Source organism: Mirounga leonina, unplaced genomic scaffold (genome assembly GCF_011800145.1).
Source record: "Mirounga leonina isolate KUSES-001 unplaced genomic scaffold, KU_Mleo_1.0 Mir_173, whole genome shotgun sequence".
Taxonomy (NCBI): Eukaryota; Metazoa; Chordata; class Mammalia; order Carnivora; family Phocidae; genus Mirounga; species Mirounga leonina.
This window is the reverse complement of record NW_023270447.1, coordinates 451,761-519,632: the sequence shown is the minus strand read 5'-3', so window position 1 is coordinate 519,632 and position 67,872 is coordinate 451,761. Positions and strand designations below refer to the sequence as shown.

Below are 67,872 nucleotides of genomic sequence, written 5' to 3'. Positions count from 1 at the left end.
TCTCTTTTTCTCTCTTGCTCCTCCTCACTCTCCTTCACTTCTTTCCTTCCCTTATCTCTCTCTGCTACATAACCACACCTGGGAGCATTCTGCTCCTACTAGTGCCACTTCTTCATTACCTATCTACTTCTTAACCCTGTGAATTTTGGCTTCAGTCTTTACAGAAATTTCTCTCTGAGGTTATTGATGGTTCCTGAATTGCCTGACTCAGTATCCTTTTCTTCATCCTTGACTTCCATATGCTATTTCACACTGAGACCAACCAGCTACTTCCAGAAATTCTCTTTTGCTTAGACTGCTCTGTCAGCACCCTTTACTCATTCTAAGTCTGTTTCTACTTCTTTTCTTCTCCCCTACCTTTGTAAATGTATGCATTCCCCATTGCTGTATTTCTCTCTCTTGAAAGCTCATAGTTATTCAATATAGGGAAAGTAAACATGAAAACATTTTGGGGACTGTAAAGCACTGTTTTTTTTGCTTTTCCTTCGTATTGCATTTCTGTTCACCTCTTCCACATTAAGGAACAGTTGGGGTTTCTAACTACTAGCTGAATTTCCCAATTTGTTAATGACACTACCATCTTTCTGGTCATCTCAACATGCAAGTACTATGGCTCTTTCCCCTTTTTTGCCCTTCTTGCAGTATATTGCAGTATATTGCTAGACTTGGTTATGCTTCTGCATCCTGATACCCACTGATACTACCCTGACATATTGCCTAGATTAATGCTCTGGCCTCCTAACCAACTTCAGCTTTTCCTCCATTGTATCCTGTATACCAATATTATTCTTCCAAAACAATAGTTCTGGTTATATTGTTTTGGTTCTGTCCGTTGCCTGTAGAATAATGTCCAGACTTTTTACCTTACCTCTACAGCTACGGGACTTAAATCTACTATCCTGGATTATCACCATTTCACTGAACAAGCCCCCAGTTTCCTGTCTGAACAGTTTACTCATCTTCCCTCTCAGTCTCTGTTTATGAGTATCTCACCTGTCTTGTAAGGCCCAGCCTAACCGGCATCTCCCTTGTACCCCTAGTCAGGAGTAGTATTTCCTTCTGCATTCATTGTACCATGGTCTCTTGTGGAACTAAACATGTTCTGCTCTGTGTTCACATCCCATGAAGTCTTGTGAGTTATAAGCTCATCCTGCCTGATTCTTTGTCTCCCCCAAGAATTTAGTATGCTGCTTTTGTACAGTGTTTGTCACTTAGATTAAATATGTTTTCAGAGTCTAACTTTTTTTTTTTTAACAATAGGTTTATGCTAAAACTATAGATGGGCAACAGACCATTATTGCATGTATTGAAAGCCACCAGTTTCAGCCTAAAAACTTCTGGTAAGAAAGCAGATGTTCTCTTCTATTTGTATCTAATTTATATTGGAAAGAAACCAAACCAGCAGTTGAAACTTGGTTTTTAATCTAACTAGTTTGGGATAACTTATTTGAGAGACTTCAGTTCCCCATCTGTAAAATGAGGGATTTAGATATGAACATTTAGATTCCTTTCAATTCTGAGATTTTATAATCTATCTTTTTAAAAAGTGCTCTTAATATCGAGTGAGAATAAGTGATTGATTAATAAAGTGCCTAGTTGAAAATCTGAGTTTTACTTGGGTTTGGTTAATAATATGTGAGTTAATTGCAAAACTCAGCAGCCCATCCATCTGTGTGTGGAAGAGCCTCCCATGAACAGTATAGGCATGGTTTTCTATTCCAAGATTGAAAAATGAAAGTCAAAATAACTTAGAAAAGGCTTATGTTTAGGCACTTGGATATAGACTTATATTTGAGTAGACAGAGCCTTAGATATGTCAAACTGGAAATGACTTTTACCCCCGCTTCCCAAATTCTCTGCCTTAGTGGCAAATCACCTCTTTCTTGGGCTAATAGCTAACTATGCAGTCTTGTATGTGTTTTAATAGGAATGGTCGTTGGAGATCAGAGTGGAAGTTCACCATCACACCACCTACAGCCCAGGTGGTTGGAGTACTTAAGATTCAGGTGAGACCCCACATGTTAATAGGCCATGTTAAAATGTCACATCTTGAAAACAAACATGGAAGTTGGTATTTGAAGTAAGGAACAACTATATGTAGATAGATGCAAAGGAAGATGGACGGTAGTAAATAGAAATAGGAGCCTCCTTTGTGGGGAAGAGGTTAAAAAGAGCTATTCTGGATTGATAAAGGATAGTCATGTGGTATGTACTGCTTGCTTATTATTTTTCTCTTCCAAAGATAACCTAAGGTTTTTCCAGGAATTATCAAATAGCAGTTCTGGGGGCACCTGGGTGGTTCAGTCTGTTAAGCATCTGCTCCTGATCTCAGCTCAGGTCTTGATCTCAGGGTTGTGAGTTCGTTCAAGCCCTGCGTTGGGCTCCACACTGGGCATGGAGCCTACTTAAATAATAATAATAATAACAATAATTTTTTAAAATAGCAGTTCTAAGAAAGAAGAAAACATTTATTAAGTGACTAAGTAGCAGCTGCTGTTAACTTACTTAGGGTCTCTTGTATATTACCTCATTTAAGTGTGTACATAGACGTAAAACTTAACTCTTTGCTCTGAAAACAGCTACATGAATGGGATTATTGTTTTGTTTTTTACAGTAATAACAGAAGGTTTTAAAATCAAGTAAATAACACAGAGGAACTAGAGAGAATTGCCAAGTGTCATCATGTATGGAATATAAGTAACCAAGCTGAGCAGAGTTCTAATGCTTGTTTCAGAACAGATAGGCAGGTGAATAAGGAGCTTGTTAATTCATTGGATGCCTGTCTGGGTCAAAGTCTTCTGATATCCTAGCAGAGATTTGACTTTCAAATTGAGGGTGATTTAATTCTTAAGCCCACCTAACTCTCAGGTCATATTAAAAGTTAATGATAACTGAGAAAATCAGTATTTAATCGTACCTCTATTATATTGCGTTAAGTCTTGCTTTTATAACAATTAGCAAGAGCTGCCTTTTTAAACGGTGTAATTTAATCAGAGCATATGTGGTAGATATCATCTGTACCCACTCTTTTCAGGATAGCTCCCTGCTACAAGTAACAGCAGCTTTCTTCCTGGGAACTTTTCCTAGCCACAGGAGCATGCCCAACTCAGATGAGGCAAGCTAGAAATGTTAAGTTCACAGCTCTGGAGCAATCTGTAGTGACATACAAGAGTTGGTAGATAAATATGCCAGCTTCCTCACCCGTTAGGTCGGACAACTCTGAAGCATGTTCTGCTAAGTCTTCCAGAGTCCAGGGCCCAGCTATAACCTGTTCATTAATGCACCTATAACACTTCCTTCCCTTCTGTGTCTCAGTAACACAGTCCTTACTAGTCCTTCCTGAGATTACCTCCCAAATTACTTCCTCTCAAATCTTTGTCTAGGGGTATGCTTCTAGGGGAGTCCAACCTAAGACAACATATGTATTATTCTATTTCTGTTTAACCGTATATATGAGTAGCCTAATGCTTTAGATCTCCCGTAACTGTGACATTAGCATTAACTGAGCAGCTTACTGTAAATTTATGTAACTTTATTTTCTTCTAGAAGGAAATAGTTGGCTTGTGTTTCAACTTTGCGAATGCAAACCTATAAATTAAGTGTACATATCATAAAGGGTGATAGTTTCTGGTAAGACTTCAAATAGGGGTTAGTACCCAGACCTTATTTACACCTTCTAACCAGATTGGCTCACCACACCTTGGGGAAAAGCTTGCTTCATATACATATCTTAAAAATCAGAGTGAGAATTACTTGGAAAAGTCACTAAGATATTTAGCCCTTTGGTTATTCTATAGGCAAAAGGGTAGTTCTGGGAAGTCAACAGTTTCTGAGGATTTATGTTGATGATAGTCATGTTGAAATTTTTATTAGCAGATGAGACCTAGAAAGGTTTTATTGCTTTTGGCAACTTTGAAGCTGGGGAGATCCTGGCCAAGGATCTCATTGAGGATATCTGATGTCATTGTCCTCCCAGCCCTTGGACTCCTCCCCCTAAGCACCTCAGTAAAATGGTTTGTTCCCTTCCCTGCCCAAAAAAGAAAAAGTTTCGTTTTACAACAGGGTTTGCAGCACCCGGCTGGTTCTTGATCTCGGAGTTGTAAGTTCAAGCACTGTGCTGGGTATAGAGATTACTTAAAAATAAAATCTTTAAAAAATTTTTAAAAATTTAAAAAAAAGAAACCCTCAGAGTTTAAGCTTAATTTGTCATTGGTGTATTAGATATTGAAGTCAATATTTTTAGAATTTTCAACTGAGTTTATAAACAGCAAGCCTTAGCGGCCTTATTCTATATTCCTATTCATGTTCTAGTTCTTAAGACACATGACAGAAGTTCAAACCAGTTGCATAGTCCTTATTCTTGGACAAAAAAAGATGTGCCCTGCTTTCAGATGGGTTCTGAGACACCTGTCTCAAATATGTAAGTCCTTGTTTCTTCTCTGGACAGAGCTCCATTTTTTAAAATATCCCTTGTCCTGTTTGTACTCATTCCTCTTCCTAGTGTTCTTTTCAGCCTCTGGACTTTCAGTTTCTTAGTTAAAAAATGATCAAACAAAACTAGTGTCTGGGTGTGACCCACCCGTATTTTGAACATCCTTGTCCTTGTAACATAGGCAGGCCAGATCTGAAGACTCAGAGGGGGCCCCATAGGACCAGCCAGGAAGGTCCTTGGTTTTGCATAGCATAGAAATGAAACTCAAGCCAAGAGGAAGTGAGAGCAGAGTTTATTGAATAGTTAAGTGATAGAGGATAGCAGATGGAGTGTCTAGGAGACTCAGAAAAGGAAAAGTGAGTCTCCCCATCACTTGGCGTTAGGGATTTATACTGGAAAGGGATCCAGGGTACATGTTCCTTCAGGAATTCAGGATAGGTTCCAATTAAAGGTGAGTGCCAGGTGAACAATAGGTGTATTCCATAAATCACCGAAGGTAGGGTGTATTAATGCCAGTGTCAACCAAGGTTTGTTCGAAGCTAATGTCCTAGAATGTGCTTGGGATCCATTTCTTCTTAGATGTTATCAGGTGTTTGGGAGCCTAGGATGAAACTTAGAAAATGATTAACTTTCTTGTGTCCCCTTGGAGTGGGAACATAACTTCTTTGGTTTACTCAGATGCAAAGTATGAGAACATGAGTAAATAAGACTTAGCAGAGAAACAGCAGAAAAAGGGCCTTTCTAGAATGGAGTCCATTCGGCTTCCCTATCTCACTTGTCTGTTGGAATTTTAACCTTTATATGTCATCATTACTTAGCCAGGCTTTTTTGCCCAGATCTTTTCTGTTCTGATATCTTGCATGTATTAGGCATTTATCAACTCCCTGCTTTTCCAGTGTATTCTTAAATTGTCTTTTTCTCTTTAAACTCCTTTAGAAAGCCAAAAGATGAAATTTAAGTGTTTGGAGAAGGTATGGAAAGTCTAGTTTGTGTTGCGCATCTGGACAGAGCCAGCTATTTTTGTCCGCTTAAACAAGGCTCTGTAGTGGATTCATATTGCCCAGGGAAGTGCTTTTCTTGCTAATAGGATAGTGGTTTCTGCCTAGATGAAGGCTTGGCTGTTTTAATCTCCTTCTAATGATATCTTAGAAGACTGTCCCTAATGAGACACGTTACTTCTACCTGGACCAGGGAATTTCTAATTTTGTGACGGAACTTAACAGTGGGAGGTATTATGCATGTTGGACATGGTTTTAGTTCTGGAATTTGACCTAATTCATGTTCTAGCTCCTCTTCCTACTCGGTATGTGAACATGGATAAGTTATTAAACTGCCTCAAGCCTCAGTTTCCTTATCTGTAAAATAGGAATAACAGGGGTGCCTGGGTGGCTCAGTCAGTTAAGCGTCTGCCTTCAGCCCAGGTCATGATCTCACGGTCCTGGGATCAATCCTGGTGTCAGGCTCCTTGCTCAGCAGGGAGCCTGCTTCTCCCTTTCCCTCTGCCTGCCAACCCCCCCAACTCCCGCTTGTGCTCTGTCAAATAAATAAAATCTTTAAAAAAAATAAAAATAGGAATAACAATGGTCCCTGTTAATCAGAGTTTTTGTAAAGATTGAATGAGATAATATAAGTAACAACTAAAATGTTTGGCATGGTGTTTAACATATAGTAAGGACTCAATAGCTGTAGTAGTGCAGGTATAGTTCTTTTTTTCTGCTTTATCTCTACAAACATTCCTTTTTGTCCAAATGTCTCCTGGTAGCCTGGACTAGATGAAGGAAACGGGCAGTACCTAGACTACTATTCTAGCATTATGCCCCAGTTTCACTCCTTCCACGTGATTTTCTTCATAACACAAGTCTAATCTTTCTAAAACATTCCCTTTCCCTGTGTCCCATCACCTTTAATAGGATAAAGTCTGAATTCTTAACATGGTTTATAAGGCAGTTTGCTTTTCACAGTCTGTCTCCAGCTTACATCAGAGCACTGTCTCCTGCCACACTACCCTCCACACATACTCATCTGCAGTGAGTTCTTTATTCTTCCCTAAACTAAACCATTCTCTTGTACTTTTTTTATCCCCTTGCTAGATGTCCTTCTCTACTTGTCCATTTAGGTGACAACTCCTATTTGCAAGACCCTGTTCAAATGCACATAACAAAAGGATACTCATCCTATTTTATATGGCCAGTTTGTAGCCATGTTAAGGTGACTGAACCTATCTTGTAAGTTGCCAAAACTTTCTGATATGTCGTTGGTTAGTCTGTCTCTTGTGTATGCCTCCTTCTTGCTAATTGGTCTCATAATTGTAGCACCCCACTTTACCATACATCCTCAGAACTGCTTTTGTCTTGCTTTTTTGTAGTCTGATTTACCAGTAGCATATTTTTTTCAATTTGTCTTTAACTGTCAATTAAGTTTTTCCTGCACTCGGTCAGATCTACTTACCAATATTGATGATTGTATATGTGGAGAGATGTGTAAGGGATTAGGATCCATTAAAATTCCTTGGTTTTCACAGAGAAAAACTAATGTTAGATTTTATTTTAATTATTTTAATACTCTTAAGAGTGGAATCTTATTTAAGGTCTTTGTATTCACAATACTAGCACAGTGCCTGGAATGCAATAACACATAATAAATATTTGTTGAACTTAATTAATAATCAGTTTCCCCTGCTAAGAAAAGTGAGAATTCTTAAAAATTTAAAGTATTCTGTGAATTTTAACCACCATTGTAAGTTACAGTTGGTCATATTAATATTTTGTTCAGAGTTGGTAAAGATTGGAGATGGCTTTAAAAAAAAAAAAAAAAGATTGGGCATGGCTTTAGGCATGGATTTGTACCTTAGCAATAGGTTTCTGTATGAACTACACATAAACTTGCTCAACCATTGTCTCACACAGGTTCACTATTATGAAGATGGCAATGTTCAGTTGGTTAGTCATAAAGATGTACAGGATTCAGTAACTGTTTCGGTGAGTGTGGAATACTTAATATCTGTCTCACTTGTGCCTCAGTTTTCTTTAAAAAGTTGATTTTGATCCTGAGTACTGATTCTGCCACTAGAAATTCAGTTTGTTTTCAGTGCTTTGTTTTTGGCAGCTTATAAAAGTATGCAATCAACCCACTATATTAGTTCACAGTCTTTGACTAAATATAAGAAGTAATTTTTTTTTTTTAAGATTTTATTTATTTATTTGAGAGAGAGAGAATGAGAGAGAGAGAGAGCATGAGAGGGGGGAGGGTCAGAGGGAGAAGCAGACCCCTGCCGAGCAGGGAGCCTGATGCGGGACTCGATCCTGAGACTCCAGGATCATGACCTGAGCCGAAGGCAGTCGCCCAACCAACTGAGCCACCCAGGCGCCCAAATATAAGAAGTAATTATGAAATATAACATAATGTAACATAACAATATAATGACAAATACTGATAATGGCTTTAGAGAATCCACACTTCTCTCTTTCTCAATTGTGAGATTTGCTCAAGGATAGCAATATCTTTAGTCAATAAATACCAGGAAGAAGGAAAGTTTGCCAGCAAATCCTATAGGGCTACATTCATATCACTAGAGAAGCTGAACATTTTTAGAAATATTCAATTAAAAAGTATTGTGTTCTATACCTGGAAAGAAGGGACATAACTTTTTTTTGCATTCTCAGTACTTCTTTGTATCCTAGAAGTTACCGAGCACCTTCAAATAGCTTTTGTTTGGGGCACCTGGCTGGCTTGGTCGGTGGAGCATGTGACTCTTGATCTCAGGGTTGTGAGTTCGAGCCCCATGTTGAGTGTAGATCTTATATTAAAAAAAAAAATCTTAAAAATCTTAAAATAAAAAATTGGTCCTGGGATCAAGCCCTGCACTGGGCTCCCTGCATTGGGCTCCCTGCATTGGGCTCCTTGCAGAGCCTGCTTCTCCCTCTCCCTCTGCTGCTCCCTCTGCTTGTGCTTTCTCTCTCTCTCTCTCTCCCCCAAATAAATAAATAAAATCTTTAAAAAATAAATAAATAAAACTTTTTTAAAAATTAAAGGGATACTTGGGTGGCTCAGTTGGTTAAGCATCCAACTCCTTATTTCGGCTCAGGTCGTGATCTCGGGGTTGTGGGATCAAGCCTCACATTAGGTTCTGCACTCCGCAAAGAGTCTGCTTGAGGCGCACGCACTCTCCCTCTAAATAAATAAATAAATCTTTAAAAAATAAAATAAAAAATAATTTTAAAAATAAAAACAAAAAAAATAGCTTTTATCTGTTAATATATACCTTGTTAGAAATTAAAACTGAGAAATGTTAAATATTTATTAATTTAAAAATATAATAACAGGGACACCTGGGTGGCTCAGTCAGTTAAGCATCTGACCTTCAGCTCAGGTCATGATCCCAGGGTCCTGGGATCAAGTCCCACATCGGGCTCCTTTCTCAGCAGGGAGCCTGCTTCTCCCTCTCCCACTGCTGCTCCCCCTGCTTGTGCTCTCTCTCTCTGACAAATAAATAAAATCTTAAAAAAAAATTACAATAAGAAATCCATTACTTGTTAACCTAAATAACATTTTCATGAAAAACAACTATATTTTCCAAACCAACAAAAAAAAGAAAAATAGTGCAAAGAATGGCATTGATTTACATTTTTACGAATGGCATAGTGTCTGACTTAATAAAAGACAACTGGATTCTCATATGTGCCCACACATTCCATTAGCCATCAGAGTGATGAAGCCATCACACATCATGTAGCTTCTGGGACCTGCATTATGCACACTTGAGAGGGGAAGTGGAAAAGCAAGTGATTTGTCTTAGTGTTGCTGTGAAAACAAAAGATGGTTTTGACTGAAAGAATTTGGGGACTGCTGCTCTAGGCAGAAAAATCTTACCTTTTACCTTTAATTCTGTTCTACTTAATGATGAAAGGAAGAGAGAATGAAAAATGAACCAAAGTGAAAAGGATACGTTAGTATTGTACCTGCATCATGTAAAGCAAAATGTGGTTGGTTGAACATCATAAGTAGCAAATAGAGGAGTATATGAGTTTAACATATATGGCTAATATTGGTAAGGGTGTTGTTTATATCATCTTAAACCAGAGATATTTTCAAGGCATAAAAATTTCAAGACATTTGGGGCGCCTGGGTGGCTCAGTGGGTTAAGCATCCGCCTTTGGCTCAGGTCATGATCCCAGGGTCCAGGGATCGAGCCCCACATCGGGCTCCCTACCCTGCGGGAAGCCTGCTTCTCCCTCTGCCTCTGCCGCTCCCCCTGCTTGTGTGTGCTCTCTCTCGCTCTCTGATAAATAAATAAAATCTTAAAAAAAATTAAAAAAATTTCAAGACATTTGGGCATACTGTGGTAGATTGGAAAGAGCATGGGGTCTTTTTTCAGACCCTGTCTTTATCTTTCAAGAGCTGTATAATTTTGGTCTAGTCACTTACAAGGATTCTGTTTTCTCATCTGCAAAATGAAGGTGATGCTAATAACAGATCTACTTCACAGGGTAGTGGTGAGAATCAAAGAAGGTAATGTGCATGGGAGCACTTGACAAACTATAAATTGTTCTTCAAATCTTAAGATTTCTTTAAGATGGTCTTTTCAATATCTTTTTATTGACTGCTTATACTTAAAAAAAATTCCTATTTCCCCTCTTCCTCCATTAGAATGAAGTCCAAACTGCCAAGGAGTTTATTAAAATCATAGAGCATGCAGAAAATGAATATCAGGTAAGAAGACTTGGAACTAATTTTTCTAGATCTTTAGTACTTTATTATTTTGCTGCTAACACATTTTGTTAGACTTCTTTTAACATAAATATCGGTGTTGTTCAGTGTAAGTATGGAGACTACAGACCTTGCAACCTGGCATTGTGCTTACAGTCAAGGTTTCAGCATTGGAAGGGATTATAGCCCTAGTTTTAGAAATAATTTAAGTGGGCTTCTTAACTCGCTTCAGAGATGGGAGAGGAGCTTACTAGGAATATTACATACCGTCTGTTCTTCTTAGAAGACTTCAAGCATGTCCTTTGACTACAGAGTTACTTTCCTAATCACAACCATCCATTTCTGTTCAAGCAACTTATCTTCAATTATCTATTGCAGACAGCAATTAGTGAAAACTATCAAACAATGTCAGACACCACATTCAAGGCCTTGCGCCGGCAGCTTCCGGTTACCCGCACCAAAATCGACTGGAACAAGATACTCAGCTACAAGATTGGCAAAGAAATGCAGAATGCTTAAAGGCTGAATGTAGGATTCTTCAGTATGTGGAAAGAAAGGATTCAACATGCGGTCATATGATAAATAAGTGATTTATAAACGAGAGTGATATTTTGCTAGGGCTTTCAGAGCTAACAGGTTTTCTAGCCTCATGGAATACTGTTGAACCTATAGCATTGTCTTGATTCTTTTATGTTCTCTGCCTTGTAATTTTCTGTTTTCACTATATCTACTTGTAAATTTTTTTTTTTTTTTTTTTTTTAATTCTGCCACATTTAATGATGGAGAGAGAGAGAGATCTATCCTGGAGTCATTTTACTGTTTAGAAAATTTTCCTAGCCATGAAGCCCTGTTACTGATATAGACAGGTAATATGCTCAGTACTTTTCTACCCCTGTCCTTCAAAGCACTTCTGGTACTTCAGTGGTTTTTACTGATCCACCAACAGCTAAAGAGGCTGTGCTACAAACTAGCTGAGTGGAAGACACATTCATCCTTCTCCCTCCAACTGCTTTGATCATCATTTATAGCATCTCATAACTGTAGTTTTCAAAAGTTTGGATTGGGCTTTTCAGGTCCTTTTGTGGGGGCAAAGGAAGTTTTCTGGAAATTCCATTATAGTCAGCTTCTCTGGGGAAGTTGTTTTTAAATCCAAAGACTTGAACCACATTCCCTGCACATGAACGTGTTTGCTTTTTTTCTTTTCCCTCATTGTCTCCTTCCCATCTAGTACCATTATAGTTACAAACATCTGCATTTTTAGAAGGGTTTTACCCATTTATTATTATTTTTTATTATTCAAGAACTGCTGACATACTAGGGATGTAGTAGAGTATAAAACTTGAAAAATGCAGATGTTGAAGGAATAATAGGTATCTTGTGCTTTAATACTCTGTGGCAGGATTGTACTATAAGCAGATGAATCAAACAACTATGTAAATCACAAACAAAAACTAAAAATGAACCAAAGTGAAAAGGATACATTCCAGGCAGTATCTTTCTATTGTAACCTGTTATTTAAGGGAATACTAGTGATTTGTTCTAAATAGGATGTAAAACTTGTTCCAAATTACTCTTCCTCAGTCCTGCCTGCCAAGAAAATGTAACTGTGATATAGCAACCCTTCCCAGGTATATTGGCAGGTATATGTGTGATCTCAGAATACACAGGTGACATAGATATGATATGACAACTGGTAATGGTGGATTCATTTACATTGTTTACACTTCTATGACCAGGCCTTAAGGGAAGGTCAGTTTTTAAAAACCAAGTAGTGTCTTCCTACCTATCTCCAAATAAATGTCAAAAAAGAAGGGTGTTTGTGCTTCAGCTTTGTTTTTGCTCAGTAATACAGTCAAGCAAGTTTGTTTCCAAGTGACCTGTTGAGCTGTGTAAGCATTTTTGTTTATTTCAAATAAAATATATTTGTATTATGTGTCATTCATACTATCCATTCATCACACTATCCTCTGTATCAGGTAGTCCAATAGAAATATACCTGTTTTGTTCTTAAATTGTCTGAGTCTCTCCTTTTCAATCCATCTCTTCAGTTTTTGTTCTCAAGGTAAGATAGAACTGTGTTTGGTCTTACTTGATGAGAATGTTCAGGGTTTCCGAAATTGGTTCCTACCTATTACATATTCAGCGATTATCCAAAGACTTGGAAAGAACAGTTTTTTGTTTTTGTTTTTTTTTTTTTGAGCATTGTCTCTATGGATAATACTGCTCTTCGCCCAGAGGCTACGGATGGTTCACGGGTTTTTTGGTTTTTTTTCTTTTAAGATTTTATTTTTAAGTAATCTCTACTCCCAACATGGGCTCAAACTCAAAACCCCAAGATCAGGAGTTGCATGCTCTACCAACTGAGCCAGCCAGGTGCCCCAAAGTTTTTTTGTTTTCCATTTCTAGTTATCTTCTCTGTCATTGAGAAAGCAAGGCCCAAGTATGGTTGTGGTCACTAGGCAGGAAGTAGAAATGAAAGAATCCCTGACCTTGGGTGATATTTCACATTGACTTAACTCTAAATGCAGCTTCCCTCCCGTGCAAATTGGACTTCGCTACAGACATGAGAGAAAGGTTTTTATCCTGGTTCCTAAGAGAGAACCCGAGGAGTTGCAGTGATTCACATTCCATCTAAGGCCAGTTCAAATTCCCACCTTTTGCGGGGAACGTTTGTTGTACTACACTCTGTACTTGTAGTGCAAACACATTCGAATGTTCTTGCCTTTAACTTAATAACTCCATCGGCCTGTCCCCAGCCTATCCCATCCATTTCCCTAGCCCATACAGACTTTTGTAAAAACTCTTAATCTCTTGGCCATATGAAGCCCTTGGTTACTTGTATAATTGGGAGGAAGTCAGCCCTTCTTGCCAAGTCCTGCAGAGTCCTGACTCCCTTAACCTCCTTCAGCAGAATATTTGCTTGAATTGTGTTCATTTTATCGTGCACTGCTGCAATCAGCCTGTGGGATCCTAGGGCAAAGGTTTCTCAGCCAGATGGAAAGCAGTTGTCTGTGAGGCCTCACTCCTATATTTGGATTTGAAATTACACTGCTGAAAACTATTTGTTTCATTTGAGCCTGGGTGGTTGTGCTGTTAGTCGCCTAGTTTCCAGTGCCTATTCTCTTTTATAATCTAGAACTTTGATGCTGGACTCATCTGGGTTCGGGAGATGCTTGGCAAACCTTGGCACATTTTCTCCAAACTCACAAAAAACTGATACATATCTGAATGTCCATTTATAATTTTACAATCTTATATAAAACTACCAAGGTGCCTGCTGCTTGGGAAATCAAAGAAAGGAGGATTGGTAAATACAGAACAAAACTGGATGGTCTCATAAGACAAGTTGAGCTAGCTAAAATTCTCCCTTGAACAGAGTATGTATAAAAAGACAGTAGATCTTAGCTCTCTGAGGGCAGAAATCTTAGCTCTCTGAGGGCAGAAACCAATCTCATACCTCTTCAAATCCAATGTATCAAAGAGCACTATGACACATATGAATATACTGTTGATTCTCCTTATTCATAGTAAGTGTAAAGTCAGCAAACACTGAGTTGGCAAATACTAAACACTGCTCGTAGGGGAATACAGGATTAGGTTCCTGGGAACTTCTGGCCACAACATTTTTGTCAACAGATCAATACATGATCTTGTTTTATATGTGTTTCTATTTAAATCACCTTATTTAATACACATTGTTTATTCATTAACATTGAACTCCCAGTCAACAGCAATATAACTCATGCCTGAACAAAGCTTATCTAAAAGGAATTTTCTCTGTAAGGCCTATCACAGCATTGTGCTTAGGAACCCCAGACAGCACTGCAGCACCACACAGGCGTGGGGGCCATTTTAAGCAAGGAGATCACCAACAAAAAGGACAAACATGCAAAAAACGTGACCACGAAAAGGACGTTTGTTTATAATAGGAGCTGGAACAAGAAGGCAGAACATTACCTTGTTCCATTTCAGCTAGGAACACGTACACCGGGCGACTTGAATTTGTTTTGCCGCTCTCTGCACATGTCCACGAATGACTACAAAGGTACCACAAGTACCGATTTGAGGGTGATGAATAAACTTAAGGGAGTGGGTGAACTTGCAAAGACACAATCTGCAAATAATGAGGATCAGCTGTACCTGCCACAGCCTCTCACCAATGTCAGCATTCAGTTGAAGGGCCACTTACAGCTGCCTTAAGGACTACAGTCTAGTTGGAATACCTGAACTGAGAGAACATTCAAAGCTGAATTGTAGAACCCAAGTAACTATGAGGTAATGAGAAGTAATGAAGAAAATACAGAGCTTTTAATATTCTCCAAAGTAGTTCTCTTGGGAGGCTATATGGGTTTATTCTAGTAGTGTCGCTGGCCATGGTTAACTTCCAGATTCCCCTCAGTGTTACTTGGACCCATACTAAAATCAACCACTTTAAAGTCAGACTCTTGCAAGTGCAGATGGATTTGGGGTAGGTTTCGAGAAGGGAGACCTAAGCTGGATGTCAAAGGTGGGAAGGAAGACCATTCTAGACATCTAGACAGCCGTGTGAAAATAATTACAACACGTGAAGTGTATTTTTCTAGATGAAACTGGTTTAGAGAGGTTTCCTTGTAACCACAGCCACTCACATCACATTTTTACTCAAGTTGGTACTGCACTATCCCTGTTTGCATGTTTTGACAACATCTAGGAGATGGGTCTAACCAGGGAGGAAGGGCGCGTTAGGTATCCAAAAGTAATGGGGACTTAGATCTGCTTATCAGAACGGAGCCAGGCATTCAGTGTGGGTGTGGCCAATGGTACGTTTTTTGAAATGGTAAGTAACAAGGCGATTTTAAGGGGTTCCACTCTTTCCTACTCTCAGACCTCACCAGGTAATTGCGGAGAAAAAGGGTAAAATCGGCTCTTCTAGTGTTTTCCTCTACTTGGCATAATCAACTTCTAAGACAAATTCTAAGAACTTCCCCTGCCCTGTTTTCCCCTTCCCATTAGCTTTGGTTCCCACTGACTTTGCATTTCCTGTTGCTAAAATCTGTTATTCCTGGCTTTAGTTGGTTGTTGGCCTGGGAAAAGGCACAAGAGTAGCCCAGCTGGAGCGTGACCTGGGTGCTGGACATTCCTCACACTAGGTTAGACTGAGTGTGTGGCCTCCTACAGGGAATTACTTTGGAGAACAACACTACCTTCGATATATTTGGAACTCTGGTATATTTGTTTAAAGACATTTTTTATATAACTTTTATTATCTTTGCCCCATTCTAGTGTGTGTGTGTGTGTGTGTGTTATTAGGGAGCATAAACAGATGCAGAGGCTTGTTTTATGTTTGTCGTGGGAGCCCCCCCCCCCTTAGTTTGTCTTAATAGTCTGTCTTCTGAAGCGCGCTGCTCTTTTTTACTTCTCTTCCTGGTACTGATGCTGTAGCTATTAACCAGTTATTGCCTCACAGAAGAGCCTCTTGCTCTCAGGCTGATATTTTGATAACTGGGGCAACCCTTGCTTATATACTCGTAACAATTAAAGAGCAATACAGACTGGAATGCAATTAAGTGCCATACGTAGCTCAAGGGCAGGGATCACCAGTCTTTCCACTGAAACGAAACCTGTGCGGCTGAGAAAAGTAATGACTGTTCTTGCTGGCGGAGCCCCTTGTCCCTCCCTCCCACACGTACACACACCTTTATCTCAGAGACACTTGGTTCTTTCCCCCGAACTTCTTTTGGCTCTTATGCTTTCCTCCCTGCGTCTGAAAAGCCCGGGGAGGGAGAATGGGGGAGGGGGGCGTGCCGCTCGCTTCCGTACTGGTTTCTGTCCCTAGCAGTCTGGGGGAGGTGCTGGATGAGCTGCCCCAGCCCAGCTGCAGCCAACCCAGGTCCCAGTCCCTGCCCTTTGCTCTCCCGCTTTTCACTAAGTCCCGAGGCCCTGGGGGGTGGGCGTGGGAGTAGCCCTAGCTGAGGCTCGGACGTCCGCCAGGGCGGCTCGGGGGGCCCCAGGCGGTAGCCACGTTCGGATTCTGGCTCGAAGCCAGGGGAGGGAGCTTGGGGTAAGGGGAGGGCCCTGAGGGAGGGGTCAGACTCCTTAGGAAAGAGTTAATGGGAGGAGGGGGAGGGGATAGGACGGAGAGACCGAAGGGAAGGCTCAGGTAGGAAAAGAACAGAGGAGGGAAGCCTGGTGGGGAGAAGGGAGCCTGTAGGACCAGGGGTCAGAGTTAGGGGGCTTCCCCCTGCTGCACCCGCATCCCAGGGCCGCCAACTTACATCCGCGGCGGCGACTTTCAGTTTCATTTCCACGGACCCTCCTGCCTGGGCCGCAGCCGCCGCCGCGATGCCCAGTAAGTTCAGCTGCCGGCAGCTCCGGGAGACGGGCCAGTGCTTCGAGAGTTTCCTGGTCGATCGGGGACTGGACATGGAGACAGATCGCGAGCGGCTGCGGACCGTTTATAACTGGGATTTCAAGATCAGGTACGGGCCGGCCCAGATTCGCGGGCCCAGCTCGCCGCCACGACCCCCGCCGCGGGGCCACCCTTCCCGCCCCGGGGCGCGGTGGGACGCAGCTCCCCCAGTGGCGCAAGCCGGTCCCGGGGCGGCGCAGACCTCCCCTCCCGCTCCGTGCCCACGCCCCGCCAGCGCCGCCCGGAGCCCGCCCGCTCTGCCCGGCCGGGCCCCTGCGCCCGGTCCCCGCGCAGAGCCTCCCGCGCAGCCCGCGCGCCCCCCCCACCGGCGGCCCGGGCCGGGGAGCGGGGTCCCGCGCTCACGCGCCGCTCGCGGGGGGAGGGCGGGGAGCGGGGGGGGCCGGTTGCGCTCGGCGTGGGGGGAGGGGAACTCGGGAGGGGGGCCCAGGCAACGCGGGACCGCGGGAGGGAGCTGCCTGCCGCTGGCGGCCGGCCCTGGCGCGGGCTCTGCGGGGACCCCCCGCCCCGCTGCCGGGGGGCTGCTGCAGGGAGGGGTCCGCTATCCCGGGGAGCTGAGGAGAGCCGGGGTCGGAGGGAGAATCTCGGGCAGCTCGGCAAAGAAGAAAAGGGCGCAAACTACGTGCGTACCAAACCTCCATTAGCACCTGTGGCTTCTCCATGGAGACCCAGGGCCAGCCTCCTGGAGGCCCTTCTCCCCCTGTGGCTGCGGGCTGTTTGGTCCCCTTTTCCGGCTAGCATCGAAGTGAAAATCAGACACTTCTCTCTGGCAAACCACAGAATTGTGCTTCAGAAGCACCTATCAGCAGGCTGCAGCCTTGGGCCGAAAACCACGACACGATTTAACAGGGATAAATGTGAAGACTTACACAAATAAATACGGGGTGGTGGGGATGTCGGCTTCCTGTCTTTGCTCCTGAAAAACGCTCTGGGTTTTAACAGACCAGAAGGCCGGTGTGGCCGCTGAAAGAGTCAAAGAAGTGGTAGACTGTGTTAATAGAAGTGTGGTTTCGGTTGGGGGAGGACGTAGTGACCAGATCATATCTGGATTTTTTTCCCCCCCCAGTAATGAGTGTCACATTCTAAGAGGAACATTAACAGGCTCGAGCAACATCTGAGAAAGGGGCAACGATTATGACCTGTTTATGCCCTCACCCTGTGCTGGGCACTGTGGGGAATCCAAAGATGAATAATACGCAAGCCCAGGGGAGCCAGAGGCTATAATAAGGCATGGCGTATGCATGCATAAAATATACTATCATAAATGGTCAAATAACGTGAGGAATATAACAGAGATAAGGAATATACTTCTCTCTGCCGAAGAGAATTAAGGAAAGAGCAGTTACAACTGAGACATTATCAGCCCTTCACATCCCTGAATTCACCTATGTTCACAAAATATAAGTACAGCGTGGTTCTGAACACAAGTCAACTACTTCTTTTGGCTCTGTTACAGAATGTATTCTTTGGATACTTGTTAGACTGGTGGAGAAGACTTTATTTAAGACTATTGTAGTAGGGGAAAGCAAGCTTTACTCCCAACACAGCAAAGACAGCTGGGAATTGATAGCCAACAGGAGAGAGATGGGTCAGTGGATGGGAAATTACTAAGAGGACAGACACATTAAGGGGTGGGGGGGCAAGGTTGAGGCCTAATCGAGAAGGGGGTTCAGAGGAGCCTGACTAAAGTTGGGTCAAGGAGAGAGTCTTTATCAGCTCTAAACCAAAGCTATGCAGTATGTTCCAGTCCCAGGGAAAAACAGGCTCTGTCAGACTGCATATACGGAAAACCAGATATAATGCACATCATGGGTGAATTTAAGGGGTTTCGAAAGTAATTTTTACTATATGCATTTGTTTTTATGCAAATACCCCCCTGTGATTATTAGGGAATTTTGTGTTTTCTTATGCAAATAGATGCCACTCCTCTGTAATTAGGGAATTCGATGGAGAAGGTGACATTGACCTTGGCCTTGGATTTGAAGGCTAAGGGTAGTGTTAATACTCGGGAGGAGGAAGAGAAAAAGCTTCTATGTTGATTGATATTCTGTCGTGAGACCCAGTCAGAAAAACCTAAGAGGGGGCACCTGGCTGGCTCAGTTGGTAGAGCATGCCACTCTTGATTTCAGGGTCATGAGTTCAAGCTTCATGTTGGATGTAGAGATTACTTAAAAAAAAAAAAAAAACAACCTTGAGAAATGTGTGCTTGAAAAGAGAGACATTGGAGAGAACAAGGTAGTAATCCTTGAATATTTTGAAGACTGTCATGGTGGAGAGGATTATACCTGTCACACTCCAGAAGGCAGAACTAGGTTCATTCAACATGCCCCCCCGCCCCCTCCCCGGGCCTGGTGGCTGGAGATTTCTGTTAGGATTAGAGAGAACTTTATTAACGCATCCTTTAAACCCAGGCTGGAATGCTGTGACATCAACCCTCGTCCTCCCAGTGGGAATTCACTGCTGCTTCCTCTGGGCCCTCGGCGCTCGTTCTCCATAGCCAGGTTATATAGCCCAATTGTGTTGTGCTGGAGCTCATATGTGGCCGGCTGCCCGACCGGACTGTCAGATCGTCTGAAGGTGGGGACAGGCGTTTGGTCACATTTGCACCTTTCGGCAGTCCCCGGGTAGGTCAGTCCCCGGGTAGGTCGTAGATGCTCTGTAAGTACTGGCAGGATGGAATTGAATTAGTAAGTCGAGTTGATGTAGAGTTGATCTCCGAAGAGAATGGGCTGCCCGAGAGCTATAGCAAGTCACCCCCTGGCAGGAATTCTAGGAAGATTTCCTATGCTGGGAGGGGCCAGCTAGGTTATTTCAGGATGTTGTGATGCTCGCTGCCAAGTTGGTCATTATTTAGCAAATAATGTTTAATGAGGCTCTGCGCCTGTCTGTGCCTGGGTTCCTGCCTCTCATCATAGTCTAGTGGGGGTGGGGGGCGGTGGCAGATGTGTGGACAAATGAAACAGTCCTGCATGGGCCGGGGATAGGGTTTAGATAGCTGGAGTTCAGATCTTGGCTGGGCCACTTACGAGTTTTGCATTGGATTTTGAACAACTATCTAAATGTTCCTGTTACTGTGCCTAAAAGAATGCCCTTCTCTGAGGGTTGGGTGAGGCCAAAATGAGCTATGGCCTAGGTCAAAGCCTTTATGTTGTGAAGCCTGTTGCGTGGGCTCTGGAAGTGGTAGCTGTCATTACTACAGTGATGGTTGGGGGGCTGTCGTATGGAGGAACGACGGGTGTCACGAGAAGTTTCATGACAGGAACTTGGGCAGGAGACTCATTCTTTTCTTCAACGAATCTTGGCCGAATGCTTCCTGTGAGCAAAGCAAAACCGCACGAGCTGCTGTAGATGCACAGAAGGGACCTGTCTAAGGAAGGAGGCGGCAGTGAAACATCATTATTTAATTACGGTTGTGATAAGTGCTAGGAACAAAAGGTCCAGGACGCGATTGGAGTGTGTAACTCGGAGCCCCGACCTGGTCTAGGAATCTGAGGTTTCTGGGAGAAAGTGATGTTGGAACAGAATCTGGAAAGATAAACGGGAGTTTACGGACATAAGGGGGAAGGGGACAGCATTCCAGACCCAGGGGGAGTAGCACCTTCACGAGCTTAGCATGAACTCCGTGACCGTCACGGGAAGGCCAGAGGGAGGCAGGGGCCCCATGGGGCAGAACCTTGCCCGCTGCCAAGAGGCCTTGTTTGTTTGCTTACTTTTAATCTTAACAGAAATAGGAAGGCACAGAAAGTTCATAGTAGGAGTTGAGGGATTCAGGGTTGTAGAAAGATGCTTCTGGCGTGGAGAATGGCTGGGTGGTTCGACCTCTGCTGGCAGTAAAGAATACATTTTTTTTTTAACACTTTTTTTTTTTTTTAAGATTTTATTTATTTGACAGAGAGAGACAGGCAGAGAGGGAACACAAGCAGGGGGAGTGGGAGAGGGAGAAGCAGGCTTCCCGCGGAGCAGAGAGCCCAATGTGGGGCTCGATCCCAGGACCCCGGGACCATGACCTGAGCCGAAGGCAGACGCTTAACGACTGAGCCACCCAGGTGCCCCAGTAAAGAATACATTTTACTTCGAGGCCTGGGATGCTCCGCTTTCACAGAACAATGTGTGTTCTTGAAACAGTAAGGAGTCTCACTCCCTGCCCTCTGATATTTTTTATTCTGTTCTACTTCAGTTTTATAAAAATCCTGGTCTTGACCCACTAATGAGAGTTGCAACTCACAGTTTGTAAAACACAGAACTAGATGTCCCTTTAAGATCCTTGCCAGATTTGATATTTTGTTACGAAATGCCATTCCTCTAGCTGCTTTTCCTGCACTGCATCTAAAAAGATTCATTATTGTTCACCATACAATAACAGGGGCGAAGGGCAGGGCATTACAGACTGAGGATGCCCACAGGGACGGGAAGTCTGGAGAGTGATCCAAGTAGTTGGGAATGGCCGAGGTACGGTTGAGGGTTGAGGAGGGATTGACGTGAGGACCTGTGCCTCAGTATCTTCTTCTCTAAAATGGGATAATAATAGTTGCTACCTGGTTGTGAGGATTAAATGAGATCATGCATGCAGGGACTTCAGGAGTGTCCAATAAATGTTGATGGTGTCTGTGTTAGCATTATCCTTGTTATGCAGAGGATCCAAGTATGCCATATTTAAAAGGTTGGACTCCATCTTATAGACCGTGGAGTCATGAATGGGGGCCATGACCCAATTTGTGTTTGGTAATAACTCCTGCTGGTTTAGGGGAAGAAACCCAAATGACTAACAAACAGAAGGAAAGATCCTCGTCAGTGATCAGGGAAATGCAGATTTAAGCAAGGTACCATTTTTGTTTGTTTGTTTATCAGATTGTCAAAAGTTGAAAAGATTGAAGATTTCTGGCATTAGGGTCTGGGAAAAGGGTATTCTCAAATTCTTGTCAGTGATAACGTTAAGTTTGTACAACCTGTTTAGAGGACAGTTTGGCAGAACTTTCCAAAGTTGTGAAGAGTCATTCTGTTTGACCCGGAAGTTCTGCTTTGAAGGCATTTGTCCCATGAATCTCCTACAAGAGTTTTTGTGCATGGATGGTTATTATAACATTTGAAATAGCCAAAAATTGTAGGTGCCTAACTGTCTATCGCTGGACAAGTAGTGAAACACAGCACCTGCATTCATACCGTGCTGTCCTTTAGAGCCATTGGAAAGAGCAAGGTGGCTTGGTAAAATGTCCGAGAAGGCTGTCCATGGTGGTGAAAGAAGTCTGTTGCAGGAGAGAGTGTGTTGCACACGGGAAAAATTTGTGTATTTAAAAAAGTCTTTGGGGCACTTGGGTGGCTTAGTCGGTGGAGTGTCTGACTCTTGATCTCAGGTCTTTTTTTTTTTTTTTTTTTTTTAAGATATTTATTTATTTGAGAGAGACAGCCAGAGAGTGCTGGGAGAGGGAGAAGCAGGCTCCTCCTCACTGAGCAAGGAGCCCGACACGGGGCTGAGCAGGGAGCCTGACGCAGGACTCAGGCACCCCTAGACTTTTTTTTTTTTTTAAGTAGGCTCCACAACGAATGCGGGGCTTGAACTCACAACCCTGAGATCAGCACCTGAGAAGAATCTAGATCTAGAAAAATTAGTTCCAAGTCTTCTTACCTGATATTCATTTTCTGCATGCTCTATGATTTTAATAAACTCCTTGGCAGTTTGGACTTCATTCTAATGGAGGAAGAGGGGAAATAGGAATTTTTTTTAAGTATAAGCAGTCAAGAAAAAGATATTGAAAAGACCATCTTAAAGAAATCTTAAGATTTGAAGAACAATTTATAGTTTGTCAAGTGCTCCCATGCACATTACCTTCTTTGATTCTCACCACTACCCTGTGAAGTAGATCTGTTATTAGCATCACCTTCACTTTGCAGATGAGAAAACAGAATCCTTGTAAGTGACTAGACCAAAATTATACAGCTCTTGAAAGATAAAGACAGGGTCTGAAAAAAGACCCCATGCTCTTTCCAATCTACCACAGTATGCCCAAATGTCTTGAAATTTTTTTAATTTTTTTTAAGATTTTATTTATTTATCAGAGAGCGAGAGAGAGCACACACAAGCAGGGGGAGCGGCAGAGGCAGAGGGAGAAGCAGGCTTCCCGCAGGGTAGGGAGCCCGATGTGGGGCTCGATCCCTGGACCCTGGGATCATGACCTGAGCCAAAGGCAGATGCTTAACCCACTGAGCCACCCAGGCGCCCCAAATGTCTTGAAATTTTTATGCCTTGAAAATATCTCTGGTTTAAGATGATATAAACAACGCCCTCACCAATATTAGCCATATATGTTAAACTCATATACTCCTCTATTTGCTACTTACGATGTTCAACCAACCACATTTTGCTTTACATGATGCAGGTACAATATTAACGTATCCTTTTCACTTTGGTTCATTTTTCATTCTCTCTTCCTTTCATCATTAAGTAGAACAGAATTAAAGGTAAAAGGTAAGATTTTTCTGCCTAGAGCAGCAGTCCCCAGATTCTTCTCAGGTGCTGATCTCAGGGTTGTGAGTTCAAGCCCTGCATTCGTTGTGGAGCCTACTTAAAAAAAAGTCTAGGGGTGCCTGAGTCCTGTGTCAGGCTCCCTGCTCAGCGGGGAGCCTGCTTCACCCTCTGCCTGCCGCTCTCCCAGCTGTGCGCTCTCTCTTTGCCAAATAAATAAATAAAATCTTTTTTAAAAAAAAGTCTTTATATAAAAAAGTACATATAGAAAAATACACCTCAAACAGTTAAACTGGTAGTTGGGAGTGAGGGCCCTTAATGTTCTGTGTTAGTAAGTTTTTTGATCCTTTGGGTGTCCACCCCATCATTTATCTCTTTATGCACCCATATGTACATCATATGATCCCTCTGGGATCATTATAATATATCCTTGTTATTGTGGGTCCCTCCTCATCAGTATCCCACCTCCATTTCCACTTTCTGCCCCATGCTCAGAAAACTCATGATAACAACCAGGGTGTTCTTTGGGTTGTTTTACTTAAAAAGGATCATGCTGGGGCACCTGGGTGGCTCAGTCGCTAAGTGTCTGCCGAGGCTCAGGTCATGATCCCAGAGTCCTGGGATGGATTGAGCCCCAAGTCAGGCTCCCTGCTCCGTGGGGAGCTTGCTTCTCCCTCTCCCTCTGCCTGCCGGTCCCCCTGCTTAATGCTCTGTCTCTCTCTCTCTCAAATAAATAAATAAAATCTTAAAAAATAAATAAATAAAAATAAAAAGGATCATGCTATCTGCATTTTCCATATCCTGCTTTTCTTACTCAGCAGTACATCACAGAAATCATTCCTGATCATCTGGTAGACCTCTAATACATCGTTGGGATTTTTTTCCCCAACATTTTATTATGACAAACTTCAAACATAAAGAAAAGTTGAAATGATTGTACAGCAAACCCCCATATACCCTCACCTAGATTTCTTAATTAGTATTTTGCACACCTGTCCATCGATCCGTCTTAGTATTTTCGATGCATTTCTGTGAGTAAGTTACCGACTTCAGTGCACCTCTCCCCAAACACTTCAGCATGATTATTATTAACTGTAAGAGTTCCAAATTTAAGTAAAACTTATAGACCGTGAAATGGACACATTTTAACTGTACCACTCTATCAGTTTTAACAAATCCATACATCCTGTGTAGTCCCTATCAAGACATAGAACATGACATCACCCCCAAAATTTCCCTCATCTTTCCTGGTTGGTCTTCACCCTTAACCACCCAGAGGAGACCACTGCTCTGATTTTTTTTTTTTTTTTTGAGATTGTGCTTGTCTGGAACTTCATTTAATGGAATCAGAGGTATGCACTCTTGGGGTTTTTTGGGTTTTTTTTTTAAAGATTTTATTTATTTATTTGAGAAGGGGGGCAAAGATAGAGAGAGAATTCCCAGCAGACTTCCCACTGAGCCCACCATTGGATCTCACAACCCTGAGATCGTGATCTGAGCTGAAACCAAGGGTCGGGCACTTAACCGACTTCGCCACCCAGGCGCCCCAGGTATGCACTCTTGTGAAAGCCACCTTTCACTCAACATAATGTTTTGTTTGTTTTAAGTAAACTCTACCACAAACGTGGGGTGAGAACTCATGACCCCAAGGTAGAGAGTCCGCCTGCTCAATCAACTGAGCTAGCCTGGTTGAGATTCATCCATGTTGTGTTCATCAGCAGCTTCTTTTTATCACTGAGTTATTATACTTCATCTGAATACAAATCACAGTTTGTTTATCTGTTCTTCTGTTCATGAACATTGCTCTGGGTTTAGGGCCATGTTGAATAAAATCTCTGTGAACATTCTTGCACATTTCACTTGGGGATATACCTGGGAGGAGAGTTGCTGGGTCACAGGGTAAATATGTGTTTATTTTTATTTTTAAATCTTAGGCAAGTTGCTTGACTTCTTTCTTGGTGGTTGGCAGCTGGACTCATCCTCTGTTGTGACCTTGTCTAGGATGAGGCTGCTCAGCCCTCCCTGGTTCCTGCCGGTTTCCTGAGCCCATTTCTCAACTTACTGATAAATAGCTCTTATCACTTAAGTCAGCCTTAATTTATTCTTTTTGCTTATAACTAATAATTCCGAATGTACATAGTCATCTAAAAGTAGTGTGACCGGGTCATGGTCTTCATTTTACTTCCTTTCCACTATCTGCCTCCCTTTATATATATATATAATATTTATTTATATATATAGTTATTATATGTATATTCATATATTATTATATGTGTGTCCAAGTTTGGACAGTATGTGTAAAGGATTATGTAAATTATATATTTATTATATTTATAATGGTATGTAATACTATTATATAATTATATATATGTCCAAGTTTGGACCATGTATATAACTTGACATGTAACACCCCAGGCCCCTGCCCAGCAGAGTGCTCTATGCCAGCCAGTGGTTGAGTGGGGGTTTTTTGGGGTTTTTTTGGTTTTTTTTAAAGATTTTATTTATTTATTTGACAGAGAGTGAGACAGCGAGAGAGGGAACACAAGCAGGGGGAGTGGGAGAGGGAGAAGCAGGCTTCCCGCAGAGCAGGGAGCCCGATACGGGGCTCGATCCCAGGACCCTGGGATCATGACCCAAGCCGAAGGCAGGAGTTTAACGACTGAGCCACCCAGGCGCCCCTGGTTGAGTGTTTGCAATGTCATCTGTTTAGTCTATAAAAGCATAGTCTGGGGGCGCCTGGGTGGCTCAGTCGGTTAAGCGTCTGCCTTCGGCTCAGGTCATGATCCCAGGGTCCTGGGATTGAGCCCCGCATCGGGCTTCCTGCTCCGTGGGAAGCCTGCTTCTCCCTCTCCCACTCTCCCTGCTTGTGTTCCCTCTCTCGCTGTGTCTTTCTCTGTCAAATAAATAAATAAAAATATTAAAAAAATAAATAAATAAAAGCATAGTCTGAAATTATTTAATAATCCTTTCACTCATTCTCCCAGCAAGTATTTATTGGATAAATACCAGTGCTAGGTCTGTACTAGGTGTTATGGTTGCATTATTTAATGAATTTTTATTGCACCCGTGATGTTCTTTTCATTAAAAATCAGAACATTGGGACATATGTTTAGTTTGACATGAAACGGCGCCTTTTTCCAAAGGGATTGTACCAGTTTATACTCTGACAATGCAGGAGTGTTCTGGTGTGTCCCGTGTCCTTGGCAACATTTGGTGTTGTCAGGCTTTTAAATTTTAGCCATCTGGGTAGGTGTGATGTGTTCTTTTTCACCCCTGCCTAGCATTCCATGGTATAGGCATTGGCGATTTATTCAGCCATCTCCCTGTTGATGGGCATTTTTTTTGTTTCCAGTTTTCGGCCACTGTGAATAAATCTGCAGTAAGCATCCTCACTTTACATTACATTAATTACTTTACATTAGTTTTACATTCTAAATATTATTGGATCAGATCCTTAGGCACTGTTCTTTCTATGGGATACCTTCCCAGGAATGTGATTCCTGAGTTAAAGGATACCTATATTTCAGATGTTCGGAGATGTTGCCAGATTGTTTCCCGAAAGGTTGTCGTACTTCACCTTTCTACCAGCAATGTTCAAGAGCCCACTTCTGCACATATGCCCAAGAGTAATACATGCTCTATTTTCCACTTTTGTCGGTCTAATGGAAGTAAAATGGTGTCTCAGAGTGACTGTAATTTGCATTTCTCTACCTTTGGAACATCTTTTCATCTGGTCATCTGGATGTGTTCATCTTTTTTCCTAGATATCTAGGTGCCTAGATGTAGAATACAAGAATTGGGAGGTTTTGGGCGCCTGGGTGGCTCAGTTGGTTAAGCGACTGCCTTCGGCTCAGGTCATGATCCTGGAGTCCCTGGATCGAGTCCCGCATCAGGCTCCCTGCTCGGCACGGAGTCTGCTTCTCCCTCTGACCCTCCTCTCTCTCATTCTCTCTGTCTCAAATAAATAAATAAAATCTTTAAAAAAAAAAAAAAAAAAAGAATTGGGAGGGTTTTTTTCCACAAATATGTAGTCAGTTTCTGACGGAAAAAATTTTTTTTTGTTATGGCTGTTGCCTTAGACCAGGGGTAGGGGAATTTGAGGAGTGGTAATAGGCATGGGGAGTAATTTGAGAAATACTTAGATGGTAGTACCCAAGGCGGAAGTGAAGTTGCAAAACTTGCAAAGTTGAGTTCCTCTTGCCCTTGGGGCCCATGCGGAAGTTTCCAAAAATAGATTTCACATTCAAATTTTGATTTGGGCTTCTCTCTCTCTGTCTCTCTTTTTAAGATTCATTTATTTGAGAGAGAGCGTGTGTGTTTGAGTGGGGAGAGGGGGCTCAGGGGAAGCAGACTCCCCACTGAGCGGGGAGCCTGACATACGGGGCTCCATCTCCGGAGCAGGAGGTCATGACCTGAGCCGAAACCAAGAGTCGGACGGCCAGCCAGCTGAGCCACCCAGGCGCCCTGATTTGGGCTTCTCTTAAAAGCCAAAAGATCTGGCCATCTTGGGCCTCCATTCCCTGCCGGGCACAGCTGTCTGGAGATGAGTAGCAAGGAGTACCTCCCCCCCCCCAACCCGAGACAGGGCATGCGCTCTCAGGTTTGCTCAGGCCCCTCAGAGCCCCGTTTGCTCCCCAGCAGTAAGCTGAGAGCCGGCTGCATCTCAAAGCACCTCCACTGTTGTTTCCTTAAGTGGAGTTATGAGGGACGTGAGTCCTTCTTCCACTGATGGCTCAGAAATGGGACCGTGCAGGTGCCGGAGAGGGCTCAGGTATGGAAGATGCCCGTGGAGCCTGGCTTCTCTTGCCATTTGAGTTTGTGCTCCATCTGTGGAACTTATCAAGGGGCCCTGGTGAATGCCAGTGACGCTTCCTGATTTCTGTCCCTTTGCGACTGGACCTCTCGGCGGCAGCATTTGAGCCTGATACCTGATGTGGAGACTTCCTGCTGATTGTCCTCCCTCTCTTAGGAAGTTTTCTCCTCCTCCCTGGGTTGTCGAGGTCACGACTCTTCTCAGAGGACTCACACTGCCTGGGGAGATCCCACACACCTCTATGGTTGTAACTACCACCGAGGACTCCTGAGTGTTAGGCCAGACTCAGGCCTGATTTTGGCCTGAGTTCTCAGTTTCCGACTCCTGGAGCCAGCTGCCTCTGGACCACAGGAATCTCGAACTGAACATGTCCAAATCCAAACGTTATGGTCGGCCCTCCAACCTCCTCCTTCTCCTCCTCCTGTCTTTACCTCCTATCTCAGGAATGGTCCCAGAAGCCAAGCCACGGATTTGAGCACTGTCTGGACGCCTCCCTCTTCCCCCGCTTCCATTCCCCCCTCCTGTCAATCACCAGATTCTGCTGATTTTACATTCTAAATATTATCAGATCTGGCCCTTCTTCTGTCCTCACCACCACCTCATTCAGGCCCTTGTCATCTTTTAATTAGACTGTTGCAATGGCCTTTTTCTAACTGGTGTCCCTGCCTACAGTCTTGCCTCCAGCAAATCCATCCTCCAATCCTGATGCCAGAGTGATCTGAAATGCACATAAGATCTTGCCACTCCCCTGCTTAAAACCCACCACCCGCGGGGGTTCTGTAACCACAGTGTAGCCTCTGCCGTGGGCTGAAAGTAAGTTGTTGCTACCCCTACTACCACTGCTACTCTTAGTACTACTATTACTACTAATATGAATACTAATAATAGTAGGTAACATTTACTGAGCATTTTCTGTTATGTTCTCGAAATGACTTATCATCTCTTTGAAACAAATCAGAGCTGATTCACAAGTTTTCCGAGTAGTATCAGTCTCATTTGCTCGGGGTGAGAAGGGAGAGGGGCAGAGTGACAGGCAGGGGGCACCAGGGAATGGTGCGGACCATAAATGATCTCGTTACACGCTAGTGAGTGACCCTGCTGCTTTAGCCTTCCAAGTTAAATAGGGATTACCATGGTTCTTACGAACGAATTTGCTTGCGTTCCCTAGAACGCACCGAGGGAGGGTGGTCAGTTGTCCAGATCTTGGGTGTGTCACATGTGGGGATGCCCCCCAGCTCCTGGTTGTCAGGAAAGGAGGGCAAGGGTCAAGTCTAGGCTTCCGGGCCTGGCATGCCAACCTATGTGACCTGGTCCCTGCCCACCTCTGCTGCCTCCCACCACGCCCACCCCGCCCTTTTCACCGTAGCGCCCCCCGGCTGTGTGTAATACTAATCCTAGCACACCTTACGGAGATCTCCTTATGTGCCAGGCACTGGGCTAGATGGACACCGCAGCGCCCGTCCCTCATGTAACCCTCATAGCAACCCCACCAGGTAATTTGTCCTTATCCCTGTTCCATATGGGAGGAAAGTGAGACTCCCAAGAAGTGACGTAGCCCGAGGTGACCCGGCCAGGGGCCAAGTGGGAGGTCCCCTGACCTCCTGCACCTGTTCTTGCATAGCCCTCCACCTTGGCTCACACTTGGCGCTCCGAGCTCTCGTGCGCGGTTGACACCCATTCATTCTTCAGGACTCGGTTCAGACCGCTGTCCCCGGGAAGCCTTCGTGGCCAGCCTGGCTCCGTGCTCCTCCTTGGCTGCGCCCCCGGCAGCAACACCGGAATCCATGTGTTCAGTCTATGCTGGGTTCCTCGAGGCAGGCCTGGGTCTCCTGCCTCATTGAACCACCCCCCCCAGGGCCTAGCGCAGGGTCTGGCACATAACAGGTCTCTGTAAGTGTTGAGTTGACTAAACTGAATTCCAGGCACTAAACCTTGAGGTTATTGTCCTTCTGACCAGTTTTCCCTGTCTTCACCTTCTCTAGGCACAAAACCAAGCTATTTGATCTCTGGAGAAGGATCCTTTCCCTTCCTGCTTGGGTTCCACCTGCACCCTTTGACTTCAGGTGGAAACTGCTGTCTGATCAGCCACCTTGTCCACACACCCTGGACATCTGTGCTCTCTCTGACCCCTCTCTCCCTCCTCACCGTCAGGCAGGACCCCAGGTCCACCCCTCTGAATCAGCTCACTCGGCTTCCCCTTAGCCCTAGCTCTTTCCGCTGGGTTGTTGCTATCTTTTTTTTTTTCTGCCCCCGCCCCCCCCAAATCTTCATTTCTTTGTCTCTCTTCCCTTAGTCCTCCAAATCACCAGCCCAATACTGGGCTTTCCTCCTCAGAAATGCACACTCTACAACCTGCTGTTTTAAAACAATCATATTTTGTCTTGGGAAGTCCTCTTGAATTCCCTGAAAACATAAAAAATTCCTATGACCCCGGCCTGAGTCTCTGTCCCTGGGTCCTGTCCTGTTCCGCAGCAGGGCTGGTGTGTCCCACACAGAGCGACCCGCAGACAGCGTCCCCTTCTGCCCCCACCCCCACCCCCACCCCCCCGGCAGCCCTGCCTTCCCTCACTTCCCAGTCTCCTCTGCTTCCGGCAGCTTTGGGACCCCTGCCCCTGGCTTCTCCTCCATGCTGTATGGAATGAAGATTGCAAATCTGGCCTACGTCACCAAGACTCGGGTCAGGTTCTTCAGACTCGACCGCTGGGCCAACGTGTGGTTCCCAGAAAAGAGGAGAGTGAAGCTGGGGTCAGACATCAGCAAACACCACAAGTCACTGCTAGCCAAGATCTTCTACGACAGGTGTGTGGGTGTGGGTGTTGCGGGGGGAAGCTGTCTGGCTGAGGGAAGAGTGGGTGGCCTCAGTTTGGGGTAAGGCCCCCTCCTTCAAGGAGTGGGGGAAGGGTAGGGAAAGAGCTAGTCGGGTCTGGGGAGAGGCGGTGGGGTTCCTGAGCTCAGCGGGCACTTCGCCAGCCTCCCCTTTTCTAGGTCCCTCCTGTCCCAGCCCCGCCTTGACTCCCGCTCTCCCCAGGGCTGAGTATCTTCACGGGAAACATGGGGTGGACGTGGAAGTCCAGGGGCCCCATGAAGCCCGAGATGGGCAGCTCCTTATCCGCCTGGATTTGAACCGCAAGGAGGTGCTGACCCTGAGGCTTCGGAACGGAGGAACCCAGCCTGTCACCCTCACTCACCTCTTCCCACTCTGCCGGACCCCCCAGTTTGCCTTCTACAATGGAGACCAGGAGCTGCCCTGCCCACTGGGCCCCGGTGAGTGGATTTCCGCAGGAAAGAGCCTTTGGTGGACAGGGGCTTGCCCTGGGAAGAGTTGGTGCCTCTGGAAACACGCTCTTGCTGTCCCTCTGTTGCGGGAGGCGCTCCTACCCTGAGCTGCGGCTGCTGGGGGAGCATCCTTCCCCTGTCCCCTCTCACTCCGCTGTCCCCCTCAGGCGAGTGCTACGAGCTCCATGTCCATTGCAAGACCAGCTTTGTGGGCTACTTCCCGGCCACGGTGCTCTGGGAGCTGCTGGGCCCAGGGGAGCCGGGTTCAGAAGGAGCTGGTACTTTCTACATCGCCCGATTCTTGGCCGCCGTTGCCCACAGTCCCCTGGCTGCACAGCTGAAGCCCACGACTCCCTTCAAGCGGACCCGGATCACTGGAAACCCTGTAGTGACCAGCCGGATAGAGGAAGGAGAGAGACCTGATCGGTAACTCCTTTTCCCTCCAACCCAGTCCGGGCTGGGGTGCCCTCCGTGACAGTGGGGGCCCGTGGGAAGAGCCGAGAGCCCTAGCCGGCGCCCCTTTCCCAAGTGAGTTTGTAACTCCTCCGGGCCTCGGAGACCTTTTCTGTTGGGGAAGAAAGTTGCAGGTGACTCTGAAAAAATGCTAAGCATTTTCGATCGTATGATAGATAGTTAGGCAGCCTGTGGTAGACCTCTCTCTCTCTCCTTTTTACAGATTTCTGGAGATAATTCACATACCATACAATTCACCCATGTAAAGGTTCTCAGGGCAACTATCCCCATGATCCGTTTTGGAACACTTCATCACCCACAAAGGAACCCATGCCCTTTAGCTGCCACCCCATTTGCTCCCCATTCCTCCCAGCCCTGAGCAACCATGCATCTGCCTTCTGTGTCTATAGATTGCCTATTATGGACATTTGACATGAGTGGAATCCTATTTGTTTAGACCTCTTTTTTTGACATGGCTAGAGGTTTACAGAATACTGAGCTAGAAAAGCAAACTGTAGGCAATTGAGCTCTTTTTGTTAAAACTATATGCATGTAATACAAATTGGCAAAGTCTAGAAGTTTACCTACCAAAAAATTAAATGTTGGTTATCCCTGGATGATGAGAATGTTACTTATTTACTCATTTATTAGCTATTTTCTGATTACTTACACCCATACTATTTACATATACGTGTCTTACATATGTGGGGTTTTTCTTTTTTAAGATTTTATTTATTTATTTGACAGAGACAGAAAGCACAAGCAGGGGGAGCGGCAGGCAGAGGGAGAGGGAGAAGCAGGCTCCCCACTGAGCAGAGAGCCCAATGCGGGGCTCGATCCCAGGACCCTGGGATCATGACCTGAGCCAAAGGCAGACACTTAACTGACTGAGCCACCCATGCGCCCCCATATGTGTTTTTTGAAAGTTTCCAAGTATGGTGCTTTCCAAAAATGAGACCGGTCCAGCCTTGGGATGAGCAGCTTCATCGGGTAGTGAGTTCTGCCTCCTTGGGCAAAAGCTGCTGACCCCCTTCAGCAATAGTTTTCTAGAAGGGCTTCTTGCATCTTCCGGGGAGGGGCCTTCTCCACCTCTCTGAAGGGGAGAGAGCTCTGAATTTGTGGTCACTTTGCTTCCCCCACTCTTGCAGCGCTAAGGGCTATGACCTGGAGCTGAGTCTGGCGCTGGGCACGTACTACCCACCCGCTCGCCTCCGGCAGCTGCTCCCCATCCTTCTTCAGGGGACAAGTATCTTCACTGCCCCAAAGGAGATTGCAGAGATCAAGTAAGAGCCACCCTTCTGCGCCCCTCATGCTGCTTTCTGTGTCTCTTCGCACTGCCCCATAGTCTGTCCTCAGCCTCCTGTGCTCCGTTCCTTCATTCCTGTACTGAGCAGGCACTGTTCAAGGTGAATCATTCACATGACGGCCTTGCCCATGGCAGTGGGGGAAAATGAGCATCTATCTCATGGTTTCATGTAGTGCTGAGGGCTACGAAGAACGCAGGTAAAGCTGCATTTTCAGATAAGGGGATGGGGTGTGCTATCTTGCGGAGGGCAGTTAGTGCTGGCCTCTTTGAGAAGGTGATATTTGAGCAGAGAATGACATTTGAATGAGGCGAGGGCGTACGTCACAGGAGCATCTTGGCGGGAGAATGTTCCAGGCCCTAGGATCCATGGTGCGGATGCCAAGTCAGGTCTGAGGTGGGGGCAGCGGTGTCGGAAGGAAGGAGTGGAGAGCCGGGGCTCCGTGCTCTGAGGCCTCTGAGCCCCACCCACTTCTCTGCCCTTCTAGTTTTCTCTGATTCTTGGTGCTTCCAGGGCCCCAGAGCTGTGGGTGGGAGAGGGTGGCTGCTCCCGGGCAGTGGGGTTGCCTGACCCGTCCTGTTCTCCCGTCCACCCACCCGTCACGCCAGGGCCCAGCTGGAGACAGGCCTGCAATGGAGGAACTACGAGGTGAAGCTCCGGCTCCTGCTGCACCTGGAGGAGCTGCAGATGGAGCATGACATCCGCCATTATGACCTGGAGTCGGTGCCCATGACCTGGGACCCCGCAGACCAGAACCCCAGGCTGCTCACACTGGAGGTCAGGGCTCGGATCTGGTGCAGGGAGGGTGGGCTCACATCACCCAGCCAGTAGGCTGAGGGGAACACGTTCCTGCCCCCAGAGGGCTCAGCAAGGAGCAGAGTAGGCCTCCTCTGCCCCTAATGGGTGTCGGAGCAGGGCCATGGGGAGGGAGGGCCTGGGTTTTAGTCCACACAGGGCTACTGCTAACTATGCGGCCTTGGGCAAGTCCCGTGCTCTCTCTGGGCCTTAGTTCCCTTATCTGAAAAGTACAGAGCTGGGCTAGATAATTCTTAGATCCCTTTCCAGCTCTCAGATGTTGAGTGTCGTACGCATAAGCCCCGAGTAACACATGAGCATAGAGTCCTGCACTCGGGCGCCGAGGAGGACACCAGCTAAGAGAGGCAGGGGCTGGGGATGAGCAGGGAAAGATCCCTGCAGTAGCTGAGCTTCGAGCAAGATTTCAAGGGCAGAGTAGGATCCAAGTTGGCCAAGAGGGCAAACGGATGGGCTGGGAATCTGGCTTTCAAGTCCTGAAATTGTTCAGGGAGCGTTCCCAGGACTGCTGGGCTCAGCATCTCTGTGCAGTTGGGGCAGACTTGTCTCTTTGCTCATCCCCCGACTTCTGCCCTGGCAGGTGGAAGAGGAAAGCAGCAAAGCTCCCTGGGTCTTGGGGTAGAAGGACAGCGCCTCAGTCCTTGTCCCTCAGAGGAAGTCTGGAGAGCCGGGCGGTTGGGCCCTCCAGTACCCATCCCTGGGATAGAAGCTTGCTTGTGTCCACACCCCACAGGTTCCCGGGGTGACCGAGAGCCGCCCCTCAGTGCTACGGGGTGACCACCTGTTCGCACTTTTGTCCTCTGAGACCCATCAGGAGGACCCTGTCACCTACAAGGGCTTTGTACATAAGGTGGAATTGGACCGTGTCAAGCTGAGCTTTTCCACGAGGTGGGTGTTGGGGGAACAATGAGCTGCCAGTAGGGTGTATAGATATTTCTTAGGCCAGAGCAGCAGATGTGTTTCTCCCTGAGATGAGGGGTACCCCGGGGACAGAGCTTTTCTTCAGGGGGAACCCCGAGATGCCTCAGTAGCAGCTTCTGCTGGTGGGACTGGAAATCAGGGTAGATGCAGAGAGTCCTGGCCCCTGACTGGAGCTCTTTCCCCCTCTCCTTTCCCAAAGCCTCCTGAGCCGCTTTGTGGATGGGCTGACCTTCAAGGTGAACTTTACCTTCAACCGCCAGCCCCTGCGGGTGCAGCACCGCGCCCTGGAGCTCACGGGGCGCTGGCCACTGTGGCCCATGCTCTTTCCCGTGGCCTCCCGTGGGGTCCCGTTGCTGCCCTCAGATGTGAAGCTCAAGTGAGACCGGGCAGGGGTGCTCTGGGGCTACTTGGAGTGGGGGGCACTGGGGATGGAGTCGGGAAGGCCTTTGTGACACCAGGTGACATCCTGTTTCGGGCCCCTCTGCCAGGCTATATGACCGCAGTCTGGAGTCGAACCCTGAGCAGCTGCAGGCCATGAAGTACATTGTCATGGGTACCACCCGTCCAGCTCCCTACATCATCTTTGGGCCTCCGGGCACTGGCAAGACTGTCACCCTAGTGGAAGCCATCAAGCAGGTGGGGCCTGAGCATAGACCCGGGCCTACGCTGAGTCCCCCAGGGGCCAAGCAGCTCCCAGATTCTGGGTGCCTCCAGCTCCCTGATCAGCCCCGGCTGGCCTCAAGAGTCCGTGTGGCTGCTGAGCATTGTTGGGCAGGGTGGGTCCTGCACGACTCGGGAGTCACCAGTCATGTTTCGGCCATCATAGACTCGAATGTTTACTACACCAAGTTTCCAGCAGTAAAGTGCGTACTTGGACTGGGGGGGCGGGGGGTGGTCAGAACTTGCCTTTTGTGTCACTGCCTCCCTCAGGTCTGGGACACAAATGCCACCCCGTGCCAACATGAGTCACAACCAAGTCTCTCCCCTACCCCTCCCTCTGGAGCCAAAGAAGCTGCTTCCCACACTGTGCCTATCCCCACACCAGGTGGTGAAACACTTGCCCAAAGCCCACATCCTGGCCTGCGCTCCGTCCAACTCAGGGGCTGACCTCCTCTGTCAGCGGCTCCGGGTCCACCTGCCCAGCTCCATCTACCGCCTCCTGGCCCCCAGCAGGGACATTCGCATGGTGCCCGAGGACATCAAGGTACCTGGAGAAGTGTGCAGGGCTGAGGGATGGCAGGTGCTGGGAGGTTCAGGGTAGATGCTGGGGCCAGGAAATGAGGTTACCTGGATTCTGATACTTGCTGCAGGAGCTTGGGTGGGTCGGGACCCCTCTCTGGCCTTCCATTTCCATGCGTGGGCGGTGAAGAAAATTGCCTGGGAGACCCAGAGTGAGGGTGAGGATGGGTGGAGCTGGCTGATCCCCCCCCCTCTCTCCACACTCCACAGCCCTGCTGCAACTGGGATGCAAAGAAGGGGGATTACGTGTTTCCCGCCAAGAAGAAGCTGCAGGAATATCGTGTCTTGATTACCACCCTCATCACGGCCAGCAGGTGGGAAGTGTGTGCGTGTGCGTGTATGTGTGTGTCCATCATGTGTGTAAGTAAGGAGGTAGTGGGCTGGGGAAGAACAATGCCTGGCCAGTGGGGTGAGGGGCCAGCCAGGGTGGGCATTCACGTTTGGTGGTCAGGTGCCCGGATATGACCCCTGCTCGGCCTGACGCTCCCCAGGTTGGTCTCAGCTCAGTTTCCCATCGATCACTTCACACACATCTTCATCGACGAGGCCGGCCACTCCATGGAGCCCGAGAGTCTGGTGGCCATAGCAGGTGAGGGGTTCGGGGTGGGCTGCGTGTGTACCGCCCTGCATGGGGTTGGGGGAGGTCCCGCTGCTTAACTTTCTCCCCACGGCACCCCGCCTCTCAGGGCTGATGGAAGTCAAGGAAACAGACAATCCAGGAGGGCAGCTGGTGCTGGCAGGAGACCCTAGGCAGCTGGGGCCCGTGCTGCGCTCCCCGCTGACCCAGAAGCATGGGCTGGGGTACTCACTGCTGGAGCGGCTGCTGACCTACAACGCCCTATACAAGAAGGGCTCCAATGGCTATAACCCCCAGTTCATAACCAAGCTGCTGCGCAACTACAGGTAGCCCCGCCCCCTCACCGTGCCTTCACCCGCCCCGCGCAGCCCCCCGCCCGCGGCTCCATCCTGCGGTCTTGCTGCTCGAGGTTACGGGATCTCCACTCCGGCCCCATCACTGCTGCTCATGGGCTCTGGCCTTGCAAGTGGCTTCACTTTAGAGCGGTTTGCTTAGCTGTGTGTTGCGGGATCGTCTGGTCTCCCGGCAGTCCTCCGAGGAGAAATCAGCAAAATTGGGACAAGGCGGTCTTTCATAAACCTAATCGTTACTCAAATTAAAGAGCTGTATATCTGCTTTAGTCAAGGAGTTCATGTACCTAAAATGCTCAGATGAATTCCTAAGTTCGGAGTTCCTCGGATTAAGTCCCACTTACGAGTTCAGTCGGCCTTAGCTGTTGTGTTATTAGTTCTGCTTTTAGAGTTAACACGTTATTTCGTCAAATAATGGCAATAGTAGGTGATCAGTGTTTTTGTACTGTCCTTCCTTGGCAAAATTGAAACCTGAGGATGGGTTCCCCCTTTCTTGTGTTTTCCTTTTAAATTTGGCCCATGAAATCCACGGACCAGATGCTCTCAGGAACCCCATTGGGTTCTGCCTCGTGCAGTTGAGTGCCTAGCGGCGCAACACAGCTCAACAGGTCTGCTGTCCAGGGGGTGGGCAACAGGAGGATGATGTGTGTGGACCCAGAGCAGGTAGAGCAGGGGGAACCCCGAGGGTGGGGCAGAAATAATCTTCCTCCTCCACCTCCCAGGTCCCACCCCACCATCCTGGATATCCCTAACCGACTCTATTATGAAGGGGAGCTGCAGGCCTGTGCCGACATTGTGGACCGAGAGCGTTTCTGCCGCTGGGAGGGTCTGCCTCGACAGGTGAGGCTGAACAGGGCAGGGGCTCAGGCTGCCACCCCTGTACCCCAGCTTCCCTCCTACTAGGTAGGAGGCGGCTCTGAGTGGAAGTCACAGGCTTTGTCACCTTGGCCTGAGATCCCACATTCCCTGCATGGGTGTGGGGGTGGGAGGGAAGGGAGATGGGAGGTCTGGCTGAAGGTTTCCCCTGACCCCCATCCAGGGCTTTCCCATCATCTTTCATGGCGTAATGGGCAAGGATGAGCGTGAGGGCAATAGCCCATCATTCTTCAACCCGGAAGAGGCTGCCACAGTGACTTCCTACCTGAAGCTGCTTCTGGCCCCCTCCTCCAAGAAGGGCAAAGCCCGCCTGAGCCCCCGAAGCGTGGGTGTCATCTCTCCATATCGGAAGCAGGTCAGGCCCTCAGTTCCCATCGAGGGTGGGACACCCCCCGCTCCAGATGGCACCTCCTTCGTAGCCAGACCACTAGGTGGAGGTTCCAGGAGCTCAGGCCTCTGCTGGCCCCATATCTCAGAAGAGCTCAGAGGTCAGCTGTCCCTGCCTCTTTGCCCCCCAGCTCCCTGGCCACCTGCCTGGCTCCCTTTTGCACTGGGGTAATGGAATGAGAGAAAGGCACCTGTCCCCATCTTCCAGGTGGAAAAAATCCGTCATTGCATCACCAAACTTGACAAGGAGCTTCGGGGACTGGACGACATCAAAGACTTGAAGGTGACACTCACCACTGTTGCACACTCCCCTCCACTCCCAGAGACCTCCCCAGGCACCCCACGCTCACTGGCTCACGGCCTGAGACACAGCGGGGCCCTCCCCAGCCCTCTCCCTCCTGCAGATCCCGGCTGGGTGGCTTGTCCTTCCGGGCCGGGACCAAGAAGCACCCCACCAGATTCTTGATTCTTACCCACCAGGCCGGTTTGAGGCCTCTGCCCTGAGGATGAAGTCCGAACTCCCAGCCTGCCTGACCCGTCATGTGATAGTGTCCCTGCTCACCCTTCCCACCCTCTGAGTCAGTCAGTGCTTGGACTCTCAGGTGGTGCTTCTCACCACTGCCTGCAGATAAGGATCACCTGGAAAGCTTTTAGCGCGCCCGCTGCCAGAGCCCCACCCGGCGGCTACCTGGGGCCAGAACCAGGGCATCGCTAGTCTTGTAGGGCTCCTCAGGTGATCTAGCGTGCAGCCGGGGTTTGCTCTCCGATTGAAAGGCCTCCAGTTTGTCTTTAACAAGTACTTAGTGATTGTCTTTCTGCAAGTTTGAAAACCACGGCTCTGAGTTACCAAGTCCTTGCAACCATGTTTTCTTGGCTGAGAACCCTTTCTAGCCCGCACCTTGCCGCCTTACCGGGATTCCCCGCTTCAGGTGTCAGCTTCCAGGGCAATCTTCCCATTCTCTTTCCTGCCCACTCCCTCCACTGCGACGAATGCCCGGGGACTTCCCTGCATCAGCCTTGGAGCTCCAGCTCCCCGAGGCAGGGCGCACCCCTCTGCTTCCCCTGTGAGCCCCACGCTGCAGGCCCTGTCTCTCACCCTCCAGGTGGGCTCCGTGGAAGAGTTCCAAGGCCAAGAGCGCAGCGTCATCCTCATTTCCACCGTCCGGAGCAGCCAGAGCTTTGTGCAGCTGGATCTGGACTTTAACCTGGGTTTCCTTAAGAACCCCAAGGTTCGAGGGCTGGTGGCTGGTTGGAGGAATTCTTCCTTCCTTAAGGTCCTTCCCTCCCATGACCCTAGCACTCCTTCCTTCCAGAGGTTCAACGTGGCTGTGACCCGGGCCAAGGCTTTGCTCATCGTGGTGGGCAACCCGCTTCTCCTGGGCCATGACCCTGACTGGAAAGTGTGAGCATTCCCACCCCCATAATCCCTCTGGGTAGCCACAACCTCCAGCCTGGGGCAGGTGCAGCTAGATTAAGCACCTCCTTGTGGCTCAGTTAATCCGCAGGTCTGTTCAGTGGGTTCGTAGGTTCGTCCTCACAATACCCCCGTTTAAGTTACCTGGCAGAGGATAAGCAACTGGCCCGGAGGCACAGGCCGGTGTAGCAGGACCAAGGCCTAGCCCCCAGCCTCTAACAGCGCTCTTCGGCCAGGCTTGCGCAGCTCTATGTGTGTGACTGTCCCTGTACCCCACAGATTCCTGGAGTTCTGTAAAGAAAACGGGGGGTACACCGGGTGCCCCTTCCCTGCCAAACTGGACCTGCAGCAGGGACAGAACTTGCTCCAAGGCCTGAGCAAGCTCAGGCCCTCTACCTCAGGTACGGCTGGGCCAGGTAGGGGACAGCACTAGGGGAGGAGGTAAGGAAGACAGGCTCACCTCTTTTCTTTCTAGGGCCCCAAAGTCACGACTACCTCCCCCAGGAGCGGGAGGGAGAAGATGGCCTGTCCCTGCAAGTAGAGCCAGAGTGGAGGAATGAGCTCTGAAGACACAGCAGACCGCTTTTTCACACCAGCCAAGCCTTAACCGCCCACCCGACCCTGAATCAGAACCCAGCCTGAACCAGAGCCCAGCTGAGCTGCCCCTCTGCGGGACAGGAAGGCTGGGAAGGGAGTTTACAACCCAAGCCATTCCAGCCCCTCCCCTGCTGGGGAGAATGACACATCAAGCTGCTAACAATTGGGGGTAGGGGGAGGAAGAAAAACTGAAAACAAAATCTTGTTCTATGCAAAAGCCTCCTTGTCTCCTCAGCCTGGCCCCCTCTGGCCTTGTGGCCTTCCTGAGCTCCCAGGCCGACCCCAGATGGGAGGGTGGGACTGTCACACCCTGCCCAGGGCCATACCCCTCCCGACCAGAGAGGAACCCAGCCCCCAGCTCCAGGGGGAGGAAACCCAGTGGGAGGTGGCAAGGAAGCCACCCACAGGCTTCTAAGTTTAGCCCCTGCTCCAGACCACTCCCCTCACCCGCCTCCAAGGCCCAGAGCCAGGCATGACCTCATCCTTTGCTCCAAGACTCCATCCTGCCTGCCCCGGAGTCCTGCCTTTGCAGACTGGGGACCAGCCTGGCAAGCGACTTGGGAGAGATGGGACTCTAGGCTCACGGCCAAGACAGGGACCAGGAGAGAAAGACAGGAAGCTGCCACACATATGTTGGAGCCTGTGGCCTTTATTCGTGCCCCCCACCAAGTAGAGCCAGAGACAAAGTCCCTGTCCAAAGCAGAGATGCCAGGGACCCGGGGCTCGGGGTTACACCCTCCCAGTCCCCTACCCCAGACACTCCTGTGAGCCAGAAGTGTATAAAGTGCTGGTGTGTGATGACCCTCTGGGGAAGGCCTAAGGGATGGAGAGCCCCACCCCTGGACTGAGGCAGCAGCAGGAGGGACTCTGTTCTGGAAGGGCAGGAATTCCTCTAGGTACCCAGAGTGCAGGGAGGGAGGGCCGGCCTACCACCACCACCACCATGGGGGCTGGTGGCGCTGGGGAAACTCAGATGCAGTCCTGGGCTGGAGGGAGCTGAAAAGGGAGCCTTCCACAAGGAGCCCTGACAGGGTGGGGCCAGGAGGTGGGCAGCTTCTGCACCCCTGGGAAGGGAAGGGGGGGGAACGGGAGGCCTGGGTGGTCTCAGAGAATGGGACAACCCCTCCGGCGCTTATTCTTGCGAACCTGGAGGCCGGCCCGAGTGGCCATCTCGAATACCTCCCTCACCCCCTCCTTGGTCTTGGCTGAGCACTCGAGGTAGCCAAAGGCACTGATCCGGTTTGCCATGTCCCGGCCCTCCTCAGATCGCACGGGTTCCTGAGAAGACAGGAGGCCAGAGGTCAAAGGACGCCGCTGGCTAAGTGTACCTCTCCCCACTTTACCCGTAAAGTGTAGTAACTAGAACAAATAATCTCCAGCCCTCACCCCACAAAGCACTCAAGCCCCAGCCACCCCGGGCAGTTTCTAGGCCAGGACCTGAGCCATTAATGTTTACATTAAAAATTGTCTCCATTGGCCCCATATCCCATGGTACACCTTCCTCTGGCCCGAACAATATCCAGCACCTCCTAACCAACCCCCTCACCTCTGTTCTCACTTGTTTCCAATCCAGGCTCTAGGCCTGCCAAAGAAATTTCTCTAACATATAGGTATGACCCAGCTTAAAACTCTGCCATAATTATCCTTCCAGGATAGTCTATATTCCTCATCCTGGCAACTTCATATAGACTCTACCCCTCTGGCCACAGAGCCACTTACCAGGTAAGCCAGGGCCCTCCCTCTGTGGGCTTTCCAGCCATTTCCAATGCCCACACCTCCCCAGGTGTACCCTGATGGCTCGACCACACCCCAAGCAGAGCACCTACTGTAAGAAGCTGTCTCTGAGGACAGGGGTACTCTTAATAGTCCCAACCCAAACCGAATGGACAACAGATGAAGACATTAAAATGCCAGGTGACCTTGGACAAGTCCCTCCATTTCCTGACAATTTCATCAGGACCTGAGGCTAAGGGCCCTTCTGGGGTTCTTCCTCACCGGGGAGGAGGAGGCAAACCTCACCCCACCTCACAAAGGGAGGTCAGCTGGAGGGTAGGCCCTACGAGGGTCATCAGCCCCTCCAGGGGCTCCTGGCCTGGCCACCCCACCCACCTGCTTCATCTTGGCCAGCTCTCTCCTGGTATGCTCATCTTGCCTCAGGTCCTTCTTGTTCCCCACCAGGATGATGGGCACGTTGGGGCAGAAGTGCTTCACCTCCGGGGTCCACTTCTCAGGAATGTTTTCTGCACACGTGTGTCCCAACAGGTGTTGGTGCCTCCGCTTAGGCTAGAAAGCCCCCTCTACCCCCTGCCCCCAGGGCCCTCTTCTCTCCCCACAGCACTGTTAGAGGCTCTTGGGCACAACAGTTCCTTTCACAGCTCAGAGCTCCCCCCCCGCCACAGTACCCCCCCACCGAGCCCTCCCAAGGGCCAGTGTCCTCCCAGGGCAGGAGGATAACAGCACCCCATCTCGGAAGGTGGCTGAAATGAGCCGAGATGACAGGTACCTCGGGTTGGTTGATTCCAAGGGCTTCTCAGTGCCCTTCCTCCAACGCCCTCACCCCCACCTCACCCAGGCTGTCGGGGCTGTCGATGGAGAAGCACATGAGGATGACGTCAGTGTCCGGGTAGGAGAGAGGCCGCAGGCGATCATAGTCTTCCTGCCCAGCTGTGTCCCACAGAGCCAGCTCCACCTGACGCACAGGGCCAGTGAGCCGCTGCCGGAGGGCCCCAGTTCCACCCCTCCCCTGCCACCCAGAGGTCCTCTGAAACCACTGGTCCTTTAGGTTCACTCAACATCTCTCTCCTGAGCACTTGCTCTGTGCCAGGGACAATGCGAGTCACCGTCACACAGTGTAAATAAGGTGTTTCTAGAAATCCTGAGGCATGGGTGCTGGATCTTTATGTAGTTTAGGAGCACCATGATTTGATTTTAAGTCACAAAGACCTTTGAAGGCAGTCTTACCACTATCCCCATTTTGCAGTCAGAGGGGCTTTAAGCTCGGAGGCAAAAGGACTGGGCCCAGATCACAGAGCCAGGGCGTAGAGAACCAGGAGGTGTCTCTAGATTTCCTAAAAGTACAGTTTCGCTTCCTAAATTGTACTGGTTCCAGCAGGGGAAGAGGAGCAGGGATGGATGGATGGTGAGGAAGGACATCGAAGGTCCATGGTGACGGGGCGGGGTTCCCAGGGGAGACAGGAAGGGCCTCGGCCTTCACCTGTTTGCCGTCCACCTCTATGTCTGCGATGTAGTTCTCAAAGACAGTGGGGACATAGACTTCGGGGAACTGATCCTTGCTGAAGACGATGAGGAGGCAGGTCTTCCCACAGGCCCCATCCCCCACGATCACCAGCTTCTTTCTGATCGCAGCCATGGCCGGGGCTGACAGAAAAAAGGCAGGGTGGATTTTGGGAAAAGCCAGTAAATCCAAAAACATTTCTCTGGGGCCCCCAAGACATGGAAACCGAGGCCTCCAGCAAAGAGAGGGAAAGGGGCTTGCTCAGGCGTGCTCTTGCCGAGAACCAATTGTTCGGACAACTGAGCTGTCTCCCTGGGGAGATGAGAATACAGAGACAGGTCTCCCTGGACAGATTAGAATACAGAGGCGAAAGGTGGAGGAACCATCCACCTGGGAACCACCAGCTGTGGGATCCTGGACACTTAGAAGGGTGCTCAGGGATTACGGACATGCCCGGAAGAGCCAGCTTTAATCTGCTATATATACCAGGGCTTCAAGTCAGACTTGATGCGTTACCAGGATTTTGATACTTTTAAAGTTTCATAATCACTAGGGTCCAATCAAGAACACACTGTCCCTCACTCAGGACAAGTCATGCCTGCCCAGTCACAAGTGAGGAGTCCCTCTCCCACAGGCTGGCAGAAGCAACTACCAGGTGACGGGTGGGTAAGGGAAACCGGGCTGAGCATTTCGACAAAAATCACCTCCCTCGGGCCCCAGAAGCCTGCAAAGGTGGATGGTGCGCTTCCCATTTTGACGCATTGGGAAAGTGAGGCTCAGTAAGGTTACGACATGTTCCGAGTTGTGGCAGGGATGGCATTCAAGGCAGGGCTGTGGGACTCCGGGGTCTGTTGCCTTTTCTACCTATCTCCCCAGAGATGGGAAAAAGAGCAGAGGCAGGGAAACCCAGACAGAGGGCAGTGGCAGCAGCTAACTGGCTTCCCTGGCCCACCCCAACCCTGTCCCCAAAGCCATCCCTGAGTCACACAAAGGAGGCTCAGTCCCGGCAGTGCCCACAGCCCACATTCGGGCAGTCTGCCCTCCTCCCCCCTTCCTCCTGGGCCTGGCAGCAACACTGGGTCACTCAGCCCCAGGCAGGGGACAATGACCACACTGTAGGGAACCACACATCCACCACAGCAGAGTGACTGAGAATAATCCACTAGGGAGTCCCCTCCACCCACCCCCTGGAACAGCCCCTTCCTCCCCTCTCTGTCCAGCTCACCCCAAGACCCTGCCCACCCCTCCCTGTGACTCAGGGCGAGCAGTCAGCTTCCTGAGGTTTCTGCAGGTCCCCGGCCCCCAACACACCCGAGCAAGCATCTGCACAGTTCATCACACCTACCCAGCCTCCCTGCCCCTGAGCCAAGCCTCACTTCCTCCCTCCCTGGGGAGAGGAGCTGCCCTCTGGCCGGCTGAGTTTCTCAAGCCTCCAGCCTTGGAGGAAGAGGGGGCGGGCTCCAGAGCCGAGATGCCGTCGAGGCTGTTGGGAAGGGGGAGGGGGCTAGAGCCCAAGCTGGGAGGAGCTCCCAAAAAAGAGCTGAACATGGGCCAGTGGCCTCACCAACCAGACAGGGAGTAGTTAAGAGCGGAGGGGATGGTAACCTGATCTCTATCCCAAACCTGGCTTTTTCTCTCAGTCCCACATCCTGTCAAACGGGGCTGAACTCTTGTACTCCCCACAGACCACCACCACCCCACAGCCCTGGCTTGGTCTGTCTTTCAGGAAAGCGAATGCTCCAAGCCCAAAGCTAGTTCTCTTCAACGGTGGGATCCTGGGTGGCCTGCCTCCTCTACACACACACACACACACACACACACACACACACACACGCACAAAACGGGGATGAGAGGAAGTGGATATGAGTCAGAATTTATAGGAGTTGAGAGGATACCGCCACACTCTCCCCACCTCAAAAGGGGCTCTCTCCCCAGTACCCCGAGAGACAGGCAAGAAGGCATTCACCATGCCAGCAGATCCCCTTCAAAAATGGACACCACCTTCAAAAAGGGGGTGCTCCCTGGAGATTCTGCCCAGGTGATCAGCTCCCCCCACCCACTCCCGCTAGTCCCATCGGTCCAGCTAGTTCCATTGGTCCAGCTGGGTGAAAACAGGCTGGGGTAGCCCCGCCTGGGATGGGCAGTGTTGATGAAGGGCAGTCACCCCCATGGTGAGCACCAGTTGCTAAGGTGTGAGCGTGCCACTGGCCTCGGACAGCAGGGCAGTCTAGGTGGCACCAGATGGCACCAGGTGGCACCAGATGGCGGGAGCCATGGGACAGAATTCAGGGGCAAAGACATGCATTAAGTGACCTGGAGCCCCCAGCTCAATGAGAAGACTTTCCCTTCGGGCTCTCATTGGGTAAGAAGAGCAGCTGGCCTAGGCCAGGCCAGGACACTAGGCCCAAGGCCAACATGGCAAGGAAAACAGCTCCCTGTGAGAGGCAGCCCCAGAAGAACTGCCCCACTGACCCTAAGAGGGGCACCCAAACCCTGACAGAGGCTGGAATGGAGCCTGACGCTCCTGGGATCTTCAGGCAGACAAGACATCCCACCCTCTCTCTCCTCAAGCATTCTCTAGATTTCCAGATGACCCGGGGTGGGCTGTAACCTGCAGGCCAGCCCTGAGGGCTAGGGGAGGAATCAGATACCGTCTCAACTTTAAAATCAGAAGTGAGCATAGGACTGAGCCTCGAACCCTCCCAGTCCAAAGCCCCAAAATAATCTTTAGCCAGGTTTGCGGGGTGCAAGGGAGGGAGGGGTCTGGAGGAGAGGAGATTCTTGCACACATAAAAAGGAGCTAGACCCTTCCCAATCTCCCCTACCTCCCGCCGCAGGTACACTCCAGGAACCTTCTAGGGAGGCGTCCAGACCTCTGGGAGCAGTGGCAGCCCCCCCTGGTCACACCACGCCCCTGTTCCCGCCATTCCACCGGTCCGGCCTGGGGGAATTTGCACCTCCAGGCGGATTCGTGCCCGGACTCACACCCCGGCCCACGTCCACATCGGGCCACCCGGCCTGGGAGCCAGAGCAGCTGGACTGGGGCTCCCTCGCGGAGACCCTCAGTTGCGTCCTGGCTTCTCGCCCGGCGGGGAAGGTTCCGGGAAGCCGGGAGGGGAAGGGCAGAGACCCAGGCTCCGACACAGGAGGCGAGAGGCCCCGCGGGGCAGTTCCCGGAGTGGGGTGGGGGACAGCCCTCGCCGCGGCCCAGGGAGGGGCCAGCCGGGCTGACCCCAGCACAGCCCGGCGCGCTCTGGCCGAAGCCCCCTCCCCGCCCGGCGCCCAGAGCTCCGGCCAAGCGGTGGAGGGCGAAAGTGCTCTCCCGGGGACGAGTTCCCGGGACGCCCCGCCACCCCAGTCCCCGGCCCCGAGTACCTTCCGCTCCGCTGCCTCCAGCTGCGCGGCCAGTGCCGGAGGCTGAGACTGACCCGGGGGCCCCGCCCCGCCCTCCTTCAGCGCCGCGCCGGGGCGGGGCGGGCCCGGCAGGGGGAGGGACCGGCCGGGTTGGGGCGGCCCTTGGCTCCGCCTGCCCACAGCCCAGGATGGGGCCACCGCGCTCGCCCCGGCTGCTGGCCGGGGGTCGAGGGTGGAATCCCTGGCCGGTCGGGGAGTGGGCGGCGGGCGGGACCCCTGGAGGACTCAGCCTCTGCCCCGCCTTCCAGCGCCCAGGGGCGGACCGGCGTCGGGAAAGTTGTGAGGCGCTCGGGGTGCGGTCGGGAAAGGGCCGCTGCTGCCCTCCCGTGGCCAAGCGGCCACGCGCGCCTACACCCGCTGCGACCTCGCGGGAGGGGGCTGCGGAAGACGGCCGCCCCCAGCTAGTAGAACCCTGCCGCGTAAGTACTGCCCAACCTCACGCCCCAGCCTTGAGGACTTTCGGATCCCTTGAGACCCAGGCCACCTTTCCACTTGACAGTTCCCTTCCCCCTGCCTGGAATTTCCTTGAGTCCAATTACTGAGTACCCGTCAAAGGGCACTCCTGGAGGCTTTTCCTGATCCCCAGCTGGGAAGTCAACTTCCATCCCCAGTGCGTTATTTCGGTGCCGCTAGGGCCAAGTGTCCCTTGGCCCGGTCTGATACGTCACATCGGGTATTTACCTACCCGTGTATCTCTTTCTGTCAAGGTGGATAAGGATGGAGGATGAGGACGTCTACCAATACTTCATTAGTTTGTGACCTGTTGGCTACATAGTTCAGTCCTTTTATTTATTTATTTATTTATTTATTTATTTATTTATTTATTTTTTAAGATTTTATTCATTTATTTGACAGAGGGAGAGAGCGAGAGAGGGAACACAAGCAGGGGGAGTGGGAGAGGGAGAGGCAGGCCACCCGCAGAGCGGGGAGCCCGATGCGGGGCTCGACCCCAGACCCCAGGACCATGACCTGAGCCGAAGGCAGACGCGCAACGATAGTTCAGTCCTTTTAGTACTCATCACGGATCTTGGGGTTAAGTATACCCATCTCCTTTTGCCTGTAAGGAAACTGAGGCTCAGAGAAGTGGCTTGCCTAAATCTTTGTGATTTGTATGGAACAGAGTGAGAGTTCAGACAGTCAGGCCCGTCTGGTTCCAGAGTTGGTGCTCTCTCCCCGCTGTCCTTTATCCCCCTCCCACCTGTCGCTCCCCACTGCCTAGCATGTTGTGTGGCAGGTACGTTTTTCAAGAAATATTCTCTGGGGCGCCTGGGTGGCTCAGTTGGTTAAGCGACTGCCTTCGGCTTAGGTCATGATCCTGGAGCCCTGGGATTGAGTCCCGCATCGGGCTCCCTGCTCAGCAGGGAGTCTGCTTCTCTCTCTGACCCTCCCCCCTCTCATGTGCTCTCTCTCAAATAAATAAATAAAATCTTTTAAAAAAAAAAAAAGAAATATTCTCTGAATGAATGAACGTCAGGAGTCATGTAGATTTTAAAGCTCTGAAGTGCAGCCCACACATTTGATAAATGAGTAAGCTGAGGTCCAGAGAAGTTTGGTCCCCAGGCCTCTTCACCCGCTCAATAAACATACACTGCAGATTGATTTCGGTCTTCAAAGAACTTAACAGTCCAAATGCAAACACAAACAACTTAAAGATATCAAGTTATTGAATCCTTATGGCATGCCCCTGGCTCCACAGACAGACATGAACTCCTTTAGTCCTTACAACAACTCTGTGAGGTAGCACTGTTACTTCCATTTTGCTGAGAAGCAAATTGAGGCTCAGAGAGGTTGCAGAGCTAGTGGTGGGTTTGGCACCAGGACCTGGATAGGAGGACTCTAGAGCCTCTGCCCTTAACTGCTACTCCATGTTATATTTACAGGAGGCAGTGGTTGTGCTGGAGGCACGCAAGGGCTATGGGATACCCGGCCCTGAAGGACGAGTCAGGTTTTCCAGATAAGGTGATGAGTAGATGTTAAGTGGGTTGGAGCCACAATAGGCCCCAAGAGTTACGGAACCCCCAGGAGAGTGGGGGTGGGGCTGAAAGATAGGGCTAGGGAAGGACGCGGTGGCCAGATCATGAATGTCCTTGTCTGCCACACTCAAGAGTTGAGTGTTGATTTTGGTCTAGGGGCAGTAGGGAGCCACTGAAATGTTCTCTCAAGGGAATAACCAACTTGGATTCCCACTGTGGAAAGGTTACATTCAGGGATACAGGGGCATGACCTGGAGATAGAGTTAAAAGCCTAATGTAGTAGTAACAGTAGGGGTGGGGATAGGTGGACAAATAGGAAATATATTTTGTGATATATAATCAACAGCACGTAGTGATTGATTCACTTGCTGGGGAAGAGCCAGAATCCAAAGGTGACCAACGCTAAGATTTCTAACTTGGGCTGATGAGCTGATACCCATGGACATGATGAACCAGGAGAAGGCACACGTTTGTAGGGAAATGGTAGATTCCATTTGAAGTACGCTGAGTTGAAATGCCCGTGGGATATCTAGATGTTCAGGAGACAGGTAGGACATGTGGGCCTAAAGCTCAGGAAAGATCTGGGGGAAATACTGACTTGGAAGTGGATGCGAGCACGCGGAGTGGGACAAGCAGAAGGGGGAGACGGAACCTGGGAGCACTACATTTTTAGGACTGCTTTGCTGTTCTTTCCACCACCTGAAAGAGCCTTTTGGTTTCTAATCAAAGTAAATAAAGACACACATCTTTTTTTAAAGATTTTAGTTATTTATTTAACAGAGAGAGACACAGCGAGAGAGGGAACACAAGCAGGGGGAGTGGGAGAGGGAGAAGCAGGCTTCCCACCGAGCAGGGAGCCCGATGCGGGGCTCGATCCTAGGACCCTGGGATCATGACCTGAGCCAAAGGCAGACACTTAACAACTGAGCCACCCAGGTGCCCCAAGACACATATTTTTATCCATCTGGTTTATTTGCCACTAGCTATTAGTTTTGGATCTGACACCCCCTTCTTCAGTCACGTTACCACTAAAGGAGGTCAGGGAGACAAGTTCAGAGTTTGGGTCAGCAGAGGGTAAGCATGGAGAGGCTAGGAGGGTGGTGGGAGGGGTGGGGCTGAGCCCCTCAGGAGTAACTGCCTGGCCCCCCTAGAGGGATGACGAAGACCGAGATGTCATCCCCGGAACCCAGCTTGTTGTTGGGGAGACGCCAGCCACGGTCCCTGGGGATGCCCCGGGCCCCCAGGACCAGAGCTTGGGCCAGAGCTGTGTACCTGCCAGAAGCACACGTGCACATTCATGTTCCAACATGTATATGGGAAGAGCGATACACAGGCCCTCATGTGGGGCCCCCAGCATTGCTTCCCTTTGCCCCTACCTTCCCCACTGTCACCCCCGCCCCCACCGCCATACGAGCCCTACCTGCTGGCGTCATTGGGCTCATAGGCTGAAAGCACCCTGTCCACAGTGGCAGCTACCTCCCAGTCACTGGTCACATCCCACAGTCCATCTGTTCCCAGGACTAGCACGTCATCTGGGCAGTGCTCGTACTGCCTCAGGTCATACACTCGCACCTGGTGGGGAGAAGAGAGTGGAGAAGGAGCTGGGGGACAAAGGGACCCTGGGAGAAAGCCAGCCCGGGGCCCCCAGAGGGAAGGTATAGTTGAGGAAGCCCCCATACGGCTCACCTCAGGGAAGCAGGAGAGGAAGGGCTTGATGGGCAGAGTGGAGCTGCAGACCTTGAGGTTGTGGTCTCCCAAACCCCGGGTCACTCCAATGGTGGCCATCACTCGAGCCTAAAGGGAATGAGTACGGGTGCTGCCACGGCCCTCTCCCAGTCTCTGAAGCTGTGGGCCCTCCCACCCCTGCCCTGGGGTAGAACCTCCACCTCCCTAGACAGGTTGTGGTGGGTCCTCCTGCCCTCTCCCACCTCTACCATGGAGTTTACCTTTTTGCCCTCCCCACAGACCAGAGGAAACCTGAGATCCTCCAGCTCGATCTTTTTGTAGGCCCTGGGGAGGGGGGGAGCAGAGGACGCATCACCCAGGCATCAAAGCCCCTCTCCTGGAGGAGCCATGCCCCTCACACAAACCCCTAAGAAGGACCACATGCCCCCAGCCCCCAGACTGGCCCCGCCTCCAGCTTCCACCTTGCTGCTGGTAAGGGACTGGTTGTGCTACCATGGGAACGGGCCCCAGCTCTGAAGGAAGTGTTACCAGCCGGTCATGTTCTGGTCCCGGTACAGCATCCTCTGCCCCAGCTCCTTGGGCTGAATTCTGCGGGGGAACTCAAGGTGGGTGAATTCACCACCTAGCAGCTCTGGTTTCAGGAAGCCCTGCGGTTGGGAGTGGCCGGACAGAGCAGAGGGCCAGGGGGGCATTAGGCTTAGAGCACACCCTGCCGTACAGATGAGGTTAATTACAGCAGGGCCTTAAATGGGGTTTCTTTACCATGTGCCATGCACTGTTCTAATACGAATAAAGTATATGAACTCGCCGAACCTCAGGACAACCCTTAAGGCAGGAGCTACTGATGCCACTTAAGGGAACCATCTGCACGTCAAACAATGAGCAAAGGGCTTGAACCAGGATTCAGTCCCAGGCAGTCCAGCTCCAGAGTCAGTACTTTAAAGCACTAAACCATACTGCCTCTCAGGGGCCTTGGCTACTTCCTTTCCCCGCCTCTGACTCCACTTCCTTCCTCAGCGGGGGCCACAGTGGGAGCCCCAGTGGGAGCCCTGGAGTAGCCCACATTCCTTCCTGCTACGTACTCTACCAGCTCAGCCATTGCTGCTGAGCAGGAGCAGCCTTCCCAGTGAGCAGCCAGTAAGGAGCGGTCTGGGTGGTGAGGGTGGGGCCACAAGCCACAGAGAGCCACGAGAGTCAACAAAGAACGGGAGCAGGAAGGTTAGTTCCTACTTACAAGCAGCTGAAGACGCTGGCGCTCAGTCTCCGGGGTGAACTCGCGGGACATGGGAATGATTTCACCATTCCGGACAATGATGGCTCTGCCCAGAGAAAGAAAAGGTTTGGGCTGGGCTCTCCTCAGCCCCCTTGTGGAGAATTCCAGAAAGACCAGGGCTTCCCCACAATGACCCTTGGGGTTCCTCACCCAGACCCCCATCTTTCCTCCCCTTGTGGCTATTTCTGGCCATCCCTTATGTCTGTGACCGCTCCTGACACCATCCCTCCCTCCAGTTTTTGATTTGTAACACCCACCACCTCATTCTCTTCTATTCCCCCATCCCAGAGGGTGACCCCCTCCCCCCTCCCCATACCTGCTGTCCCCTGCATTGGCCACATACACCTTGCCTAGCAAGTAGACCACAACCAGTGCACAGCAGCCCCCCTCCACTTGGTGGCCATGCCGCTCCCGGGCCATCTGCTCATCCTGCCATGTGAGGAAGGGTCAGAGGGGGTGAATGAAGAACAGGTTCCAGGCCCACAACCACTGCCCCCATCTGCAGAAATAAACTGGCCCAGCCAAGCCACACTGGAGGAGGGGAGGGCAGACATGGGTATAACTCCCCCTTCCCTCCCCTCTGAACCAAGCTCTGCTCAGGCCCTCAAAGGTGTTGTGGGTACTCAGGGCCCCTTAGGCTATTTGATTCCCGTACAGAGTTGACCAGAGTATCTGCCTAGCAGGTTCCTGCCCGGGGACCACCCACTCACCATGAACTGGAAGGCATTCTCTATGGCCCCCACTACCAGGCTCTCATGGGTCACTTCCTTCTGTGAAGACCAGCAGGACTGAGGACCAACCAAGTGAGAAGAATCAGAGGAACCTGGGGCTCCTGGGGTAGACGGGAGGCAGAGGGGAGGTGGCGAGGGGTCCTGGAGTATCTCTACCAGGTCCTTTAGCTGCTCCCGGATGTGGCGGTGCAGGAGCCTGGAGGCCATTTCGGCAGCTCCGCCCCCTGCATGCCCATCAAACAGGCCCCAGTAGTAGAAGCAGAGTCCCTGGTGGAGGAAAAGTTGGAGGTGAATGAGGGAGTGTGTGTGTGTGTGTGTGTGTGTGTGTGTGATACAAGGAGAAGAGCAAGACTCTAGGCAACCATACAAACATCAGAGAGGAGGTCAGACTTTGGTATGAAAGGCAAATTAGATTTATTCACTCATTTACCAAGGGCCTATTATGTGTCAGAAAGTAAAGCATCAAAAAAAGCCAAACTCGGAGGATAAAAGATACAAAAATAAACATTGGCAATGAATTAAATCATCCATAAATACAGGAGCACCTACATTCTAACTGGTAAATGGAACATTTATCCTGACATTCTAACTGGTCAATGTCAGTTCTGTGCCAGAGGTAGAAGCTTCTGTGCCAGAGGTAGAAAGCTAGTTGGGTGAGGAGTTAGGTCTGAGATTTATAACTGGATGCCTAGAATCCGCGGGGAGAGGTGTCACCATCTCTGGAGGCGAGGGAAGGGGGTGGGGGCTTACCTGGCCTTGGCTAGGCTCCCTAGGCGCCCCTGAAACACTCCTCCGACCTTCCACATACACCACCTCACAGCAAGCCTGGTCCTCATTGTGCCGACTTTTGCCAGCGTTGATGACCCTGCCAGGCCAGAGTGACCACATCAGGTTGGACACCAGGCCAGGTCCTGGAATAACCCCCACCTTAGACACACACACCCTCTCTAGCCTGCTGGCCAAACCTAGAAAGGTCATAGCCACCTGGGATCCAGGCCAGAAAGAGGAGGAGAAGGGAGGCAGGGCAAGGCACAAGGAATACCATCTGGGCGTCAGGCCCCACCACCTCACAGAAAGGCCAGCAGCAGCTTGTTCCTGCCTCGGTTCCCCGGTCCCTGGCAAAGGGCGCACCCCCACGGGCTGCTGGGGAAGGGGCTGGGCAGGGGCAGCAGGAGATCTTAACCACCCTGCTTGCCAAGACCCTCCATCCCACCCTGGAGCCTAATCAACTTTTCTAGTGCCTCCTCCACAGCACCCCACCCTCATGGGCACACCCACCTTTATCTTAAAATCATCCAGTGAAAGTTTCTGCTGCTTTGGCAGTGAGGAAGTGCTCGAGCCCAGACAGGGAAACAGGAATTGAAATAGGGTAGGGGTGGAAGCCCACCTGGACTGCGCAGGAGCCACAGAACCACCAACTCTTCTCAAACAGAAAGCTAAAGGAGCTAGTGGTGGGGCCCGGGGTCTACCAGCCACCACCCTCAGCGACCTCAGCGCCCCCATCTCCCTCAGTGCTCTGCTTTCCCAGTAGATACATTAAAAATACACGCGGCCTGGGGGTCAGCCGGCGGCTCCACACTACGACCGGGCGTCCACTTCTTTGCGAGGCCAGTGCCATGCCCTCCCTCCGAGAGGCATTCAAAGGGGACCCTCCTGCTTCCCCGGGCGGCGCCCTCCCTCGCCCCTGGGGAAGCCGGAGGCCGCCTGGTGTCGCGGGCTATTTCTGGGTGTGGAGGGGGAGGGGAACGGTAAGAGGGACAGAGAACTGGGGCGCTGGGGTCGGGAAGCCCAGGAGCGAGTTTCTCCAGCCGCCATCTCCTCTATTAAAAGGGCACCCCCCCTCCTTGAATCCCCGCCTCCCTTAGCCATTAAACTGCCGGGCCCCGACTGAGAACTGGCCAACTCATCCTCCACGGGGCCCTCCACCCTCCGGGCTCTGGAAGGGAACAAGGTCCTGAGGCAGCGCGGGTGAGAGTAGTCAACGAGCTGAAAGGGCCTGAGGAAGACTGCACCGACTTGAGAAAGGGCTTAAGGGGGCGGGGGGGGGGTCGCTGCGGCCCGAAGCCCAAAGGAAAGCAAAGGTCCTGGGAGAAGGGAACTCCTCGCGCCGCGCACGGCGAGGGGCACGCAGCCCAGCGCCGGGGATGCCCAGCTGGGGAAGGGGCTGGGGGCTGGGGGTCCCATCCTGCCCAGGGTCTTCCCGGGGGCGCTCACTCGGCGTAGCCCGTGCTCCAGGGCAGGCGACGGCCGGTGTCCGGGGGGCTTTGCACAGCCCGGCCAGCGTGGTCGTCGGCGCGTCGCAGCCCCCCTGGGCTCAGCTGCAGGAAGGTCGGTCGGGAGAAGCTCGCTCGAGCCTCTACTGTCTTCGCCGGCGCTGCGCTCTCAGCCCTCGCCGGAGGGCTCCTGGGCGCTTCTGGAGGAGCGGCGGTCTGCGCCAAGGGCGCGTTGGGCAGATCTGGGGACTTGGGGCGCGGAGGCGGGGCGCCCCCAGAGCTCACCAGGTGCGCCACGGCCGAGCGCACCCGGCTTAGCATGCTGCCTCCCTGCCCCGCCCTCGGCCGTGGCCCCGCCCCGAGGCGGCCCCGCCCCTAGGGCGCGCGGTGGGCGGTGCTCGCTCCTGCGGGCTCTTCCCGTCCATTGGCTCTGGGCGGGCAGGGCGGGTCGCGGCAAAACTTCCTCCTGCTCTGGGCCGCCCCCGGCACCGCCCCACCAGCTCGCTGCTCTCCCCGCCGCGTTCAGGCTTCGCTCCGCCTCAGTTTCTTTGGGGAAGAAGGGTCTGCTGTTGTGGGAAGGGGACCGAGGGAAGCACATCCTATTTCATACGTGCTCTAGATGAGACATCAGCTAGACCTTCCCCATTGTGAAAGGGGGGCGGGGGTAGTGTCTCCTCGCCCTCGGTTCAGCCAGGAGGGTGATGGAACTGGTGACTTCAGAGCGAAACCGGCAGCTTCCGCCACCGCTGGGTGTGAGGCACCTGGTGTGACAATACCTCTGGCTGAGGCTGCTGGAGTGAGAGCGACGGCGAGGGGCTGGTGCTGGGTGTGCTGTGAGGGTGCTGAGGACGCGGGCTGGAGCCGACCATCCTGAATTAGGGAGCCGGGGGTAAGTTCTTGGGCTCCTGACGGCGCTGTTCCCCATCGACGACCACCTCTAGATCTGGGAGAGCGGTTGCCACTCTGACTCCACTTTCCTTCTCAGGACCCAATTTCCCTCCACATTTAGGCCTCCCCTGACCACAGCAGGGCTAGTTAATAAGGATAACAACAATATGTGTTCGGACTTACTATATAGTAGGCCCGCTACAAAGCACTTGCCATATATTAGACCATTTATACCAAATAGCAGCCCTTCAAGGTGGGTTTTATGTTCTTTTTACCGATGACGCGCCTGTCATTTTACAGGACTTGCCGCAAGAGGTCACACAGCCAACGAGAGACTCACACTCGTGCCAGTCCCCAAACGCCCAAACTCCGTTCTGTCTGATGAGCCAAGCTGATTTGTCGGGATCGTGGAGGAGGGGCTAAGGAGGAGGTGAATGGCAGAGAGAAGAGTGAGGGTTACCCCTCTTTGACCTTCCTCCTCTGAAGGCAGAGGCTGAGCCTGCAGGCTGAACAAGATCCGTAGGCACCGCCAGGGGGAGACAGAGGCCAGGCTAAGCGCTTGCTTGTAAGGGAGAAGTGGTGCTGAGTCCAAAGAGACCTGTTCCTAAGGCAGCTATCAGGGAATTGATCAGTACATCTCCAGAGACACCTCCTACCCCAGGCACTGTCCAAATGGGGACAAGGCCCTGTGGCCCTAATGCAAGTCAGGGTAGCCCTCAGGAATCACTGGCACCGAGTTCATGGTTGGGACTCCATCTTTGGGCTCTGTGGGCAGAATGCTCCCTGAACATAACCCTCTCTGTTCCTGAGCTAAAATGTGCCCCCAGAACGGGTGGCTTTCCTCGCCGCTTCCAAATAAAAATCGCACACTGGTTATTCAGGTATTTTTTTAATATATATTTATTTATTTATTTATTTATTTATTTATTTATTTATTTGAGACAGAGAGAGAGAACATGAGCTGGGGGGAGGGGAGGTGCAGAGGGAGAGGGAGAAGCAGACTCCCCACTGAGCAGAGAGCCCAATGCCCAGCTTGATCCCAGGACCCTGAGATCATGACCTGAGCCAAAGGCAGATGCTTAACCGAATGAGCCACTCAGGTGACCCTTCGTTCAGGTCTTTAGGCTTGCTGTAATTATACCTACACTTCAGGCAGAGACAGCCAGAAAAATAGAAGTCACAAGAAAAGAAAAATCAGATCCAAAGGCCCATAGAGTGGCAAAGGCAAACGGAGGAAGGACCATGCTGCTGCTATGGGTATTTCCCTCCTGTTTAAGAAAAACTGGAACCAGCTCTCAGATAAATGGCATAAACAACAACAGCAAGCTAAGACTGATGAAAAAATATAACATCCTGGCTATTTTTATTACTCAGTGTTTCTGGGGCAGTTGGCTTACCTCTTCTCTGTGTCACCCTGCTCCCTAATACCTGCTCTTCACCGCACCCACCATGATGTGGCTACAATTAGGCCACAGAGCCAGGACAGAGAGATCCCTAGCTCCAGCACCAAATGGTCAGTGGGGATGTCAACAGCAAATAAAAAACAATTTTTAGATTTTATTTAATTTGTATTTAAACTTAAATAACCACATACGACTAGTGGCTATCCTACTGGATAGTGCAGTTCTAGAATCTTCAAGACTCCAAACCCTTGGGGGTCTTGGCAATCCCTCCTCACACGCAGCCCCCTCCCACCCCAGAAGCCACAAGGCGGAGAGTTTTGAAGGACCTCTTTGGGTTAGCCCGGCCTGCACCAGGGAGACGTTCGCCCGGACTGCGGACAGCACGGCGGGACCGGCAGGCGTCTCCTCGCTCTTCCGGCCTCGGCCGCCAGGGGCCGCTGCGCGCGTCTGTGCCCGCCCGCCCCGCCGAGCGCACTGCGCGGCGCCCGGAGCTGTCCGGGAGGAGGCGGCGGGGGCTGGCGGAGCGGGGACGGCCCCCGGCGACAGGGAGGCGGCGGCGGCTGCGCGCTCCCTGGCCTGCCGGCGGGAGCCTCAGAAACACCCCGGCTGAGCCTTGCAGAGCTGGCCGGGCGGGCCAGGAGTTCCCCGTGCCCAGGGCGGGGTCGGGCAAGACCGTGATGCCAGTTTGGCCGAAGCCCCGCCGCCTCGGGGACCCGGCGGCAACTTGGTGAGGGACACGGGGCTCCTGACTTGACAGCACCCGAGCCGGCTGCTCCCTCCTGAAGTCCGCCTTTCGGAGTCTTGGTGCGGGACTCAGAGGTAAGTGGGCACCGCCGTGGGGCGGGTAGATCCTGCGGCTGGGGGCTCAGAAATTTGGAGCAATGAGTGGGCGCCGAAGGGGGCCGGGAGAAGGCAGGGAAACTTAAAGCTTCTCGCGGTCCACATCCTCAACTCCACGCTGGTATGCCGTCTGCTAACTCAGCTTCCCCATACCTTGCATCTAGGTTTGGGGAAAATCGGCTGGTAAACTGAGGCAGGAGTGTGGAACCCCAGAACAAACCCCAGAAGCTTCCTTTTCCCCTTCTCCCTGAGGGAGGGAATAGAATGCCTGAGGACTCAGCCCAAAAGCACACCCCCCATTTTTTGGGTCTTGGGGTTCATGGGAGAGCTGGGTTGGCGGGTGTGGCAGCTCAGAGGGAAAAGGGATGAGGACTGCCTGAGAGAAGACAGAGCTGTATTTGAAATGATCGAAATGAAGGTTCCTGAAGGGGACAGGGAGAGGAGATACCTACTCAGAAAAGAGATACATCTACAAGGCTGGGAAGCTCTTGCCCGTGGAACACTCCCATCTGTGCGGTATTGGCACCACTTCCTGCGTCTGTCTGCCTAGTCCTCTCTGGGCCCCACCATCCTACCTGCTTCATGCTTCAGCTCTACCTCCCTTTGGAGGCTGAGGGAAGAGAGGTCGTCGGGAGAAATGGAGAAGCTGTTGGGCTGGAGCCCCTGAGGCTAGGGACCGGGAGGCGCCCCATTCTAGCCCTCCGGACTGGAAATGGGGGTGAGGGTGGCAGAATGGAGCCAGCTCTGCTCCAGTCCGGGACCCAGGTGCAGTGGGGGTAGGAGGTGGAGGCAAAAGGATTCAAGACCTCAGGGTCCTTTCCAGGGGCCTCTTGGAGCGCATTTTGTCAGATCCTGCTCAGGAATCCTTCCCTGGCCTTCAGCTCCCTCCCAAGGCCAGAACCCTGATAGCGTGGATTACTAGACACGTCCCCACTATCGGCCCTGCTTCACTCCTGGGACAGAGGAACCCTCAGGCTACTCTTCCCGGGCTAGCTGCCCTGTGTGTTCGCAGAGTCTGCAAGGCAGAGGACAGCCTCCGCCCCCCACCCTGCACCTTGAAGAACAGCTTCAGAATTGGGCTCTACTCCATTGTACCTTTTGTCCTCACCCAGGCTCTCCCTCGCTTCTGCAGGGCCATGGACTCCCTCTGTCCCTGGCAACCCCCCAAGAATCTTTCCTACTTGTCTAGGTGGGGTGAATCTGAGGCCTGTGGATGAACAGACAGAAGCTGAAAGATCCCCAAAAAGGTGAGTGAGGAGAAAGCTGAAGGGGTGACAGTTGAGGGCGGGTGGTGGTGACAGAGATTAAGCACCCTATCCAAGGCCCCGGCATTTGGTTTGGTCTCTGGTGTTCCCAGGACTGCTGACGCCTGAGGGACTCCAGCGATGTCCCAAGGGGCCAGTCGTGCAGCCGAGGGGAGGTGGTCCAGACTCCTGGTATGCCTGGGCAGCCCCCTGCTGCTCTCTGCCTCTTCTTCCTTGGAATCCCCTCTGTTTCTAGCTCGTCCTCTGAGATAGATGGGAGGCCTGACCCATCAAGGATAGAGGAAGAGAACCAAGGAGAAGCCAAAGTAGTGGGGTAGGAATAGGACAGGCTTCTGGGCTTTGGGCTCTGCCACCCACGTGCTCCCTGGCCTGGGGCAGTCATTTGACTTCTATTAGCCCTGGTGTCGTTTCTTCTTTTCTAAATTTAAATTTGTTAAAATTGAATTGCTATTACATTCCTATAGTTCAGTTCAACCCTCCTCCCCCCAGTAAAAAGCAACAGGGAGAAAGATTAAGTCTCCCTTCTACCCCCATCTCTGAGTGAACCGGTTCCCCTTCTTGGTGGCAATCAATGTTACTAGGTTTTCTTTGGTACGTTTTCCAGAGCTAGCTTATGCATATTTAAGCAACATATATAATCCCTCCCTTTTACGCATTTTCTACACACCATCCTGCACTTTGTGTTTGTTTGTTTGTTTTCCCTTTAATGGTGGCTTATCGTTAGAGATCTTTGCACGCCTCAGTACGTAAAGCATTTCCTCCTTCTATTTTACAGCGGCCTGGATGTAACTGCATTTGCACAGATGCTCCACGGATGTATTTAGCCAGTCCTTTATTGGTGCTTGTTTAAGTTGTTGCCAGGCTTTTTGAGGATCAGTTTGCTCATCTGTGGGTACAAATAATCCCACTTTGTAGGACAGTTATGAGGGCCGCAAGAGCATGTATGTGACGTGCCTGGGTCAAGTGCTCAACAAATGGGGGTCAACAATATTGTTCCTCCCATGGCACAGCCCTCCAAGGGACCATGTTGGGTTCATCCTTCAAGACTCTCTTAGGGGGCGCCTGGGTGGCTCAGTCATTAAGCAGCTGCCTTTGGCTCAGGTCATGATCCCAGGGTCCTGGGATCGAGCCCCGCATCGGGCTCCCTGCTCCGCGGTAAGCCTGCTTCTCCCTCTCCCACTCCCCCTGCTTGTGTTCCCTCTCTCACTGTCTCTCTCTCTGTGTCAAATAAATAAATAAAATCTTAAAAAAAAAAAAAAAAGACCCTCTTAAATGGCATCTCCCCTACAAAGCTGTCTGTGGCTTTCCCGACCAGGCAGTCTCCCTGCTCCCTTTCCTACCACGGCACTCACCACTTTGTATGGTGAGCTTGTGCCAGGCGGAGAGCCCCTAGGGATGAGGTGTGCATCCTGCCCACCTCTGGGCCTCCCAGAGCGCATGGTGCTGGGGCCGGGTGCTGGGGAGCTCCTGCTCAGCCTTGAGCTGGCTGTGTGCTTCTCTCGACAGGATGCGTGAGAGGACCTCTCAGAACTGGAGTACGGGCCACTGGCTGCTGGTACTTTCCCTGGCCTGCCTGTGGACCCGCCTTGCCTCAGCTGCCTTGCAGCCAACTCCCACAGGTTTGGGCGAGGAGGCAGAGCCTGGGGGAGGGTTTCCCGGGATGCCGGCAGAGCTGGGCACCGCCCCACCCCATTTCACAGCAGGCAGATCTCCAAGGCCAGGTAAGATGCAGATTCTAGGGGTTCTGGCTCCTTCTCTGTTTTTCACCCAGGAAAATCTGCCCCACTCTGCGATCCCAGCCCAGAGAAAGTGTGGGCAGACCTGTGGCTCACCTTTCCTTCTAGGCCAGAAGGTGTTCTGCAGGGAGAGAGGCCCTGGGGTGGAGGCTTAAGTGTAGCCTCCTGGCCTAATTCTGTGGTTTTCCTTCTGGGATGGCTAAAGCCTGTGTAAGCGGATGATCCTCCCCACGCAATGTAAGCCCCCAGGGCCCTTGCCCTCACCCGGAAGAGGCCAGAGGAAGTGGGGCCTGGTGGGGAATTCCACCTTTTTTCTGCCCAAGGGCCAGGCTCTGCCAAAGAGGGATGAGCGTGGCCTAACTGGGGCAGAAGGAAGGAGAGGGCGCAGGAGGATTTCGTTTCCTCCTCCTCCCCTGCAGTTGGCCATCCTTTGAACACCCCGCCCCTTGGCTGGGAGGAGGGCCCAAGAACAAGCAGGGCAGGTGGGAGGGGAGCAGGGCTGCCAGGCAGTGTGGGCTGGGCCCCTGACCTTGTCTGGTCGCTCCAGTCCTGGTGAAACAGGGCACCTGCGAGGTGATTGCTGCTCATCGCTGCTGCAACCGGAACCGCATCGAGGAGCGCTCCCAGACTGTCCAGTGCTCTTGCTTTTCTGGCCAGGTGGCCGGCACCACGCGGACAAAGCCTTCCTGCGTGGACGGTGAGTGAGAGGCCGGGCCCCGGCGGGGAGGGCCCAATCACAGAGATAAGAAGGTCTGTCCAGGCCGCACCATCTGCTTGGGATGCAATTTCATACCAGCCCAGGGCTTTCGGGATCAGTCTCAAATGATGGGTAACCTCTGGGGGGAGGAGGGCAGATGGGGACCATCCCCGCTTCATAGATAAGGAGAGGTCCTGATCTGCGCCTGCCCTCCCTCTTATCCACACTCCCTGCCTAGCACTAGACATTCTGTCACTTGAATCTTCTCTCCCAAACATGGCGTCAGACGTTGACCTCTTCACCTCCTGCTCTTCCACCGGCCTCTTACATGCACCCCCCTCTCATTCTTCGGTGGCCTTCACATGGACACACATATGTCACTCACACCCACCTCTCTCTCACGATCCCACCCGTGCTCGTGAGCTCACACTCACGTGGCAGGACTATAAACGTGCCCACTTGTGCTCACGTGCATGCCTGCTTTGCACTCCTGGCCTGGGGTGCGCACTTGCTCACATACACCAGGTGGGAATGTTGAAGATCGTACCCCTCTGCTGACCGGAGGGCTCCTTTGAGAACTTGCCCTGCCTTCTCTCCGTGCTGTCTTTGGTGACGTGTAGGGATCAGTGGGATCGAATGTGATATGGTGTGTGCCCCAGCCTCAGCCCGAGACTGCCTTTCTGGGCAGCCAGGAGTCAGGGAAGACAGGGGAATGCAGGACCCAAAGCCAGTGGTGTGCAAACTCGCCCTTCATTCTCCATGGACTTCCTGCCCTTGACTGCACTCTGTCCTCGAGGACGGCTTAGAGCTGCCCTCACTGCCCCCTGCTCCCACAGCCTCCATTGTCCTGCAGAAGTGGTGGTGTCAGATGGAGCCCTGCCTGCCGGGGGAGGAGTGCAAAGTGCTCCCGGATCTGTCAGGATGGAGCTGCAGCAGCGGGCACAAAGTCAAAACCACCAAGGTATCCGGGGATGGCCATTCCATCCCACCCTACTCTTCCCCCTTCACATGGGGTGGGACAGAGGGGGGTGCAGGAGCCGGGGGGTCTAGGAGATCCATGTCCCAAGGTGAGATCCATGACTATGTGGGCACATGCCTGGTTGGACAGTCCCTCTGGACTGTCTCCACTCTGGGGACTGGAGTTAGGGCCTCAGGATTTGAAATCTGATGCGTCCTGGGCTAATCCCTGATGCTCCATATGCCTTGGTTTCCTCTTCTCCCTAGGGTAAGTTTGTCTCCCAGAAAATGCCAGGTCCATAAGAACAAGGTAGAGAATTAGGAAATGGTCCAGATAATTTGGAGGGGCGTCTGTGAGGGGGGGTGGGGGGGGAGCCACTCCGCCCACCCACCCCTGCCTCAGACCCCGCCCCAACCCCCAGGATTAACTCCCTACAGCGCACACCCATCTTCCACTCACTTTATTATCTTATTTCGACGGCACCCAAGAGGATTATTACTTTCGTGGTTCGCTGCCTGCTCCAGGGAATAAGGGGTAATTAAAATTTTATCAAACTCGTTAGCAATTCCATGGGTGCCATAGCTAATCAGTGGCATGGTTCTGCCATCACCCTTTGAACAGAGGAGTGACACTTGGGGCAAGGCAGAACTCTGCCTCCTGCCCTCCCTTTCCACCACCATACAGAGCAAACAAGCAGACACGTAAACAGAGAAGAGAAGGCAGCCTTCAGGGCTCTGAAGAGAGCCACATATTTGGAGAGCACAGAACAGAAGGAGCTACAGCAAGAAAAAGTGGCGAGCTTCCTATCTGCAAGCAGGCAAGGGAGACAGCCATTCTGAGTGTGGTTAAGACCAGAAGACAGACCCACCACAGGGCTTGTGACATTTGTCACTGTTTTATAGGTTTGGGTTGGTCGCCCATAGATCGCTGTGCTTGCAGTTTGGGTCACCACTCTGAGGCAAGCAGTGGTGAGGTGTGCTGATTTATGTTTGTGTAGGCCAAGCCAGCCAGGCTCTCCCAGTCTGCACTGCTTTAGGGCTAAGGGATCAGCATCAATGACCTTCATATGACCTATATCTCCTGGGGAGTCTTGGGCATTCCCTTCTCCAGCCTTCCCCCATTGCCTGCTCTCTAGGTCACACGATAGTTCTTGGGGTCACGGCCTAGACAGGACAGCTTGACCGAGCCATGGACTGAAGAATGGTATTGTTATCAGCCAACAAAAGTGGAGATTCACTTACCTGGACACACGCCCAGTGCCAAGTGCAGAATCACTCTTTCCAGGGGCATTTCAATTGAGTTGCTCAGCAGATAAGGACAGATCTCCGGCCACATACCTAGTGTTGTGCTGGGTTCTCTTGGGGGACCCAGAAGAAGGTCAAGATACAATTCCTGCCCTTGAAGAATGTCCAGTCAAGTTGGAGAGTTGTTGAAAGACAATTGAGCTAATTGACATTAAAGGTATGGGACTGTGTACAGCTTCTGGACCATATGCTGTGGGCATGTTGGGGGTACGAGGGTGAGACTCCCACAGCCCTTCAGCCACCCCCTCACCACAAGGCACGAAGACAAGACGTCACATTCACCACCCACCACCTCCCTCCCTCATGTCAGTCCGAACACCCAGCAAGCTGCCAACATGCCGAAGGAAAACCTCTCCTCCCTGAGAGACCAGCTGTATCTCTGGTTTGCTTGGGACTGGGTTGACTTGGGGAAGGAAAGCCAACGTGAAGCTAGACAACTTTCCAGCAAAGCTCTGCAGAGGTGTGGCCTAGTTTGGGCTATTCATTGGGAATGGGATGGACAGGACCTTAAAATCACCCCCATCCAAGGACCTCAGGTTTTTGTTTATTTGCTTATTTTAACAGATGAGGAAGCTGAGTCCCAAAGAGGTAAGATGACTTGCCCCAGATCTTCCAGTTTGGGCTTCCAAATCTCTAAGGCCTTTGGCTTAACCTGGATATGGGATTCAACTTGGGCCTTCCATATTATTTGTAGCTCAAGAACAGGAACCTACAAAGGACTGGCAGGATAGCAGCAACATTTTTCTTGGGAGACTGTAGAACAGGTCCCTGTTACCTGAAGTAATCCAGAATACTTATATGCCAGCATGTGGGACCACTGGATCTCTACTCTGCCCTCAGCCCCCCAAATTACTACCAGGCCCCATGACAGCCAGAGATCACTCACCCCAGTTACACCCGGGGCGCTCTGAGCTGGCAGCTCCATTGTGTCTAGTCTGACACATCTCTTCCCGAGTGCTTAAGCTGAATGGAACTCTCAGAAGCTCTGGCTCCAGGAGAGGCTCTGGGTGGACTCCAGGGCTGGTCACAGTCCTCTCCCTTCCAAGGCCCTGCTGGGTAGTAGGGGAGGCCTTGCAGGGCTGGATGGAGCCTCTGTCCAGGATTGAGGGTTGGCAGAGTCAGACCGACACAGGCTTCAGGGACTCAGAGACAGGGACTAGTTGGATATCTCATCAGTAAAAGAATTATAGGCTCAGTGACTGCTAGGATCAGCTGGGATCAGCTGGGATCACCAGAATCACAGGGTGTGTGTGGAGGGTGTGGAGCCTGAAGGGAGGGGTATCAGTATAGACCACCAGGACAATGCTGAATTCTGACACACACACCCCCACCCCCATGATTGGCTGAGGCTGAATCTCAGCCCCTCCCTGCTTCTTTCTCTTCTTCCCCAAGCAGCAGAACCAAGACTGTTCATTCACCCCACTCGAAGGTTTTTCTTCTTGTTTTTGTTTAGTTCTGGTTTGGGTAATGGGGGAGAAAATGATGCCAGCTTCTCACTCGATTGTAAATATCAGAACTCTGCCAACTTTGAATCTCTGCACATAGTGGGGTCAGGGAGTGCGGTAGTAAAGGAGTAGGTCAGAAGTTGTCATCTCTTTCTCTTCCTTTAAGACTGCAGAATGGACAAAGGGGTTTGGCAAACTTTCTGGAAAGGGCCAGGTAGCAATTATTTTAGGCTTTACAGGCCATATACAGTCTCTGACATGTTTTTCTTTGTTGTTGTGTTTTGTTTTATTTTGTTTTTTTAAAAAGCCTTTTAAAAATGTAACAACCATTCTTAGCTCCAGGGCTGTACAAAACCAGACCCCAGGCTGTTTTTGGAAGGTTGCCAGTCCCAGTGAACCTTTGAAGGCAGGCCTTCTATGCAGGTTGGGGCTGCCTCCCAGCCTCCCAGCCTCCCAGACTCCTGGCCTGCCTTCGGTGCAGTGGGAACCTGAGTGTGAGGGCTGGGTTGGGTTTTGTTTTCCTTCTAATGCTCCTTGAGAGATTGGTGAGTGAATTATTTAGGCTACAAATGAGGCAGCTTTAGCAGAGTCAGACAATAAAGGCCTGCTCTCCTGGAGGCCAGGATGTGGGCTTCTCCACTCCCTCCCCATCCCTTGAGACTGTGTCCAAGAAAGCGGGGGAGGGTGCCAGCCCCCTGCCCATCTGCTGCATCCACGAGCCGCTGGGCTATGAGCTGGGGGAGCCTGAGAGAGTGGGGATGATGCTGTATAAATTCCCCCCACGGCCCCCACCTCAGCTGCCAACCACCACCAGCCCCTGCCTCAGCCAGAGTCCTGGTTCCTTGATCCTCCCTGAGGTCTCTCACCTCTGCTTGCAGAGAAAGCCTCTTTCCTCTGGCACATGCTGGAATTTGCTTCCATTTCCTCATGACCTACTCATACATTTATTTGGTGGGCTTTGAGAGGTGTCCTTTATGTGGCCAGGAGAGCTCCATACAACACAGGAGGGACTGGTGGAGAAGAGAAAGCCTCCTACCTCCAACTGTAGCTCCCTAGGGTCCTGTTTCCAACGAGTCAATATTTGTGCCCATTTTGTAGCTACTTCAATGGCCGTTTAGGAACGCAAGTTAATTTTCCTGGAGCATAGGAGTCCTGGAGTCATTTGTCAGTGGGCTGGGTTCTCAGATTCTCTCAGGTTAGCTGGTATCTCCACCCCCTCAGCTGTGAAGGTTGCCAAGTACCAGAGATCATGTGGTTAATTTCTGTGACCTCCTGGCAGTTTCATTAAGGTCTGTGAGTGACACTGTAATTAATGGCCCCTGACAGCTGCCTCAAGTTGAGGCTGCAGCTTCTTAAAATCTCAAGCTTAGAGCTAGAAGAGATTTTAGAGATCAGTTAGCCAACTCTCTCATTTGACAGATGAGGAAAGGGAAGCTCAGAGAGGTTAGGTGATTGGCTCAAAGTCACACAGCAAGGTGGTGGTATGTCCTACCTAGTGATCCAGATGAGTGTTCTTTGCTGTACATTGCCTCTGTACTCCAATACAGATGAGGAACCTGAATGAAACCAGGATTTTTAGCAAGGATGGATGTGAAAGAGTCTCATTCTAAAATCTCCAAACCCCGTGGGTGCAAGGGGACAGAATGAAGAAGAATGGGAAGCATTTAGGGATATATATGCAGAAAGAGAAAAATAAAGACAAAAAGGAGGGATTGAGAAAACTCGTTCAGAAGAACATCAAAATACCAAAGCACAACACAAAATAATTAGAAGAAAACTGATGCCACACCCAAAACAGTGGATTTTTGTCCTTTCTGCAGGAGATAAAACGGAGCCCCTATCAACGTTTGGAAGACCTGTGAAGCCAGTTTTGATGGCTTCTGTCTTCTTTAGATTCTAGTGTGGGGGTCGGCAAACTAAGGCCCATGGGCTGAATCTGGCCCACTGACTGTTTTTGCAAATAAAGTTTTATTGGAACATAATTGTACTCATTGGCTTGTTATTGTCTAGGACTACTTCCCTGCTGGGACAGCAGTTGAGTCACTGTAAAGAGACCATAAGGCCCAGAAGGCCTAAAATATTTACTATCAGACCGTTTCTAGAAAACTTTTGCCAATCCCTGCCCTCATGTTTAAATTGAACCTTTCTCAGTATGTGCCTACAATCTGGAAAATGATGACTCGACGCTGTATTTCTGGGTTTGGAATTTCTTGGAGGCCGTGCCTGTGTTGGGGAACTAACAACCAAAGGAATGAAGACATAAAGACTAGGAGGCCAAGAGAAAGACTTGAAGCAGATAAATGCTTCCTTAATACGTTATCGCACCCCAGATCAGCTCAGTTTATTTTTTCCAAGTTCATGTGACTTCTACTTTTAAACTCAAGGAAAGTAACTGCGTGTGCACCTCTGAGTAAAGATGTGACTGTACATACACGCTGCTGGTGTTTCTGGGCATCTGTGGATTTGAGTATCTCCACGCCCACAAACAAGGCTAATATTCACAATATAGAAATGCCAGATTAGCACAGAGACTGACTAATCAAGACAGAGGCCAGCATGGATGTCAGACCAGGGCGCACTGGCTACCCGGGGCTCAGCGCACGAGGTCACGTTCCCACTCCATCTACTGTGACTGAGATGGGACTTCAGAACAGGAGAGGGCTCATTGCTCTCTTCCCCCACTGTGAACAGCTAAGCTGGTTCCTGACCTCCTGGGACTTGTGATTTGTCACTGAGTGTGGGTTATGGATCTGCGTACAGAAGCTACTGGACTCCGATGGCTGTAAA

The 67,872-nt window shown here is 50.6% G+C and overlaps 5 protein-coding genes across 9 annotated transcripts in view; 3 read left to right on the top strand and 2 right to left on the bottom strand.

The window, feature by feature from the left end:
* Positions 1 to 12,150, top strand: part of CAPZA1 (capping actin protein of muscle Z-line subunit alpha 1) — a 50,563-nt gene extending 38,413 nt beyond the window's left edge. For 2 of the 3 annotated variants that reach the window (XM_035017760.1, XM_035017759.1), the window contains exons 6-10: positions 1,261 to 1,340; positions 1,928 to 2,006; positions 7,339 to 7,410; positions 10,079 to 10,141; positions 10,517 to 12,150. In XM_035017760.1, coding sequence (XP_034873651.1) covers positions 1,261 to 1,340; positions 1,928 to 2,006; positions 7,339 to 7,410; positions 10,079 to 10,141; positions 10,517 to 10,657 — 435 coding nt within the window. In that variant the 3' untranslated portion in view covers positions 10,658 to 12,150. The remainder of the gene's footprint in view (positions 1 to 1,260; positions 1,341 to 1,927; positions 2,007 to 7,338; positions 7,411 to 10,078; positions 10,142 to 10,516) is intronic. The other variant, XM_035017761.1, reaches the window with a different exon arrangement.
* Positions 12,151 to 16,258: 4,108 nt separating this feature from the next.
* Positions 16,259 to 40,234, top strand: MOV10 (Mov10 RISC complex RNA helicase). 2 transcript variants are annotated; one of them, XM_035017747.1, is made up of 21 exons: positions 16,259 to 16,277; positions 16,414 to 16,596; positions 30,413 to 30,616; positions 30,846 to 31,081; positions 31,261 to 31,519; positions 32,695 to 32,829; positions 33,459 to 33,627; positions 34,397 to 34,551; positions 34,784 to 34,960; positions 35,073 to 35,220; positions 35,630 to 35,788; positions 36,034 to 36,137; positions 36,315 to 36,412; positions 36,510 to 36,726; positions 37,473 to 37,590; positions 37,790 to 37,981; positions 38,222 to 38,296; positions 39,117 to 39,242; positions 39,327 to 39,415; positions 39,707 to 39,828; positions 39,903 to 39,994. In XM_035017747.1, exons 2-21 carry the CDS (start codon positions 16,460 to 16,462, stop codon positions 39,992 to 39,994), a joined length of 3,012 nt encoding a protein of 1,003 aa, XP_034873638.1. In that variant the 5' UTR covers positions 16,259 to 16,277; positions 16,414 to 16,459. The 2 variants fall into 2 exon arrangements, with proteins under 2 accessions (XP_034873638.1, XP_034873637.1); XM_035017746.1 differs by lacking the exon at positions 16,259 to 16,277 and having other exon boundaries at positions 39,903 to 40,234.
* Positions 40,235 to 40,653: 419 nt separating this feature from the next.
* Positions 40,654 to 46,740, bottom strand: RHOC (ras homolog family member C). Its single transcript, XM_035017762.1, has 5 exons — positions 46,635 to 46,740; positions 43,239 to 43,402; positions 42,593 to 42,713; positions 42,134 to 42,264; positions 40,654 to 41,302 (listed from the first exon to the last, which is right to left on the bottom strand). Exons 2-5 carry the CDS (start codon positions 43,392 to 43,394, stop codon positions 41,129 to 41,131), a joined length of 582 nt encoding a protein of 193 aa, XP_034873653.1. The 5' UTR covers positions 43,395 to 43,402; positions 46,635 to 46,740; the 3' UTR covers positions 40,654 to 41,128.
* A 2,764-nt stretch (positions 46,741 to 49,504) lies between these two features.
* On the bottom strand, positions 49,505 to 54,884 carry PPM1J (protein phosphatase, Mg2+/Mn2+ dependent 1J). Of its 2 annotated transcripts, XM_035017743.1 has the most exons (10): positions 54,551 to 54,884; positions 53,087 to 53,201; positions 52,316 to 52,603; positions 51,922 to 52,034; positions 51,567 to 51,651; positions 50,861 to 50,979; positions 50,593 to 50,656; positions 50,333 to 50,440; positions 50,067 to 50,218; positions 49,506 to 49,918 (listed from the first exon to the last, which is right to left on the bottom strand). In XM_035017743.1, the coding sequence occupies exons 1-10, from the start codon at positions 54,868 to 54,870 to the stop codon at positions 49,771 to 49,773; spliced, it is 1,512 nt and encodes a 503-aa protein (XP_034873634.1). In that variant the 5' UTR covers positions 54,871 to 54,884; the 3' UTR covers positions 49,506 to 49,770. The 2 variants fall into 2 exon arrangements, with proteins under 2 accessions (XP_034873635.1, XP_034873634.1); XM_035017744.1 differs by lacking the exons at positions 50,593 to 50,656; positions 50,861 to 50,979 and having other exon boundaries at positions 49,505 to 49,918.
* A 2,492-nt stretch (positions 54,885 to 57,376) lies between these two features.
* On the top strand, positions 57,377 to 66,429 carry TAFA3 (TAFA chemokine like family member 3). The gene is made up of 6 exons (XM_035017742.1): positions 57,377 to 57,659; positions 58,870 to 58,927; positions 60,452 to 60,564; positions 61,229 to 61,378; positions 62,215 to 62,339; positions 63,472 to 66,429. The coding sequence occupies exons 3-6, from the start codon at positions 60,453 to 60,455 to the stop codon at positions 63,481 to 63,483; spliced, it is 399 nt and encodes a 132-aa protein (XP_034873633.1). The 5' UTR covers positions 57,377 to 57,659; positions 58,870 to 58,927; position 60,452; the 3' UTR covers positions 63,484 to 66,429.
* Positions 66,430 to 67,872: the final 1,443 nt, after the last annotated feature.

Coding starts and splice junctions, on each gene's coding strand:
- PPM1J (XM_035017743.1), bottom strand. CDS start 54,870: ATGCTAAGCCGGGTGCGCTCGGCCGTGGCGCACCTGGTGAGCTCTGGG. Junction 53,202..54,550: donor TGGAGCACGGGCTACGCCGA/GTGAGCGCCCCC, acceptor CTGGCCTGGCAG/GGTCATCAACGCTGGCAAAA. Junction 50,980..51,566: donor GCCAGCGTCTTCAGCTGCTT/GTAAGTAGGAAC, acceptor TCCCAACCGCAG/GGCTTCCTGAAACCAGAGCT.
- RHOC (XM_035017762.1), bottom strand. CDS start 43,394: ATGGCTGCGATCAGAAAGAAGCTGGTGATCGTGGGGGATGGGGCCTGT. Junction 42,265..42,592: donor CGACAGCCCCGACAGCCTGG/GTGAGGTGGGGG, acceptor ACACGTGTGCAG/AAAACATTCCTGAGAAGTGG. Junction 41,303..42,133: donor AGCTGGCCAAGATGAAGCAG/GTGGGTGGGGTG, acceptor CTGTCTTCTCAG/GAACCCGTGCGATCTGAGGA.
- MOV10 (XM_035017746.1), top strand. CDS start 16,460: ATGCCCAGTAAGTTCAGCTGCCGGCAGCTCCGGGAGACGGGCCAGTGC. Junction 34,961..35,072: donor CCCTCAGATGTGAAGCTCAA/GTGAGACCGGGC, acceptor CCCCTCTGCCAG/GCTATATGACCGCAGTCTGG. Junction 36,727..37,472: donor AAGCTGCTGCGCAACTACAG/GTAGCCCCGCCC, acceptor TCCACCTCCCAG/GTCCCACCCCACCATCCTGG.
- TAFA3 (XM_035017742.1), top strand. CDS start 60,453: ATGCGTGAGAGGACCTCTCAGAACTGGAGTACGGGCCACTGGCTGCTG. Junction 60,565..61,228: donor CTTGCAGCCAACTCCCACAG/GTTTGGGCGAGG, acceptor TGGTCGCTCCAG/TCCTGGTGAAACAGGGCACC. Junction 61,379..62,214: donor AAAGCCTTCCTGCGTGGACG/GTGAGTGAGAGG, acceptor CTGCTCCCACAG/CCTCCATTGTCCTGCAGAAG.